This window comes from Dasypus novemcinctus, chromosome X (assembly GCF_030445035.2).
Source record: "Dasypus novemcinctus isolate mDasNov1 chromosome X, mDasNov1.1.hap2, whole genome shotgun sequence".
Lineage (NCBI taxonomy): Eukaryota > Metazoa > Chordata > Mammalia > Cingulata > Dasypodidae > Dasypus > Dasypus novemcinctus.
The window spans coordinates 146,320,847-146,392,935 of NC_080704.1; the positions used below are offsets into that span (position 1 = coordinate 146,320,847).

At 41.6% G+C, this 72,089-nt stretch overlaps 1 pseudogene; it reads left to right on the forward strand.

Annotated features, from left to right (window-relative positions):
• Positions 1–23,308: 23,308 nt before the first annotated feature.
• Positions 23,309–49,823, forward strand: LOC101439900 (WW domain-binding protein 11-like; annotated as a pseudogene).
• The last annotated feature ends 22,266 nt before the right edge of the window (positions 49,824–72,089 follow it).

Sequence of the window (72,089 nt, forward strand, 5' to 3'; positions counted from 1 at the left end):
ACACAAGTAATTAAAGATCTCAGAACATACATCACAGACAAATTTAATGAAGTAAAGGAAGAGGATAACAATATGAAGACAACATTGGAGGGGAAATTGCAGACATACACAAAAAGATAACAGATATAATGGGAACGAACACCACAGTTCAAGAAATCAAAAATACACTCGCAGCAAATAGCAGCCGATTAGAAGAGGCAGAGTAGAGAATTAGTGATGTGGAAGACAGTACATCAGAAATCAAACAGATAGTAGAATTGATTGATAAAAAGATAAAAAAATCCAGTTAGGACTCAGGGACATGAATGAAAATGCAAAACGCACAAACATATGTATTATAGGCATCCCAGAAGGAGAAGAGAAGGGAAAGGGGTCAGAAGGAGTGTTGCAGGAAATAATGGCTGAAAACTTCCCAAATATATTCAGGGAGATGGATGTACATGCTCAGGAAGCACAATGCACCCAAACACCATAAATCACAACAGGCCCGCACCAAGACAATATACTTCTCAAATTATCTAATGCTCAAGAAAAAGAGAAAATTATAAAAGCAGCAAGAGAAAAGAAAACCATCACATACAAGGGAGGCTCCATAAGATTAAGTGCTGATTTCTCATCTGAAACCATGGAGGCAAGAAGGCACTGGTATGATATAGTCAAGGTACAAAAGAAAAAATTTCCAACCAAAATACTCTATCCAGATAAACTAGCATTCGAAAATGATGGAGAATTCAAAATATTCACAGATAAACAGAAACTGAAAGAGTATGCCAACAAGAAACATCCCTTTTAAGAAATTCTAAAGGGAGTCCTGCAGGAAGAAAGGAAAAAATAGGATAGGCAGAGTTGGAGGAGAGTGTAAGAGCAACAAAAAAGACAAAAATAGAAGGAAAAAAATACAAACAAAATATGACAAACACAAATCCAATCAAAATATGGCTAACACAAATAATTCCTTGAAAGTAATAACACTGAATGTCAATGGATTAAACTCACCTATCAAAAGATTGAGACTGGGACATTGGATAAGGAAATATGACCCATCTATATGCTGTCTACAAGAGACACATCTTAGACCCAGAGACTCATGGAGGATGAAAGTGAAGGCTGGAAAACAATCATACAAGCAAACAATAACCAAAAAAAGCCAGGAGTAGCTATATAATATCAGACAAAATAGACTTTAAATGTGAAACTATTGTGAGAGACAAAGAAGGATACTACATTTTAGTGAAAGGGACAATCTGTCAAGAAGATCAAAAACTCATAAGTATTTATGCTCCTAACAAGGGCGCCTCTAAATACATGAGGCAAACGCTGGAAAAACTAAGTGAAAAAATAGATGCATTGACAATTATAGTGCGGGATTTTAATACACCACTATCAACTCTGGCCAGAACATCTCAAAAGAGAATCACTAAAGAAACAAAAGACTTGAACAGTATATTAGAGGAGCTGGATCTAATAGACATATATAGATCATTACACCCAAAGACAGCAGGATATACATTTTTCTCAAGCGCACATGGATCATTCTCCAAGATAGACCATATGCCAGGCCACAAAGAAAGGCTTAATGAATTCAGAAGGCTCGAAATCATACAAAACAATATCTCTGACCACAGTGGAGTGAAGCTGGAAATTTGCAAGGGACAGAAGCCCAGATTTCACACCACGATTTGTAAATTAAACAGCACGCTCTTAGAAAAACAGAGGGTCAAAGATGAAATCTCAAAAGATATTAATGACTACCTTGAAACAAATGATAATGATAACACAACATACCAAAATTTATGGGATGCAGCAAAAGCAGTACTGACAGGGAAATTTATAGCCATAATTCATATATCAAAAAAGAAGAAAGAGCAGAAATTGAAGAACTAACTGCACATTTGAAAGAATTAGAAAAACAACAACAAAGTAACCCAACAGGAAGAAGAAGGAAGGAAATAACAAAGATAAGAGCAGAACTAAATGAAATAGAAAATAAGAAAGCACTTGAAAAGATAAACAAGACCAAGAGATGGTTTTTTGAGAACAACAAAATTGACAAACCTTTAGTGAGACTAACAAAGAAAAAAAGAGAGAAGATGCAAATACACAAAATAAGAAATGAGAAAGGAGATATCAACACTGACTCCACAGAAATAAAGACCATCGTAAAAGGATACTTTGAAAAACTATATTCCAACAAAAATGACAACTTAGAGGAAATGGACAAATTCCTAGAAACACATAAGCAGCCCATATTGATGAAAGAAGAAATTGATGATCTTAACAAACCAATCACAAGCAAAGAGATAGAATCACTCGTTAAAAATCTCCCAACTAAGAAGAGCCCAAGGCCAGACGGCTTCACAGGTGAATTCTGCAAAACATTCCGGAAAGAACTAACACCAATCCTGCTGAAACTATTCCAAAAAATTGAAACAGAAGGAACATTGCTGATCTCCTTCTATGATGCCAACATTACCCTAGTACCAAAGCCGAACAAAGACACCACAAGAAAGGAAAATTACAGACCAATTTCTCTAATGAACCTACACACAAAAATACTTAACAAAATACTTGCTAATCATATTGAACAACACATTAAACGAATTATACACCACAACCAAGTGGGATTTATTCCAGGTATGCAAGGGTGGTTCAACATAAGAAAATCAATCAATGTAATACACCATATAAACAGATTGAAGGAAAAAAATCACATGATTATATCTATAGATACAGAAAAAGCATTTGAAGAAATACAGCACCCTTTCTTGATAAAATCACTCCAAAAGTTCGGAATACAAGGAAATTTTTTGAACAAGATAAAGAGTATATATAAAAAACCTACAGCCAACATTGTTTACAATGGAAAAATCCAAAAATCCTTCCCTCTAAACTCAGGAACAAGACAAGGATGCCCATTCTCTCCGCTCCTATTTAACATTGTCTTAGAAGTACTTGCTCAAGCACTAAGGCAAGAATCAGATATAAAAGGCATTCAAATTGGAAAGGAAGAAGTCAAAATTTCATTATTTGCAGATGGCATGATCCTATACATAGAAAACCATGAGCGGTCTACAGCAAAGCTTCTAGAACTCATAAATGAGTTTAGTAAAGTCACAGGTTATAAGATCAATGCGCAAAAATCAGTAGCATTTCTGTACACCAATAATGTGCAAGATCAGGAGGAAATCAAGAAATAAGCACCATTCACAATAGTAAATTAAAAAATCAAATATGTAGGAATAAATTTAAAAATGTAAAAAAAAATATGCACCGAGATCTATACAAAACTGTTCAAGAAAATCAAAGAAGACCTAAATAAATGGAAGAATATTCCCTGTTCATGGATAGGAAGACTAAATATTATTAAGATGTCTATCCTACAAAAACTGATCTACACATTCAATGCAATCTCAATAAAAATCAACACAGCCTTCTTTAAGGAAATTGAAAAACTAACTATGAAATTTATTTGGAAAGAAAAGTGGCCCCGCATGGCCAAAGACATATTGAAAAAGAAAAACAAAATTGGAGGAATCACACCACTGGACTTCAAAACATACTACAAAGCTACAGTAGTGAAAACAGCATGGTATTGGCATAAGGAGAGACACACAGACCAATGGAATCGAATTGAAAGTTCTGATATAGAGCCTCATAAATATAGCCATATAATATTCGATAAAGCCACCAAACCCTCTCAACTGGGAGAGAATGGCCTATTCAACAAATGGTGCCTGGAGAACTAGATGTCCATATGTAGAAGAATGAAAGAGGATTACCATCTCACACCTTATACAAAGATCAACTCAAGGTGGGTCAAAGACCTAAATATAAGAGCCAAGACCATAAAGACCTTGAAAAGCAGTGAAGGGAAACATCTACAAGACCTTGTAATAGGAAATAGCTTCATGAACTTCACACCAAAATCATGAGCAGCAAAAGAACAAATAGATAAATGGGACTTCCTCAAAATTAAAGCGTTCTACACCTCAAAGGAGTTTGTCAAGAAAGTAAAAAGGGAACCCACACAATGGGAGAAAATATTTGGCAACCATATATCTGATAAGAGACTTATAACTTGCATATATAAAGAACTCCTACATCTTGAAAATAAAAAGATAAACAACTCATTTTAAAAATGGGAAAAAGATTTAAACAGACACTTCTCCAAAGAAGAAATACAAATGGCTAAAAAGCACTTGAAAAAATGCTCCAAATCTCTAGCTATCAGGGAAATGCAAATCAAAACTACAATGAGATACCATCTTACTCCCATAAGATTGGCAGCTATGAAAAAAACAGAAGAATACAAATGCTGGAGAGGATGTGAAGAAATGGGAACACTCATCCATTGCTGGTGGGAATGCAGAAGGATCCAACCATTCTGGAGGACAGTTTGGCGGTTTCTCAAAAAACTAACCATAGATTTGCCATATGACCCAGCAATACCACTGCTGGGTATATACCCAGCAGAACTGAAGGCAGGGACACAAACTGATATATGCAAAACAATGTTCATTACAGCATTGTTCACTATCGCCAAAAGCTGGAATCAACCCACATGCCCATCAACAGATGAGTGGATCAATAAAATATGGTATATACATACAATGGAATACTACTCAGCTTTAAGAACAAATACACTACAAACACACGTGATAACATGGATGAATCTTGAGAACCGTATGTTGAGTGAAGCAACCCAGGCATTGAAGGACAAATAGTACATGACCTCAATGATATGAAATAAGCAAGCTGCCTCAGAGAGCTAGAGACTGGAAGATAGGTGCGGTCACCCCTCGGGCTGAAGTGTGGTTTGCTGGCCTGGCGTGGGGCGGCGGCCACGGTAGGCCTATTCCAAACTGCTGCCCCCATAATAGGGTGGCTGGTCGGACTCACCGCCACCCCTGAAGGAAGCTCGGCATGGGCGCAGAGTGCCCTCGGGTCTCCCCTTCTCGGCAGCCAAGCTTCCGCGGCCGCCCCTCCTCCCGGATGGCGCCACACGATGCCTTGTGGGGCGGCACCCTTCTTCTTCTTTCTCCCTGCGCAGGCGCAGGGCGGAAAATTCCAGTCTGCCCTTTTCCCCTCCCCCAACAGCAGCAACAGCCAGGCGTGGGCAGAGAAATCCAGTCTGCCCTTTTCCCCTCCCCCGACAGCAGCAACAGCCAGGCGTGGGCAGAAAAATCCAGTCTGCCCTTTTCCCTCCCCCCGACAGCAGCAACAGCCAGGCGTGGGCGGGAAACTCCAGTCTGCCCTCCACCCCAGCAACAGCACCCACCAATCCCTAAACCCTGCCCCTTCCCCCAGCAACAGCGACAGCCAATCCCTAACCACCACCCCTCCCCCGTCCAGTACCGCCCACTGACCTTTCACCGGCAACCAATCAGAACAGGGCGTGGCTTCAACCAATCAGCCTTCCCCAGCCCCTATAAAACTGTTGCCTCTCCCTCAATAAAGTGGACTTGTGTGTTTACCTTGTCTCCGCGGTAGTTCTTCTGCCATGCGCCCTCCAGTCCTGAGAGTCCCCGACAAAGTCCTGGCCTCCCTTGTCCCCAGTTCATCGCCTGCTTCTCCGGGTGACCCCTTCGTCACCGGCTTCGCCGGGCGACCCCGTCAGCCGAACCGCGCAACCCCTGTGAGACCGACCCCTCGTCTGCTGCCAGACCGACCCCTCGTCCCAAGCGGGACCGATCCCTCATCCCACGCGGGACCGACCCCTCATCCTGAGCTGGACCGACCCCTCGTCCGCAGCCAGACCCTACCTCTAGCGACCGAGCAAACCGTCGCAGATAGGTTACAGGAAATCGGGGGGTAGAGGAAGGATGTAAGCTGACATCTACATGGCTGAAATCTATGATAAGCTGCAGGTAAGTATGTGTACAAGGAAGGGATAAAATGGGGGCATAGGATTATCTTTGGGTGGGACTTTGGCGGTTTGAGGGGGTCTAGGGATGGGTGGATAGGTAATATTGCCCAAGAAATGGGGGGGAGGGTAGGGCAATGTACGAACATAGGAGATTGTCAGGTGTCTGTTGAGAGTATAATGCTGAGAAAAACTTTTCAAAATATAATTAGGAAAGTTACCTGTTTTTGATACTAAAAGGGGATAATCTGAGGCAGGACAGACTCCTAGGGAATATCTGAATGCTCATTTTGTCAGAGTGGGTTATACCATTAGGTAGAGACCCATATAATGAGAGTGAAGGTAGATCCACATCCTGGGGAGGACTAATGCCATCAAATAGAGGGAACTGTATCTCTCAAGAGAAATGGTAGCTCCCAGGGCATTTGGGCAGTTGAGCAAGTCAAGCCCTCAACACTGTTGCAAGTATCTCTGAACATGGCTCCTCAAGAAATGTAGATTGACTGTCACTGTGTGCCCCAAGGGGAGGGGGAAATAGGTATTGAAGAGATGGAAAAAAAAGTAACTGTGAGGGCAAAAGAAGTGTTTCACAAGAGTACACAAGGATGGATATAAAACATGTAATATTACACCAAAAACATGTAGGGGATGACAGACTAATATTGTAAACCATAGTGTAAAACATAAGATAACTACAAATTTAGAAAACTGTATAGCCTAAAGTATAAACCACAATGTAAACACAAATATTACCCTGTTTGAAAGCTTTTGTCTCAATATCTGTTCATCAGTTTCAGTAAATATGATATGAATACGTTAAAAGATTATCACTGTGGAAGGGAAAAGGTTTTATATTGGATATGTGGGAGTACTGTATATTGTGTATATGAATTACTGTGATCCATGGCTGTCCCCTGCTCCCACCCTGCCTTTCGCTTCCTTATACTTTGCCCGCCTGTTCCTCGTAACCTCCCTGTATTATGGCCCTTCTCAGCAGCAGTTTGTGCTGCTGCCTCCCTCCGCCCCTCCTCCCAGCCACTGTTATCTTCCCCCTCCCAGCCGATCGCTGTTCTCCCTGCCTCATTTCAACCGCCCTCATCCCGTATCCGCCCCGGCACAACCTCGGAAACAACCCCCTCTGCCATCAATGGCTTACGTCATAAACCGCAGGTCCGCCCTTGCCTCTGCAGCCAATCCTCAGCTGCCCCGCGGACATGCCCCTCCCACAACCTCCCCGCCTCCATGACACTATAAAACCCCATGTACTTCCCGAATAAAATCAGACCTGCGCATAGACCTCGTCTCCGTGGTTCTTCTTCCATCGAACCGCGCGTCCCCCAAGCCTTGAGCCGCCCGCTGCCGCCCCGGTCCGGCCGTGGCGTAGGCCCGATCCCCGGCAGCGACTCGCCTGCAGTGACCCGCCTGCAGTACAGCAGTGGAGGCCAACACATGGCTCTTGTGAAGAGAAGCTCAATAATTAGGAAAAAAGAAAAGAAAAAGATAGGATGTAGAATTTTTCCAAATCAATATGTGTTCTATATCTAACCTTTAAAAGCATCACTATATTCCATTTTACTATTAAGGGAACCTGACATTATATTGGGCTTCACTTTTCAGGAAGTTTTGGATCACAGAGTGGTTCAACAATGGCAGTGGAGGAATACTGGTATGGGATGTTATTTCCATGGGACATATGGTTGACAGGGAGCTATACAGGGCATGTGTCCAGGATGCATGGAAATGTTTGGATATACTCATACTGGAAACAATTAAAAACAACAGCTGGGGGTTACTGGGTTCCTGGCCAGAGGGGGCATTGTTGTGGTCCCTAAGGGAGCAGCGGCAGTACCCTGGGTGCAACGGCAAGGACCAGGAAGGAATGAGGGTCCAACAGTGAGCCACTGATACTAATGAGTATACTTGTGAGCCTATACACCTGAAATAAGAACAAGGCCTAGAGCAGCACTGTGCCTAAGAGATCCCTCCTGACAGCCTCCATGTTACTCAAATGTGGCCAGTCTCAAAGCCAAACTCAGCATGTAAATGCACTGCCTTCCCCCCAGCATGGGACATGACACCCAGGGATGAGCCTCCCTAGTACCGAGGGATCACTACCAAGTACCAGCTGATGACATAACTAGAAAATGACCTTGAATTAAAGGTTCAACATGGACGAGCAGAATATCCCTGTCTACATATAATAACGGGAGTTTAAAATGCTGTTTGACCTAAAGTAAGGGGGAAATGGAAAGGAGAAATGAGTTTATATGGCTATGAGTCTCTAAAAAAGAGTCTGGCGGTTGTCAGAAGGATTGCCCTTATGCACACCTGAGCAGAGTCTCAGGGACAGATAATGTAGATACAACCCCAGGTATTGGTTCTATTGAGGACTAAAGAGACCCACAGGTTTTATAGTCATGGCAGATGGAGTTCACTGCCATGCCAGTTGGCCCTTCTTTGGAGTTGGTGTTTCTGCGTGATGGAGCTGGACTCAGATGAGATCTCTTTTCACAAGACTTTCATGCTACTTTACTGGAATTGTAGTTGGTGCTGGGGCTTAAGATATATCTAGCGGATCTGAATCTCTGGACTGACAATATGATAGCCAGGCCCTGAACCTCAGCAGACTTCAGCTCCTGCACTCTGATTTATTGGACTTACCCCACTCAGCTAATATGGAGTTGAAGAATGTCAACCACCACATCATGGAGCCTAGAGTGCCTACAACTGGAAGCAGGAGGATTGCATCCAGTATCCATGTGGAATCTAAGCCTCCTCTTGACATAGATGTGGAGTGGACACAACCAAGCCAAGGTCTATAGGAAGGAGGAATACAGTAAGGATTAGAGTGGACTTAATGATATTCTATTCATGAACTCTTTTGCATAATAATAGAGAAAATGTGACATTGGTGTGGAAAAAGTGGCCATGGTGGCTGCTGGGTGCGGGGAATGGGAGGAGATGGGATGTGGAGGCATTTTCAGGACTTGGAGTTTTCCTGGGTGATGCTGCAGGGACAATTACCAGATATTGTATGTCCTCCCATGGCCCACTGGATGAAACATGGGAGAGTGTGGACTATGGTGTGGACCATTGGCCATGGGGTACAGCGATGCCCACAGATGTACTCACCAGATGCAATGGATGTGTCATGATGATGGGGGAGAGTGCTACTGTGGGGGGAGTGGTAGGGTGGGGGCGGTGGGGGTGAATGGGGACCTCATATTTTTTGGATGTAATATTTTTTTAAAAATGAATAAATAAAATAAAATTTTAAAAAAGGAGGAAATCTCAAAAGAAATGAGTAAATACCTTGAAACTAATGAAAATGACAACACAACGTTTCAAAATTTATGGGATGCAATAAAAGCATTACTGAGAGGGAAATTCATAGCCATAAATTCATATATGAAAAAAGATGAAAGAGCTAAAATTGAAGACGTAAATGCACACTTGGAAAAATTCATGAGAAAACAACAAACTAACCCCAGAGGAAGAGAAAGAAACAAAGAAGGAAGGAAGGAAGGAAGGAAGGAAGGAAGGAAGGAAGGAAGGAAGGAAGGAAGGAAGGAAGGAAGGAAGGAAGGAAGGAAGGAAGGAAGGAAGGAAGGAAGGAAGGAAGGAAAGAAGGAAGGAAGGAAGGAAGGTGCAGAAATAAATGAAATAGAAAATAAGAAAGCACTGGAAAAAATAAACAATCAACGAGCTGTTTTTTTGAGAAGATCCATAAAATTTACAAACCCTTAGCTAGACTAAAATAGAAAAAAGAGAGAAGATGCAAATAGGAAAAATAAGAAATGAGAAAGTGGATACCACAACTGACACCACAGAAATAAAACTCTCATAGGATGATATTTTGAAAACTATATGGCAACAAGAAGGACAATTTAGAGGAAATGGCCAAATTTCTAAAACACATAAGCAGCCTACATTGATAACAGAAGAAATTGATGATCTCAACAAATCAATCACAAGTAAAGATATATGAATCAGTCATTAAAAACCTTCCAACTAAAACGAGCTCTGGAGAGTAGGAGTTCAATCACATTACCTGACTATAAAACACACTACAATAACAGTGGATCAAAACTGCATGGTATTGGCACAAGGATAGACATACTAACCAATGGAACCAAATTGAGAGTTCTGTTATAGATACTTACACATACAGTCAACTGATATTTGACCAGTACACCAAGCCCACTCAACTGGGAAAGAATGGTCTCTCCAACGAATGGTGCTTAGAGACCTGGATATCCATATCCAAAAGAATGAGAGGAACACCATCTCACACTTTATGAAAAAAAATAACTCAAATTGAAGCAAAAATCTAAATATATGAGCCAAGACCATAAAGATCTTGGAAGATATTGTAGAACACCATGTACAGGATCTTGTTTTAGGAAATGGTTTCATGAAATTTACCCTCAAAGAATGAGAAATGAAAGAAAAAATACATAAATGGGACCCCCTCAAAAGTAAAGCCTTTTGCACCTCAAAGGAGTTTATCAGGAAGTGAAAAGACAGCCTGTGGGGAGAAAATTTTTGGTAACCATATATCTGATAGGAGACTAATATCCAGCATATATAATGAATTCCTATATCTCAAAAACAAAAAGACAAACAACCCATTTTAAAAACGGGAAAGAGATTTGAACAGATTTTGAACAATATATTAGAGGATCTGGACCTAATAGACATATACAGAACATTACACCCAAATACAGTAGGATATACATTCCTCTCAAGCACACATTTTAGCAGTTTGATATGCAGTCTATATGCCAAAAATAGCTTTTAGATTATGTTTGTAATCTGATCTGTACCAAGGCCTGATAGAGTTATGATTAGGGATTTAATTGGGCCATATCATTAGGGCATTGAGTCCCTGCCCCTTAGAGGGTGGGGATTCACAGATAAAAGGCATGGCAAAGGACAGACTTGCAGGTTTCTAATGTTGGTGTTTTGATGTTGAAGATTGATGCTGAAGTCTTAAGATGGAGCCCCAGGTAAAGAGACAGAGCTGTTTGTCTCATAGTCTACAGGTGACCTTGTGGAGAGAGGCAAAGCATAGAAAGACTCATAGTCTACAGCTGACCTTGTGGAGGAAACAGAGGAGCTGAGCCCAGAGGAACTCAGAAAGCCTGAACCCTCACAGACATCAATAGTCATGTTGCTCCAACATGTGGAAATAGACTTTGGTGAAAAAAGTAACTTATGCTTTATGGCCTGGTAATATAAACTCCTAACCCAAATAAATACCCATTATAACATCCAGCAGATTTTGGCTGACTAATACATGCATGGATCATTCTCCAAGATAGAGCACATGCTAGGTCACAAAGAAAGTTGCAATGAATTCAGAAAGATTGAAATCATAAAAAATAATTTCTCTGACCACACTGGAATGAAGCTGGAAATCTGCAAGGGCCAGAAACCCAGATTTGGCACCAAGATATGGAAGTTAAATAACACACTCTTAGAAAAACAGGAGTCAAGGAGGAAATCTCAAAAGAAATCAATAACTACCTTGAAACTAATGGAAATGATAACACAACATATCAAAAGGTATGGGATGCAATAAAAGCTATACATCATAACCATAAATTCATACATCAAAAAAGGAGAAAGAGCTAAAATTGAAGACTTAACTGCACACTTGGAGGATTTAGTAAAAAAACAACAAAGTAATCCCAAAGGAAGAAGAAAGAAAGAAAAGATCTAACAAAGACCAGAACAGAAATAGATGAAAAGGAAAATAAGAAAACACTCAAAAAATTAACAAAACAAACAGCTGGTTCTTTGAGAAGATCAATAAATTTGATAAACTCTTAGCTAGACTAACAAAGAAAACCGAGAAGATGCAAATACACAAAATAAGAAATGCAAAAGGGAATATCACCACTGACCCCACTAAAATAAAGACTATCATAAGAAGATAATGTGAAAAACTATATGCCAACAAGAAGGACAGTTTAGAGGAAATGGACAAATTCTTAAAAACACATAAGCAGCCTATATTGATGAAAGAAGAAATTGATGATCTCAACAAACCAATCACAAGTAAAGACAGAGAATCAGTCATTAAAAACCTCCCAACTAAGAAGAGACCTGTGCCAGATAGCTTCAGAGGTGAATTCTACTAAATTTCAGAAAGAACACCAATCCTACTTAAATTCTTCCAAAAAATCAAACAGAAGGAACATTACCTAACTCATTCTTTGATGCCAACATTACCCTACTACCAAAGCCAAACAAAGACAACCCAAGAAAGGAAAATAATTTACAGACCAATCTCACTAATGAACTTAGATGCAAAAATCCTCAATAAAATACTTGCTAATCGTATTCAACAACACATTAAATGAATTATACACCATGATGAAGTGGGATTCATTCCTGTTATGCAAGTATGGCTCAACATAAGAAAACAAATTAATGTAATACACCAAATAAACAGATTGAATGAAAAAAATCACATGATCATATCTATAGATGCAGAAAAAACATTTGCCAAAATACAGCACCCTTTCTAGAAAAAAACACTGCAAATATCAGAATAGAAGGAAACTTTCTGAACATAATAAAGGGTATATATGAAAAACACACATCTAACATCATTTAAAATGGTGGATTCCTAAAATCTTTCCCTCTAAGATCCAGAACAAGACAAGGATGCCCACTATCACCCCTCCTATTTAACATTGTGTTAGAAGTACTTGCTTGAGCACTGAGGCAAGAACCAGACATCAAAGGCATCTAAATTGGAAAGGAAGACATCAAAATTTCACTATTTGCAGATGACATGATGCTGTACATAGAAAGCCCTGAGAAGTCTACAACAAAGTTTCTAGAACTTACAAATGAGTTCAATAAAATCAGAGGTTATAAGATCAATGTGCATTTCTGTACCCCAATAATGAGCAATCTGAGGAGGAAGTCAAGAAACAATTACCATTTATAATAGTAAATAAAAAATCAAATACCTAGGAATACATTTAACTAAAGATGTAAAAGACTTATACACAGAAAACTACAAAACATTGTTCAAGGAAATCAAAGAAGACCAAAATAAATGGAAGGATATTCCCTGTTCATGGATAGGAAGACTCAATATTATTGAGATGTCTATCCTACCAAAACTGATCTACAGATTCAATGCAATCCCAGTAAAAATCAACACATCATTCTTTAATGAACTAGAGAAACTAAGTACAAAATTTATTTGGAAAGGAAATAGGCCCCACATTGCAAAAGGCATATGAAAAAAAGAAAAATGAAATTGGAAGACTCACACTACCTGACTTCAAAAGATACTACAAAGCTACAGTAATGAAAATGGCATGGAATTGGCACAAAGATAGACACACTTACCAATGGAACTGAATTGAGAATTCTGATATAGATCTTCATATATACAGATATATGACATTTGACAAGGTGACCAAACCAACTCAACTGGGAGAGAATTGCCCCTTCAACAAAAGATGCCTGGAGAACTGGATTTCTATATGTAAAAGAATGAAAGAGGATTACCATCTCACATTTTGTACAAAAATCAAATAAAGATGGATCAAAGACCTAAATATGAGCTGAGATCATAAAGGCCTTGGAAAGCAATGTAGGGAAGAATCTATAGGACCTTGTAATAGGAAATGGCTTCAGGAATTTCACACCCAAAACACGAGCAGCAAAAGAACAAATAGATAAATGGAACTTTCTCAGAATTAAAGCCTTTTGCACCGCAAAGGAGTTTGTCAAGAAAACTCAAAAAAAAAGCCTACCAATGGGAGAAAATATTTGGTGACCATATATCTGAGACTAATATCCTGCATATATAAAGAACTCCTATATCTCAAAAATAAAAAGACAAACCATTTAAAAAATGGGCAAGAGATATGAACAGATGCTTCTCCAAAGAAGAAATACAAATGGCTAAAAAGCACATGAAAAAAAAACATGCTCAAAATCACTAGCTATCTAAAAAACAGAAGACTGCAAGTTTTGGAGATGATGTGGAGGAATGAGAATATTCATCCACTGCTGGTGGGAATGAGGAAGGATCCAGCCATTCTGAAGGACAGTTTGTTGGTTTCTCAAAAAACCGATCTGCCATAAGATCTAGTAATTCCGCCGCTGGGTATATATTCAGAAGAACTGAAAACAAGGGCACAAATCGATATATGCACACCAATATTCATAGGAGCATTATTCACTATTACCAAAAGTTGGAATCAACCCAAATGCCCACCAACGGATGAAGGGATAAATAAAATGTGGTACATACATACGATGGAAAACTACTCTCAGCTATAAGCAGGAATACAGTACAAACACATGGGATAACATGGATGAATCTTGAGGACTTTATGTTGAGTGAAGCAACCCAGGCATTGAAGGACAAATACTACATGACCTCTCTGATATGAAATAATTAAACCAAGCTGCCTCAGAAAGCTAGAGACTGGATGATAGCATTAAAGGCAGTTGGGGGAGAGAAGAAGTTTGTGATGGATGCCTACATGGGTGAAATCTATGATTAGCTAGAGGTAAGTATTCGTACAGGGAAGGGATAAGATGGGTCATAGGGAAACCTTTGGGTGGGGCTTTGTGGACTTGAGTGGGGCTAGGGTTGGGAGGATCAGCCAGATGGCCCAATGAATTGGGGGGAGTGGGGAAGGAAAATTTGAACATGGAAGGTTGTCAGACATGCAGTTAGTTGAAACTATAATATTGAGAAAACTCTTAGAAAATATAATAAGGAAGGATTACCTGTTTAAGGTGCTTAAGGGTTGGTATCTGGCACAGGGCCAGGCTTCTAGGGATTGTGTGAGGGCTCCTTTTGTCATAGTATGTTATATCATTGGTTGGAGACCCATACAATGAGTGTGAAAGTGTACCCGCATCCTGGGGAGGCCTGATGTTCTGAAACAGAGGGAATTGTGTCTCTCAAGATAATTGGTGTCTCCCAACGGGTTAGGAACATCTAGTATTTCAAGCCCTCAGCATTGTTGTAAGTATCTGTGAATCAGGTCCTTCAAGTAGTAAAGATAGATTGTCACTGTGAGCCCTGAGGGGAGGGGTTGAGAGATATAAAATAGATGGGATCAGGGTAACTGGGAGGCAATGGAAATGTACCAAAAGATCATGCAATGATGGATATAGGACAAGTTAAATTATACCAAAAATGTATATGTCTTTAGGCTAAAATGTAAACAATAATGTAAAATATCAGGTAACTAAAAATTTAGAAAATTGTACAGTCTAAAATATAAACCATAATATAAGCCAAATTGGAACCATGTTTCATAGTTATGTTTCATTATCTGTACATCAGCTGCAGCAAATATAATATGAGCATGTAAAAAGAACACTGCTGGGGACGGGGGAAAAAGGTTTGATGTTGTGATGTTGCATATACGGGAGTCCCCTATATTGTATATGTGAACTACTGTGATCTAAAACTTTTGTGATGGCAAAATTAAAAATTAGAAAAAAAAAGAGACAAAAAATGTAGACACTGAGGAGGAAATGAAAGAAATTTCCTTGCCACTGCACATACAGGGCAATACTTATTGCAGTGATGAAAAGCAAAATGTCAAAAACAAAGCTTTATAATATTTTTCATTTTTAATAACCCTATTTATTTTATTTTGTTTTAGTTTTTTCTAATTAGTATGTATTCTACTTCTAATCTTTAATCCCATCACTATATTTCATTTTCTATTATTGAATGTGGGTATATATTAGGTCTCATTTTTTAAGAAGTTTTGAACCACAGAGAGCTTCCATTATGATAGGGGAGGAACACTGGTGTAGAGTGTTACTGATGGTGGACACATGGTTGGTAGGGAGGTCTCCAGGGCAAGTATGTATGGTACAAAAAATGTTCAGATATATGTTAGGTATTTTCATAGTAGTTAGTTACAAATGACAACTGAGGTAGTACTGAGTTCCTAGCCAGGGTAGCTCTATCACATTCCCCAATGGAACAATCTCCCAAGTGCAATGGCAAAGACAATGAAGAAGGATCATCCAATGATGAGCCTTTGATAGTGATGACTATGCTTATGAGCCTGTGTGCCTGAAATTTGTACTAGACCTAGATCTGCAAGGTGCCTATGCATCTTAGGGACATGGAGCTGCCCTGGATGGTGCTTCAGGGGCAATCACCAGACATTGTAAATCCTCACAGGGCCCACTAGATGGAATGGGGGAGAGTATGGGCCATGATGTGGACCATTGACCATGAGGTGCAGAGGTGCCCAAAGATGTACTTACCAAATGCAATGGATGTGTCATGATGATGGGAATGAGTGTTGCTGGGGGTGGGAGAGGTGGGGTGGGGGTGGTGGGGTTGAATGGGACCTCATATATATATATATTTTTTTTAATGTAATATTATTACAAAGTCAATTTAAAAAAAAAAAAGAGTTACCTCCTGAGAGCTTCCATGTTGCTCAAATGTGGCCACTCTCTAAGCCAAACTCAGTATGTAAATGCATTATCTTCCCCCCAGCATGGGACATGATTTCTGGGGATGAGCCTCCCTGGTGCCAAGGGATTACTACCATACAGGAGCTGGTGATGTAAGTAGAAAAAGTCCTTGAATAAAAGGGTCAATTCAGACCAGCAGAATATCTCAGCCTACATATAGGATCATGTGTTAAAAACTGCTTTATGACCTTGAATAGAAGGGGGGAAATGCAGACTAATGAGTTTATATGGCTAAGAGTGTTCAAAAAGGAATTGAGATGTAATCAGTTGGGTCACACTTATGCACACCTCAGTAGGATCCCAGAGACAACCAAAGTAGATGCAACCCAAGGTACTGGTGCTCCTGAGGGTTATGGAGACCCACAGGTTCTGTGGTCATGGCAGATGGCTCTGGAGTTCGGTGCCCTATCAGTTGGCCCTACTTTGGAATTTGTTTTCCTGGGTTTGATTGAGTTGGACTCACATGCAACCTTTCTACACACGCCTCTTCTTTAACCTTTACTGAACCTGTGGTTGGTGCTAGGGTTGGTGTATACTCAGGAGACTTGTATCTCTGGACTGGCCATGTAGCAGCTGGGTCCTGAACCTCAGCAGATTTGGTCCTACCCTCTGGTTCATTGGATTACACAGGCCAGCTAACAGGTAGGTGGAGATGGTCAACCACCACACCAGGGAACTGAGAGTGCCTACAACTGCAAGAAGGAGAATTACATCCATCATCCATGTGGAATCTAAGCCCCTCTCAATATAGAGGTGGAATGTACATCACCATCTCAGGGTCCACAAGATGGAAGAATGCAATATGGATTAGAGTGGATTTACTGATATTCTACTAAGGAACAATTGTGACTAGTAATGGAAGAGATTGTAGCATCGATGTGGAGAAAGTGGCCATGTTAGTTGCTGAGGACAGGGACAGGGAAGAAGAGATGCGATGTGGGGGCATTTTTGGGACTTAGAGTTGTCCTAAATGATATGCAGGGACAGATGTTGGACATTATATATCCTGCTATAACCCACTGAATGGACTGGGGGAGACTGTAACCTACAATGTAAACTATTATCCATGTGGTTCAGCAGTGCTCCAAAATGTATTCACCAGATGCAATGAATGCGCCACAGTGATGAAAGACGTTGTTGATGTGGGAAGAGTAGGGTGGGGGGTATATGGAAACCTCTTATATTTTTTAATGTAACATTTTTGCGTGGTCTACATTTCTTCAAAAAATACAATTAAAAAAAGAAAAAAGAAAGACAATGAAAAAAAGAACTACAAATGGCTGAAAAGCACATGAAAAGATGTTCAACATCACCAGCTGCTAGGGAAATGCAGATCAAAACTACAATGAATTGGAGTTGTCCTGAATGATATTCCAGGTTCAGATGCAGGACATTATATATCCTGCCATAAAAAAAATGAATGGACTGGGGGAAATGCAGTACATACCTACAATGGAATACTTCTCAGCTATGAGAAGAAATGCTGTACAAACACATGGGATAACATAGATGAATCTTGAGGACCTTATGTGGAGTGAACCAAGCCAGGAATTGGAGGCCAAACACTACATGACCTCTCTGATATGAATTAAGCAAGTCAATCTATCTCAGATAGCTTGAGACTGGAAGATAGGCTTACAGGAAATAGGGGGATGAGGAAGGTTGTGGGCCAATGCCCACATGGGTGAAATCTATGATAAAGTAGAGGTAAGTAGTCATGCAGTGAAGGGATAAGATGGGGGCATAGGGTTACTACTGGGTTGGGCTTTTGCAGGCTTGAAAGGTGATAGGGTTGGGAGGATGTGTCAGAAGGTTAAAGAAATTGGGAGGAGTTTTGGGGGTGCAAGTGAACACAGTAAATTGTCAGGTATGTGGCTGAAACTATAACGTTGAGAATATGCTTTAGAAAACATAATAATGAAGGGTTACTGGTTTAAGATGTTTGACAGAGGGCATCTGACACAGCGTGCACCTGGGGCTGGCTTCTAGGGAGTGTGAGTGCTCATCTTGTCATAGTGTATTATATCAGTCGGTGAAGATGCATACAATGAGCAGGAAGGTGTTATACCCCCATCCTGGGGAGACCTGATATTCTCAAATAGAGGGGAGGGTGTCTGTCAAGAGCATGGGTGGCTCCCAATGGAGTGGACAGACTAGTGTGCCAAAAGCCCTCAGCATTGTTGCAAGTTAGCTATGAATCTTCAAGCAGTGAAGCTTGGTTGTCACTGTGGGGGCTGATGGAAGGGGGCAAGAGAAATAGAACATATGGAAGGGGGTAACTAGGGGCAATGGAAGTGTTCTGGATGATCATGCAGTGATGGATACAGGCTGTAGCAGTTTTATATTATTGATGAATTCCAAAAAGAAATATTGGATTATGTTTTTAAACTGATCTTTTCCTCTGGCCATGTGAGATTATATTGAATTGATTACTTGATTATTTAATCAAGTAAACCTTGTATCAGTAGGGCATTGAGTCCCTGCCCTTTGGTGGGTGGGTACTCACAAATAAAAGCCATGCTAAAGGACAGAGTTGGGCGCTTTTAATGTTGGAGTTTTGATGTTAGAGTTTGATACTGAAGCTGGAGCCCCAAGAAGAGAGACAGAGCCATTTTCCTGATAGTCTACAGCTGCCTTGTGGAGAGAGGCAAAACCTAGAGAGCCTAGTAGTCTACAGGTGACCTTGTCTAGAAACCAGAGGAGCTGAACTCAGAGGAACTCAGGAAGCCTGAACTCTTGCAGATGTCAGCAGCTATCTTGCTCCAACACATGAAAATAGCCTTTGGTGAGGAAAATGACTTATGCTTTATGGCCTAGTATCTGTACGCTCCTACCCCAAATAAATACCCTTTATATAAACCAACTCATTTCTGGTATTTTGTATCAGCGCCCCTTTGGCAAAATAATACACAGGCCATGTTAAATTTCACAAAAAATTTATAAAAGTGTACAATCTAAAATGTAAATCATAATGTAAACCATAATGGAACCATGGTTAGTAACTATGTTTCAATATCTGTACATCAGCTGTAGCAAATGTAACATCCACATGTAAAAAGATCATTGCTGGGGAAGGGGCAAAGAGTTTGATCTTGGGTAAATGGGAGTCCCTATATTCTATATGTGACTTTACTGTGGCCTAAACCTTGTTTTAAAGACATAGCTTAAAAAAGGATGTAGACACTGAGGAAGAAATGGAAGAGACTGCATTGCACTGTACATATAAGGCAACACCTATTACAGTGATGAAGGCAAAATGTCAAATAAATTTTTTATATTTTTCATTTTTAATACCCCAATTTATTTTTTACTTTATTTTTGTTTTTCTAAATTATTATGTATTCTATTTCTTTTTCTTTCATAGATTTATTTTATTTATTTCTCCCCCTCCCTCCCTCCTTTCCCCTGTTGTCTGCTCTCTGTGTCCATTTGCTGTGTGTTCTTCTTTGTCTGCTTATATTCTCGTTAGGTGGCTCTGGGAACTGATCCTGGGACCTTCTGGAGTAGGAGAAAGGCAATTACTCACTTATGGCACCTCGACTCCCTGTTCTACTACATCTTATTTTCTCTCCTCTGTGTCTCTGGTTGCATCATCTTGCTGTGCCAGCTCTCCACACTGGCCAACACTCATGCACAGTGTCTTTCCTGTGCTGGGTGGCATTCCCACACAGGACAGCACTTCTGCATGGGGTGGCATTTCCATGTAGGCTGGCACTATATGTGACCCAGCTCACCACATGGGCCAGCTTGTCCTCACCAAGAGGCCCTGGGAATTGAACCCTGGACCTCCTATATGGTAGACAGCCCAATTGGTTGTGCCATATCCATTTCCCTATGTATTTTGTTTCTCATACTTAAAACTATCATTACTATTTCATTTTCTTATTAATTGAATCAGGCTTCATTTTTTTAAGAAGTTTTGGATCATAGAAGGGTTCAGCTATGGCAGGGGAGGAACACTGATGTGGGGTGTCATTTATGGGGGAAGCATGTGTGGAAGGGAATTCTCCAGGACATGCTTATAAGATATATAGATACCTTTGGATGTTCATTGGGAATTGACATAGTGGGTAGAGTATCACATGACAAGTGAAGAATGCGGAGTTCCTATTTCAGGGATTTCTGTTGCACTCCCCAGTGGAGCAGCAACAATCCCCCAAGTACAAGAGCAAATACCAGTGAAGAAGGATGGTCCAATAATGGGCCTTTAGTACTGATGACTATGCTTATGAACCTGTGAGCTTGAAATTTCAACTAGGCCTAGAACTGCAGGGTGCCTAAGAGTTACCTCCTGAAAGACTCCACATTTCTCAAATGTGGCCACTCTCTAAGCCAAACTCAGAAAGTAAATGCATTTCCTTCCCCCCAGTGTCAGACATGACTCCCGGGGATGAGCCTCCCTGGCACTGAGGGATTACTACCAATCGCCAGCTGGTGATGCAACTAGAAAAATACCTTGAATAAAAGGGAGAAATGGTAAAGACAAATGAGTTTTTATGGCTAAGAGACTTCAAAATGAGTCAGGGGGTCATTAGAGGGGTCACATACACATTTCAGCAGGATCCTAGAGACAGCCAAAATAGATACAATTCCAGGTCATGGTGCTCTTGAGAGCTACAGTGACCCACAGTTTCTTCAGTCATGGCAGATGACTCTGGGTTCAGTCCATTGCCAGTGGGTCCTACTTTGGAATTTGTGCTCTTGAGGGTGATAGAGTTGGACTCAGATGTGACCTCTCCACACATGCCTCTTCTGTCTCTTTTACTGAACCTGTGGTTGGTGCAGGGTTGGTATGTGCTCAGAAAACTGAATCTCTGGACTGTCCATGTGCCAGTCAGGCCCTGAGCCTCAACAGAACTGCAAAACCTGCTCTCCAGTTCATTGAACTTAAACAGGTCAGCTAACAGAGTGGTGAAGATGGTCAATCACCACACCAGGGAACTGAGAGAGTATACAACTGCAAGCAGGGAAATCCATTGTTCAACCATGTGGGATCTAAACCCCCTCTCAGCTTAGAGGTGGAGTGGTCATAGAGATCCCAGGGTCCTCAGGATCAAGGAATAAAATTTAGATTACAGTGGATTTACTGGTGTTCTACTATAGAATTATTGTGACTCTAGCAATAGAAGAAACTGTATCATTGATAAGGAAACAGTGAACATGGGAGTTGCTGAGGGCAGGGAGAGGGAAAAAGAGGTGTAATATGGGGACATTTGGGGACTTGGAGTTGTTCTGAATGACATTGCAGGGACAGATGCAGGACACCATATGTCCTGCCATAACCCACTGAATGGACTAGCAGAGAGTATAAACTACATTGTAAATTATGATCCATGCTGTGTAGCAGTGCTCCAAAACGTATTCATCAAATGCAATGAAAGTACCACATTGATGGAAGAGGTTGTCAATGTGGCTTGAGTGGGGGGTGTGGGGAGTGGGGTATATGGGAACCTCATATTTTTATTTTTTTATTTTTACAATTTTTATTTTTTAATGTTACATTCAAAAAATATGAGGTCCCCATATACCCCCCACCCCCCTCACCCCACTCCTCCCCCCATAACAACAACTTCTTCCATCATCATGAGACATTCTTTGCACTTGGTGAATACATCTCTGAGCATGGCTGCACCTCATTGTCAATGGTCCACACCATAGCCCACACTCTCCCACAGTCCACCCAGTGGGCCATGGGAGGACATACAATGTCCAGTAACTGTCTCCGCAGCACCACCCAGGACATTAATGTAACATTTTGTGTGATCTTTGCATCATTTAAAAAAAGATAAAAACAGAAAAATTAAAAATAAATAAAAAAGAAACTGTACATACATATACCTCTGTTCATGTGTATTACTCTTTCCTCAGAATTCCCAGAAGTATTATGCCACTTTCAAAATGTGACAGGAATGACATGCAAAACAACATTTTACAATAGCCTCCAAGGGAAAGAGCCAAGACAATGACTTTATAGAGCCAAATTCCCAAATGCAGATGTATTTAAGGGACAGCAGAGAAAGAAGAAATAAAAGAAAATAGCAAAAATCAAAGAACAAAGAAGAATTTGTATAGCAAGAGTCAAAGTGATGAATAAGGAAGAGAAAGCTAAAGCATGTCTAAAGACAGAGCCTATATGACCATCTGAGATTGCTTGAGTAGGAAAGAAAAATATTGACATGTGGTGGTCTTAGTGGACAAATTGGACAGATTGATGGTGCACAAAAATATCTGGATCATGGAATTTGTGACAGTTTGACGTTTTTTGTGAATCCCAGGCAAGTTGATGTTCTTAAAACTAATCCATTACTACGGGTATAAGTTCCATTGATTGCATTAGATTCAGTTAAGGGACTTTAATTAGATCACTTTTGATTAGATTGCTTTAGTGTCTTTGATTGGACTACTTCAATGAGGCATGATTCATGTTAACTCTCTGCCTTCTCTTCTGGAAGTTCTTATATAAACTGAGAACTGAAAGCACAGAGAGAAAGACAGCCACCATGTTGACCCTGCCATGTGAGGAAGAGGATTGCAGTAATACAAAGAAACCGCGAGAGGCTGAAAGAGAGATCAGAAAATGGAATCAGTGGAGCAAGCCCAAAGTATGAAGAAGTTACCATTTTACTTTGTCATGGGGCAAGAATCCAGGATCCAACCAGCAGTTGACCATTGGTGAAAAAGCATCTCTGATGCCTTGATTTGGGCATTTACACAGCTGCGGAACTGTAAGTTTTACCCTAGTAAAACTCCTTATGAAAGCTAACACAAGGAGGGGTGTGAGGATTCAAGATGGCAGTGGCTGTGTAGCTGATCAAGGGGCCATGGTGAAAACATCTATGAGGTAAAAGAGGTCAGGAGTCACCCATACTCCAATTATAGTAGCCCCAGGAACTCAGCAAAATTGTTGATTTTTTTTAAATGGACAAGAAAAGAATACAGATTATAAACATGGGACAGAGTTCTACATCACCCAAGAGTGGAAATTTTATGAACCCCACAGACCAGGCATGAAAGGAAGACAAGAAGAGAGAATTGAAGTACAAAAAACAGCACATGATTGAATGAGCTTCAGTTCTGAAGATGAAGGATACCAAGCAGATTATCTGGGACATGGAGAAATTGGATGAAATAGGGTTTAACACTTTACAACGGCCAGAGCTAAATGAGAAGGTATTGAAAGGCTAACATAAAAAGCTGTGTGAAATTTTTTAACATATTCTATGACTATATGAGAGACAGAATCCAGATATTTATAAGACTTAAGAAAGATAGAAGTAGAAGATAAACAGAAGAGGGCTAAACTTAGCCAATATTTTGATGTTGTCAAGAATGTTCAGCTAACTATGAAACATATTTGTAAGGGAAAGAGGCCTCAAATAACCAAAGACATATCGGAAAAGAAAAATGAATTGGAGGAATTACACAATCTGACTTTAAAACATGCTACAGAGCTACAGTGGTAAACATTGCATATATTGGCACAAGGATAGACACACCAAGAGGGGGCTTACATTCCACATGGATAATGGATGCAATTCTCCTGTTTGCAGTTGTAGGCACTCTTGGCTCCCTGGTGTGGTGGTTGACCTTATTCACCTCCCTGTTAACTGGCCAGGATAAGAGCAATAAACCAGAGGAGGCAGAGCAAAATGGTGTCTGAGTGAGTGCACCTTATAGTCTCTCCTGCAAAGAAGTGGTTGGGCAGCATTGGAAATTCTTTAGGACCAGGCTGTTTTGGGATTTTGCAGGGCAGGAGGTGTCTGGACATCGATTTGGTGGGACGGTGACAGAGAAGACTTGTGTAAAAGGTAGAAATCAGGCTCTCTTTTATGGAGATAGGGGCTGCATGCAGGACACTCCCCCCTGGGGCAGGCGGCATGGCAGCAGCAATTCCTAGAGACTCTGCGGTGCTGGGGAATTCATAAGCCCTGAGTGGGCTATTCAGGGGCTTGCAGGGCAGGAGGCCTGTGGAAACCGATTTGGTGAGACAGAGACAGAGATTTTTGTGAGGCATGGAATTTTTGTTTTCTGACACTGATATCAGCACTTCTGGCTAGAGCCCTCCCCCTAGCCCTGGCTGCCGATCTGCAGCGTCCTTAAATCAGTCGCAATAAAGAAGCTTCATCAGCAGGCTGTTTCGGTGGCTTGCAGGGTGGGAGGCGTCTGGAAACTGATTAGGTGAAACAGACGGAGGAGTCTTGGGTGAGGCGTGGAATTTTGGTTTTCTGACACGGATATCAGCGCTTCCGGCAAGAACCCCACCCCCTAGGCCTGGCTGCCTCTCTGCAGCATCCTTAAAACGGCTGCAATATAGAGGCACTCCAAGCAGGCTCTTTTGGGGGATTGCAGGGGGGGAAGTGTCCTGAAGTCAAATTGGTGACCCAGCAGAGACCCTATTGAGAGGGGGAATTTTGGGTTTCAAACACAGAGGTCAGAGTTTGCGGATGTGACCCCCCCCCCCCCAATAGAGCTGGGCACCCAGCTGCGGGGATCCCTGAAGGCTGTGTTGTACTGCAGTGCTCCCAGGCTCCCTGTTAACTGGATTTGAGTTTGCCAGGACTGTGTCCCCTAAACCCTGGTGGCCCACACCCCAGAGACTCACACCTCTTCAGTCTGCAGTATCACAGAATTCCCATCCCTGAATCCAATACACCGTGAGGTCCATCTGAGGTTCTTGATTGTCCTAGCCCTCTACGTTTCCATTTTTTTCTCCTCTTTTCTTTTTCTCTTTTTTCTTTTTTTTTTTATTTTCTTTTTTTTATTTTTTATTGGCCTGGTTACTAATATTACATTATCTCCTAGTCTTTTCTCCCATTGAATCCCTGAAGGTCTTTTTTTCATTTATTTAGTTTTTTTCTTTGTTTGTTTTCTGTCTTCTTTTCTTTTTCTTACTTGTTTCACTCCCTTTTCTTTACCCACCCCCCTTTTTTTTCTTTCTTTCTTCTCTTTTTTTATCTTTTTTCTTTTCCCTCTTTTTCTTCTTATTTTATTTTATCTTAATTATACGATAGGTGCTACAGGGAACACCTCACATTTGCGGGGTTTCCTCATCCTTCGTGGCCTCATTTCTGTGTGAATTGATTTTGGCCACCTACACAATCCCTTTTCCCCCACATCTTCATATCCTCCATCATCTACTGTCCCTCCTATATTCCACCTCCCTTTCTTTGGTCCCTAAATTGTCTAACTTTTAATTTCTAATACCTATGTTTTGTTTTCTGCCTTTAAACCACTCTTGATACTATTGTCTTTCTTTTCTTTTGCCCTCTCTCATGAAAACACAGACTTTTTAATTCACACTATATTCCTCCCATATTCAGTCGACTACCTCATTATAGGTACTCTACTTATTGCTATAACACTATACAACTTAAATGGATCTAATATCCATCCCCCAAGATCTCATATTGTTGCTCTGTTAACATTTATTACCAATACTGCTTTACACATTTTCCTTTCTTACACAATTACTTTTCCCTGGCCCTAATATTTTCCTTCAAAGTGAACTCAGCCAGCAATAAGAAATTAGAATAAGAAGAACAAAGTGACAAAGAGAAGATATAACACTTACACAAGAACAACAGCTAATTATTCCCCAAGACTAGACAAAGAAGCTAAGGAACTGATTAAACCTGTCAAGATAAAATGATGACCAGACAGCAACAAAAAACTACAAACCAAACCAGTATTCAGGAAAACATGGTTGAATCCAATGAACAAACTAAAAACCAGGAAGGGGAGCAGAACTTCGCACAAGTAATTAAAGATCTCAGAACATATATCAGAGACAAACTTAATGAAGTAAAGGAAGAGGATAACAATATGAAGAAAACACTTGATGAGGAAATTGCAGATATAGGCAAAAAGAAAACAGATATGATGGTAATGAACACCACAGTTCAAGAAATCAAAAATACACTCACAGCATATAGCAGCAGATTAGAACAGGCAGAGCGAGAAATTAGCGATGTGGAAGACAGTATATCCGAAATCAAACAGATAGTAGAATTGAACAATAAAAAGTAGAAAAAATCCAGCTAGGACTTAGGGAACTGAATTACAATACAAAAGGCATAAACATACATATTATAGGCATCCCAGAAGGAGAAGAGAAAGGAAAGGGGTCAGAAGGAGTGTTGCAGGAAATAATGGCTGAACACTTCCCAAATCTACTGAGAGAGACAGATGTACATATCCAAGAAGCACAACGCACCCCAAACATCATAAACCCCAACAGGGCCACCCCAAGACATATACTTGTCAAATTATCCAATGCTCAAGACAAAAAGAAAATTCTAAAAACAGCAAGAGAAAAGAAAACCATCACAAACAAGGGAAGCTCCATATGATTAAGTGCTGATTTCACATATGAAACCATGGAGGCAAAAAGGCACTGGTATGATATAGTCAAGGTATCAAAAAAAAAAATTTTCCAACCAAGAATACTCTATCCAGATAAACTAGCATTCAAAAATGATGGAGAGTTCAAAATATTCACAGATAAACAGAAATTGAAAGAGTATGCCAACAAGAAACCTCCCCTTCAAGAAATTCTAAAGGGAGTTCTGCAGGAAGAAAGGAAAAAACAGGAGAGGCAGAGTTGGAGGAGACTGTAAGAACAACAAAAAAGACAAAAAGAGAATAAAAAACAAACAAACAAAATATGACAAACACAAGTCCAATCAAAATAGGGCTAACATAAATAATTCCTTGAAAGTAATAACACTGAATGTCAATGGATTAAACTCACCTATCAAAAGATTCAGACTGGGACATTGGATAAGGAAATATGACCCATCAATATGCTGTCTACAAGAGACACATCTTAGACCAAGAGATTCATGGAGGCTGAAAGTGAATGGTTGGAAAACAATCTTACAAGCTAACAATAACCAAAAATAGGTAGGAGTAGATATATTAATATCAGACAAAATAGACTTTAAATGCGAAAAAATTGTGAGAGACAAAGAAGGATGCTACATATTAGTGAAAGGGACAATCTCTCAAGAAGAACGAACAATCATAAATATTTATGTTCTTAACAAGGGCGCCTCTAAATATGTAAGGCAAACACTGAAAAAACTAAGTGAAAGAATAGATGCATCTACAAATATAGTGGGTGATTTAAATACACCACCGTCAACTCTGGACAGAACATCTCAAAAGAGAATCACTAAAGAAACAAAATATTTGAACAGTATATTAGAGGAGCTGGATCTAATAGACATATACAGATCATTACACCCAAACACAGCAGGATATACATTTTTCTCAAGTGCACATGGATCATTCCCCAAGATAGACCATATGCTAGGCCACAGAGAAAGGCTTAATGAATTCAGAAAGATTGAAATCATAAAAAATAATATCTCTGACCACAGTGGAGAGAAGCTGGAAATCTACAAGGGACAAAGGCCCAGATTTCACCTCAAGATACGGAAATTAAACAACACACTCTTAGAAAAACAGTGGGTCAAAGAGGAAATCTCAAAAGAAATGAATAACTACCTTGAAACATATGATAATGATAACACAACATACCAAAACTTACGGGATGCTGCAAAAGCAGTACTGAGAGTGAAATTTATAGCCATAAATTCATACATCAAAAAAGAAGAAAGAGCAAAAATTGAAGAACTAACTGCACATTTGGAGGAATTAGTAAAAAAACAACAAAGTAATCCCACAGGAAGAAGAAAGATATAACAAAGATAAGAGCAGAACTAAATATAATAGAAAATAAGAAATCACTTGAAAAGATAAACAAGACCAAGAGCAGGTTTTTTGAGATCAAAAAAATTGACAAACCTTTAGCTAGACTAACAAAGAAATAAAGAGAAAAGATGCAAATACACAAAATAAGAAATAAGAAAGGAGATATCACCACTGACCTCACAGAAATAAAGACTATCATAAGAGGATACTTTGAAAAACTATATTCCAACAAAAATGACAATTTAGAGGAAATGGACAAATTCCTAGAAACACATAAGCAGCCTATATTGACGAAAGAAGAAATTTTACACCAGAAACATATAGGGGACGACAGACTAATAATGTAAACCATAATGCAAAACATAGGATAACTAAAAAATTCAGAAAACTGTACAATCTAAAGTATGGACCACATAGTAAGCACAGGTGCCACCTTGTTTGAAAGCTATTGTCCCGGAATCTGTACATCAGTATCAGGAAATATGATATGAATAAGCTAAAAGATTATCGCTGTGGAAGGGAAAAGGATTTATGGTGGATCTGGGGAAGTACTGTATATTGTATATATGAATTTCGGTGATCTAAGACTCTTGTGAAGCTGACATTATGTTGGGATTCACTTTACAGGAAGTTTTGGATCACAGAGTGGTTCAACAATGGCAGCGGAGGAATACTGATATAGGATGTTATTGACAGGATATATATGGCTGACCGAGAGTTATACAGGGCATATGCCCAGGATATATAGTAATGTCTAGATATACTCATAGTGGAAACAATTAAAAAAAACAGGTGGGGTGGGTACTGGGTGCCTGCCGGGGGGTCACGGTCATGGACCCTGGGGAGCAGTGGCAGTCCCCCAGGGGCAACGGCAAGAACCAGGAAGGAAGCAGGGCCCAACAGTGGGTTCCTGATACTAATGGCTATGTTTTTTTTTTTTTTTTTTTTTGGTTTTCTGGATCTAATCTTTTTATTTTTTTTTATTTTTTTTATTGATTTTGTAAAAATATTACATTAAAAAATATGAGGTCCCATTCAACCCCAACACCCCCACCGCACCCCTCCCCCCCCCCCCAGCAACACTCACTCCCATCATCATGACACATCCATTGCATTTGGTAAGTACATCTCTGGGTATCTCTGCACCTCATGGTCATTGGTCCACATCATGGCCCACACTCTCCCCCATTCCATCCAGTGGGCCCTGGGAGGATTTACAATGCCCGGTGATTGCCCCTGAAACACCATCCAGGGCAACTCCAAGTCCCAAAGGCGCCTCCACATCTCATCTCTTCCTGCCATTCCCCATACCCAACCGCCACCGTGTCCACTTTTCCCACTTCATTGCCACCTTTTCTCTGAGGTCCTTGGATTGGTTGTGTCCGTTGCACCTCTATGTCAAGAGGAGGCTCAGATTCCACATGGTTACTGGATGCAATCCTCCTGCTTTCAGTTGTAGGCCCTCTAGGCTCCATGGTGTGGTGGTTGCCCTTCTTCAACTCCATCTTAGCTGAGTGAGGTGAGTCCAATAATTCAGATTGTAGGAGCTGGAGTCTGTTGAGGCTCAGGGCCTGGCTATCATATTGTCAGTAAAAAGATTCAATCCCCTAAATATATCTTAAACCCCAATACCAACTACAATTCCAGTAAAGTAGCATGATAGTCTTATGAAAAGAGAACCCCTCTGGGTCCAGTTTCATCACTCAGAAACACCAGCTCCATAGAAGGGCCATCTGACATGGCAGTGAACCCTATCTGCCATGACCGTAGAACCCGTGGGTCCCTTTAGCCCTTAAAGGAACCAATACCTGGGGATTGTATCTACTTTATCTGTCTCTTAGACTCTGCTCAGTTGTGCATAAGGGAAATCCTTCTGACAGCCTCCAGACTCTTTTTTTTTTTTTTAGAGACTCATAGCCATATAAACTCATTTCTCCTTTCTATTTCCCCCTTACAGTAGGTCAAACAGCATTTTAAAGTCATATTATTCTATGTAGACAGGGATATTCTACTGATCCGCATCGAACCTTCAATTCAAGGTCATTTTCCAGTTGCATTATCAGTTGTTAGTTGATAGTGATCCCTCGGTGCCAGGGAGGCTCATCCCCGGGTGTCATGTCCCACGCTGGGGGGAAGGCATTGCATTTAGATGCTGAGTTAGGCTTCGAGACTGGCCACATTTGAGTAACATGAAGGCTGTCAGGAGGAGATTCCCAGGCACAGTGCTGCTCTAGGCCTTGTTCTTATTTCAGGCCTGTAGGCTCACAAGCATAGTCATTAGTATCAGGGGCTTACTGTTGGACCTTCATTCCTTCTCGGTCCTTGCCGCTGCACTTGGGGGGCTGCCGCTGCTCCCCTAGGGACCACGGCACAGCACCCCCGGCCAGGGACCCAGTACCCCCCAGCTTTAGTTTTTAATTGTTGCCACTATGAGTATATCCAAACATTACCATGCACCCTGGACATATGCCCTGTATAGCTCCCTGTCAGAATGGCTATGCTTTTGAGCCTATACATCTGCAATAAGAACAAGGCCTAGAGTAGCACTGTGCCTGGGAGTTTCCTCCTGACAGGCTTCATGTTATTCAAATGTGGCCACTCTCAAAGCCAAACTCAGCATGTAGATGCAGTGCATTCCCCCCAGCGTGGGACATGACACCTGGGGATGAGCCTCCCTGGCACCGAGGGATCACTACCAAACACCAGCTGAAGATGCAACTAGAAAATGACCTTGAATTAAAGGTTCAATATGGATCAGCAGAATATCCCTGTCTACATATAATAACATGACTTCAAAATGCTGTTTGACCTAATATAAGGGGGAAATGGAAAGGAGAAATGAGAATATAAGGCTATGAGTCTCTAAAAAAGAGTCTGGAGGTTGTCAGAAGGAATGCCCTTATGCACAACTGAGCAGAGTCTAAGAGACAGATAAAATAGATACAACCCCAGGTATTGGTTCTTTTGAGGGATAAAGAGACCCACGGGTTCTATGGTCATGGCAGATGGGATTCACTGCCTTGGCAGATGGTCCTTCTTTGGAGCTGGTGTTTCTACATGATGGAATTGGACTCAGAGGGGATCTCTTCCCACAAGACTTGCATGCTACTTTATTGGAATTGTAGTTGGTGCTGGGGTTTAAGATATATTTAGGGGATTTGAATCTCTGGACTGATAATAAGACACCCAGGCCCAGAGCCTCAACAGACTTCAGTTCCTACACTTTGATTTATTGGACTGACCCCACTCAGCTAACATGGAGTTGAAGAAGGTCAACCACCACACCATGGAGCCTAGAGTGTCTACAACTGAAAGCAGGAGGAGTGCATCCAGTATCCATGTGGAATCTAAGCCCCCACTTGACATAGATGTGCAATGGACACAACCAATCCAATGTCCACAGAGAAAATGTGCAATGGGTGTGGGAAGGGTAGCCATGGTGGCTGCTGGGTTTGGGGAATGGGAGGAAGAGATGAGATGTGGAGGCGTTTTCGGGATGTGGAGTTGTCCTGGGTGGTGCTTCACAGACAATTACAGGACATTGTAGATCCCCCCAGGGCCCACTGGATGGAACGTGGGAGAGTGTGGCCTATGATGTGGACCATTGACTACGGGGAGCAGTGATGTTCAGAGATGTACTTACTGGGTGCAATGGATGTCTCACGATGATGGGAGAGAGTGTTGCTGTGGGGGGAGTGGGGGGTGGGGGCGGTGGGGTTGATTGGGACCTCGTATTTTTTTAATGTAATTTGTAAAAATAAATAATTTTAATAAAAAATTAAAAAAAAGATTTAGAAAGGAAAAAAAAAGAAGAAATTGATTATCTCAACAAACCAATCACAAGTAAAGAGGTAGATACAGTCATTAAAAACCTCCCAACTAAGAAGAACCCAGGGCCAGACGGCTTCACAGGTGAATTCTACAAAACATTCTGGAAAAAACTAACACCAATCCTGCTGAAACTATTCCAAAAAATCGAAACATGAGGAACATTGCCTAACTCCTTCTATGATGCCTACATTACCATGGTACCAAAGCCAAACAAGACACAACAAAAAAGGAAAATAACAGACCAATTCCTCTAATGAACCTAGACACAAAAATACTTAACAAAATACTTGCTAATCATATTCAACAACACTTTAAACAAATTATACACCACGAGCAAGTGGGATTCATTCCAGGTATGCAAGGATGGTTCAACATAAGAAAATCAATCAATGTAATACGTCATATAAACAGATTGAAGGAAAAAAATCACATGATTATATCTATAGATGCAGAAAACGCATTTTACAAAATACAGCACCCTTTCTTGATAAAAACACTCCAAAAGATCGGAATACAAGGACATTTTTTGAACATGATAAAGAGTGTATATGAAAAACCCACAGCCAACATCATTTACCATGGAGAAATCCTAAAATCCTTCCCTCTAAATTCAGGAACAAGACAAGGATGCCCACTCTCTCCCCTTCTAGTTAACATTGTCTTAGAAGTACTGCTCGAGCACTGAGGCAAGAACCAGATATAAAAGCATTCAAATTGGAAAGGAAGAAGTCAAAATTTCATTATTTGCAGATGACATGATCCTATACATAGAAAACCCAGTGAGGTCTACAACAAAGCTTCTAGAACTCATAAATGAGTTTAGTAAAGTCACAGGTTATAAGATCAATGCACAAATATCAGCAGCATTTCTGTACACCAATAATGAGCAAGCTCAGGAGGAAATCAATAAACAAATACCATTTACAATAGTAAATTAAAAAATCAAATATTTAGGAATAAATTTAACTAAAGATGTAAAACACTTATACACCAAAAACTACACAAGAATGTTCAAGGAAATCAAAGAAGACCTAAATAAATGGAAGAATATTCCCTTTTCATGGATAGGAAGACTAAATATTATTAAGATGTCTATCCTACCAAAACAGATCTACACATTCAATGCAATTCCAATAAAAATCAACACAGCATTCTTTATGGAACTAGAAAAACTAACTATGAAATTTATTTGGAAAGGAAAGAGGCCCTGAATAGCCAAAGACATTTTGAAAAAGAAAAATGAAATTGGAGGAATCACACTACCAGACTTCAAAACATACTACAAAGCTACAGTAGTGAAAACAGCATGGTATTGGCATAAGGAGAGGCACACAGACCAATGGAATCGAATTGAAATTTCTGATATAGAACCTCATATATATAGCCATATAATATTCAATAAGGCCACCAAACCTTCTCAAATGGGAGAAAATGGCCAATTCAACAAATGGTGCCTGGATAACTGGATATCCATATGTAGAAGAATGAAAGAGGATTACCACCTCACACCTTATACAAAGATCAACTCAAGATGGATCAAAGATCTAAATATAAGAACCAAGACCATAAAGACTTTGGAAAGCAGTGTAGGGAAACATCTACAAGACCTTGTAATAGGAAATGGCTTCATGAACATCACACCAAAAGCACAAGCAGCAAAAGAACAAATAGATGAATGGGACTTCCTCAAAATTAAAGCCTTCTGCACCTCAAAGAGTTTGTCAAGAAAGTAAAAAGGGAGCCTACACAATGGGAGAAAATATTAGGCAACCATATATCCGATAAGAGATTTATAACTTGCATATATAAAGAACTCATATATCTTGAAAATAAAAAGATAACCCATTTAAAAAATGGGAAAAAGATTTAAATGGACACTTCTCCAAAGAAGAAATACAATTGGCTAAAAAGCACATGAAAGAATGCTCCAAATCTTTAGCTATCAGGGAAATGCAAATCAAAACTACAATGAGATACCATCTTACTCCCATAAGATTGGCAGCTATGAATAAAACAGAAGAATACAAATGCTGGAGAGGATGTGAAGAAATGGGAACACTCATCCATTGCTGGTGGGAATGCAGAAGGATCCAACCATTCTGGAGGACAGTTTGGCAGTTTCTCAAAAAACTAACCATAGATTTGCCATATGACCCAGCAATACCACTGCTGGGTATATACCCAGCAGAACTGAAAACAAGGACACAAACCGATATATGCACACCAATGTTCATAGCAGCATTGTTCACTATCGCCAAAAGTTGGAATCAACCCAAATGCCCATCAACAGATGAGTGGATCAATAAAATGCACTATATACATACAATGGAATACTACTCGGCTTTAAGAACAAATACACTACAAACACACGTGGTAATATGGATGAATCTTGAGAACCTTAGGTTGAGTGAAGCTACCCAGGCATTGAAGGACAAATACTACATGACTTCAATGATATGAAATAAGGAAACCAAGCTGCCTCAGAGAGCTAGAGACTGGAAGATAGGCTTACAGGAAATCGGGGGATAGAGGAAGGATATAAACTGACATCTACATGGGGGAAATCTACGATAAGCTGGATGTAAGTGTGTGTACAAGGAAGGGATAAAATAGGGGCATAGGTTTACCTTTGGGTGGGTTTTTATGGGCTTGAGGGGCCTAGGGATGGGCTAGGGATGGGCAGATGGGTAATATTGCCCAAGAAATTGGTGGTAGGGTGGGGCAACGTATGAACGTAGGAGAATATCAGGTGTTGGTTGAGAGTATAATGCTGAGAAAACCTTTTCAAAATATAATTAGGAAAGTTACCTGTTTAAGATACTTAAAGGGGATAATCTTATGTAAGACAGTTTCCTAGGTCATATGTGAATGCTCATTTTGCCAGAGTGGGTTATACCATCGGGTAGAAACCCATATAATGAGAGTGATGGTATACCCACATCCTGGGGAGGACCAATGCCATCAAATAGAGGGAACTGTATCTCTCAAGAGAAAGGGTGGCTCCAAGGGCATTAGAGCAGTTGAGCAAGTCAAGCCCTCAACACTGTTGCAAGTATCTCTGAACATGGCTCCTCAAGAAATGAAGATTGACTGTCACTGTGGAGCCCAAGTGGATGGGGAAATAGATATTGAATAGATGGAACCAAGGAAATGTGAGAGCAAAAGAAGTGTTTCATAAGACTACACAAGAATGGATATAAAACATGTGTGGCATTGGTGTGTAGGAGGTGGCCATGGTGGCTGCTGGGTTCGGGGAATGGGAGGAAGAGATGAGATGTGGAGGCATTTTCAGGACTTGGAGTTGTCCTGGGTGGTGCTACAGGGACAATTACCGGACATTGTATGTCCTCTCATGGGCCACTGGGTGGACTGTGGGAGAATGTGGGCTATGGTGTGGACCATTGAGCATGAGGTGCAGCGATGCCCAGAGATGTACTCATGAAATGCAATGGATGTCTCATGATGATGGGGGAGAGTGTGGCTGTGGGGGGAGTGGTGGTGTGGGGGCGGTGGGCTGATTGGGGACCTCATATTTTTTGAATGTAATATTTTTTAAAAATGAATAATAAATAAATAAATAAATAAATAAAAGAGCAATAAACCAGGGGGTAGGAGTTGCAAGCCTGCTGAGGCTCAAGGCCTGGCTGTCACATGGACAGTCCAGAGATTCAGGTCTCCTGAGTATACACCAAACCCAAAGCCAACCATGGGTCTGGTAAAAGTAACAGAAGAGGCATGTATAAAAAGATCACATCTGATACCAACTCCATCTCACTCAGGAACACAAACTCAAAGTAGGGCCAACTGACATGGCACTGAACTCCAGGGCCATCTGCCATGAACATAAGGTCTCTGCAGCCCTCAGGAGAACCAGTACCTGGGTTTCTATCTAATTTTTTTTTCTTTATTCATTTTTTTAATATTACATTCCAAAATATGCAGTCCCCATACACTCCCCACCCCGTCACCCCACTACTCTCCCCATAGCAACATTCTCTTCCATCATCATGATCTAGAAAGAACTATCCCAGGGTCCACAGGGTGGAGGAATAGGATACAGATTAGGGTTGACTTACAGGTGTTCTACTGGGGAACTATTGCGATTAGTAAGGGAAGAAATTTTAGTAGTAATGTGAAGAAAGGGGTCACGGTAGCTGCTGATGTTAGGGAAAGGGAAGAAAAGATATGATGTGGGTGCATTTCAGGATTTGGAGTTGTCCTGGGTGATGCGGCAGGGACAGATGCTGGACATTGTGTGTCCTGCTATAGCCCACTGGGTGGACTGGAGAAGAGTGTAGACTACTATGTAGACCACTGTACATGTCGAGCTGCAGTGCTCCAAAATGTATTCACCAGGTGCAGTGAATGTGCCACGATGATGGAAGAGGTAGTTTTTGTGGGAGGAGTGGGGTGAGGGTGGTGGGAGGTATATAGGGACCTGTTATTTTTTTATGTAACATTTAAAAGAAAATAAAGAAAAATAAACTTCTACATAAAAAAGTAAGATATGGACTACAGTTAGTAATATTCTGATGATGCTTTTGCATAGTTTGTATCAAATGTTTCACAACAATGCAAGGTGTTGGTGGTGGGATGATGTATGGTACCCCTGTATGATGCTATGTATGTGTCGCAGTGTGGGCTCGCCCGGAGGGCCGCTGCAGGGGTGGTGTGGGCTTGGGCGGAGGGCTGCAACACACGGAGGGGCCTTCCGAGAAGGCGCTCCGGGGCCGGCAAGGTGCGGAGGATGCGCGGTAGGAAGAAGACTACCGAGGAGACCAGGATCTGTGCGCAAGTCTGATTTATTCAGGAAGTACAGCGGTTAATATAAGGTGAAGATGGGGGAGGGGCAGGGGGCATGGCCGGGGGGCGGCAGATGGCTGATAGGTTCGTGCAGGGGTGCATCACTGGTTGCGGGCAGAAGACGGGGTAGCCAGGGTTCTCGGCGGCAGCGAGGTGGGGCTGTCATGGCGCAGCAGTGGCCCTCGGGGGAGAGGCGGGGTTAGGCCACCGAGGGGGAAGCGGGTGCAGCTGGGCAGAGGGGCAGGCAGTACGCCCGAACCCCAAGCATAGGGCCTTAACGCCCGTTCCCGCCACCCGGGTCCGACTCGCACCGGCGCCTGGAGATGAGCCGACCCTTGCTGTCGCCGCGCTCCCACACGGTGCCACCGTACATTTCCCCCTTTTCTTTTATTAAGCGCCAAAGAAGGTGGAAGAGGAAGGGCCAGCGCTCATTTTGTTGGGGGGGGCCTCGCCAGGCAGCACGTTCGAGAAGCCTGTCTTGGGGGGGGGTGAAGGTGGGTGGCGGCGACCGCCGGGCCCTTTCAGCTTGGGCTAGGTGGAGTAGCCGCAGAACTTGTTGGTGGAGAGGGTCGGGCTCGGCATTCAGGGTCATCATGGCCATCAGAGGGGCGAGATGTCGTTGGCGACGTTTCTCTCTCCAGATCAGGCGGTTCGGCGGTGGCGGGCCAGATGAGGCGTCCTGGGATCCAGATGGGCTGGGCGGCGTCATCTGGAAAGACACAAGCAAAACCCCTTCCCTGGGCAAGGAGGGGGGCAGGCCCTGACCAGATGTTAGTCTTGGGGTCTTTCCACTGAACAAGGGGGGCCTGTGTGGGCCGGTAGGATGGGCCCCAATGAGCATGTACTGGGGAAAGGCCATCCTCATCAAAGCAGAGGAGGTTGTGGTGGATTAAGGCAGAGGCGACAATTTCTCCAGGTGTGTGGCGGGGATGGTTGCTCCTTTCCTTTTGAATAAGATGCTTGAGGAAGACATGAGTGCGTTCAACCATGCCTTGACCTTGGGGGTTGAACGGAATTCCAAAGTGATGAGTGATGTTGTATAGCCTCAGGAACACAGCGAAGGAAGCGCTGCGATATGCTGGTCCATTGTCAGTTTTCAGGTCCCATGGGACTCCCATGAAGAGGATGGCTTGTCTGAGGGCCTGAATGCACTGCTTGGCTGTTTCTCCTGGGAGGGGAACGGCATAGCACAGGTGGGAGAAGGTGTCGATGGCCACATGGAGATACTTGAGCCTGCCGAACCGGGGCACGTGGGTGACGTCCATTTGCCATCGGGCATTGGGGCGTAGCCCACGCGGATTAACTCCTTGCGGCTGTAGCGGCCCAAGGGGCAGAAGGGGTGCACAGGTTCGGCAGCATCTGACCATGTGCTTGCAGGCCTGGATGGAAAGTTCCGGGAACAACTTGTGAAGGCTCCTGGCAGAGAAGTGAAATCGAGAGTGGAGTAGCTTGGCTTGGTTGAGGAGGTCGCCAGGTGGAGGGGCGGGCGGTCGGCCTCCCGAGTGCTCTACTGAGGCTGGGAGGGCTTGGACAGCTTGATCGGCGAGGTTATTGCCGGCGGCGATAGGTCCAGGAAGGCCAGAATGGCTCCTCACATGGGCAATGTACCAGGGCGCCGTGCGGTTTTCCAAGAGACTCTGGAGAGTTAGGAGTGCTTGGTCGATAGGCCTTTTGGCAGGAAAAAACGTGGCGAAAGCCAAGACTTGGCAGACTTGCAAGGTGTACAGGCTGTCAGTGAAGATATTGAGGGGTCTGTTGGGACAGGCGCGGAGAGCTAGGACGACGGCTTGGAGCTCTCCTACCTGGACAGAGTTCACGTTGATGTGGATGAGTATTTGAGGCTCTGACGTACCAGGCGAGTAGATGACAGCTGCGAACTTGTGCTTGGAGGTGTCAGTGAAGACGGTGGTGGCATGTGGGTAGGGGTGGCGAGATGGGAAGGGGTGGTGCGGCGGAGGGATGAAGGATAACTGGGAGATGCCCTGAAGCAGCCGATGGCTGGGGTAGTGGTTGTCAAAATCGCCATGGAAGAGTTCCGCAAGGACTTGCATGTCTGGACTGGACAGAAGCAGCGTGGTGGTTTTCTTGGCATCAAGCAGCCACACAATGGTGTCAGGGGGAGTACCATATGTGTGGGTGTATTGATGGACGAGGTCAATGGCCAAGGAGATCCAGAGGGTGACTTGCGGGCCGATTTTTCTGAGCTTGGTTTTGGCGGTATGGAGCCAGAGAAGGGGCCCCTTCTGCCAGAGGAGCCCGGTGGGCGTACCCGTGGTAGGCAGGATCAGCGCCAAGATGGCTCGGTTGGGGTCATGACGCTGCAGTTGGCATTCTCGCAGGGCATCATTGACAGCTCGGATGGCCTCCTGCGCAGCCGAGGTAATAGCGATTTTCTTTGTTACGGCCTGCGGTGGGTCTTGGTCGGTTTGCAGGAGGGTGAAAAGGGGTTGTAGTTGAGCGGTGGTGATCGGGAGAGCCGAACGGAGCCAATTGATTTGCCCACAGATTTGCTGTAGCTCTGTCAGAGATAGGTTCTGCGGAATGGCCAGTTGGGGGGCCACAGGCGTGATGGTGTTGTGGATGTTGAAGCCTATAAAGGTGAAGGGGAGCTCCATGCATACCTTCTCTTGTTGGACTTGTAGGCCAAGGTCATTGAGATGGCGCAGTAATGCCGTGACGATGGCTTGGAGGCCTCCGGGGGTTTCATGCGCCACGAGAAGGTCGTCCATGTAATGAACAATGTATGCAAAGTTCTTTAATGGCTGAATTGCCTTATTGACATAAAACTGGCAGATGGCCAGGCTGTTTCGCATCCCTTGTGGGAGGACTCACCATTGGTAATGCTCAGCTACTTCTTGGTGATTGGTGCACGGGAGTGTGAAGGTGAATTTTGGATGGTCTTTTGGGTGCAGTGGAATGGAGAAGAAACAGTCCTTGATGTCAATGGTGGCGGCGCACCAGTGTCTAGGTATAGCCGTGGGGTGGGGGCACCCCGTTTGGGGGGAGCCCATTGGGCGGATGTGCTTGTTGATCTCACGCAGGTCGTGGAGGAGCCGGTACTTGCCTGACTTCTTCTGAATGACGAAGACGGGTGAATTGTACAGACTGGTGGATGGCTCAATGTGTCCTGTGTCAAGCTGGTCATAGACAAGAGCTTGGAGAACTAACAGTTTCTGGGATGAGATGGGCCACTGCTCCACCCAAATGGGCTCCTCGGTATCCCATTCAAGAGGAGTGGGTGCTGGAGGTGTAATGCGAGCAGTGGTGTATATCATTGGGGGGGAGCCGTGGATAGAATGGCTCCGCAGTTCGAGAGGACATCCCAGCCCCAGAGGATACTGTCGATGCCGGGCAGGACAAGGGGGCAGAAGGTGCCTTGGCGGCCTTCCTTGTCCTTCCAAATAAGATCTCGGCTGGTTTGGAATGAGGGAGCTGTTCTGGTGGCTCCAATGACGTGGGGGCCGGGGAGCACACCCCAGTTGTGTGTGGCTGTTTCTGGGAAGCAGGATATTTCTGCCCCGGTGTCAAGGATTCCCTCGAACCATTGGCCTTCAACCTCTAACTCCATTATTGGTTTCTTGGGTCCCAGTGGAACGGTCCACATTACGGCAGGGGGTGGTGGCGTGGGTGAGCGGCCTCTTGCTGGCGGGGCTGAGGCCTGCCCCCTCTCGCGTTTAAAGGCTGATGTTGGCTGTTGGCGGTGCGGCAGTCACGGGGCCAATGGTATCCTTTGCCGCAGCGGGGACATGGGGTGGGAGGCGCGCGTGGTCTGGCTCCTCCGTTGTCTCGAGGCGTGTTCGTGGATGGTCGTGGTCGGGTGGCATGAGGGCATTCGTGGGCAAAATGTCCGGTTTCTCCGCATTTGAAGCAGTCGGAGAAGAGGGACATGGCCATGGCTATGGCCTGAGCCAGCGTGGTGGCCTGCGGGTCTATGTGGGAGCAGGCCAGGATCCAGTCGTGTACTCCCCTTTCCTTCATTGGTAGGATGGCTTGTCGGCAGGCATTGGTGGCCCCTTCCAGAATGAGTTCCCGGGCGAGGGCTTGTTGCGCACGCTCGCCAGGGACCTTGCACTTGCAGGCCTCCTGAACCCGGGATACTAAGTCGGCGAAGTCTTCGTCTTTTCGTTGGACTAGCTTGGCAAGTGGCTCAGGTCTGGTGGCGGAGCAGCTGCGGAAAGCGCGTAAAGCCAGCTCGCGAAGTTGGAGCCAGAACTCGGGGGGGGGCGTTGTGATATTGGGCCGGATTGGCGAATTAGCCCATGCCTGTGTAAGCGTCCGGGGGATGGCGAGCCCCGACACGGGCATTGTGTGCCACTTGCTTTTCTGCCTCTGATGTAAAGTGAGCACGCCAGTCGATGAATTGGCTGGGGGTTAGAATGGCCCGAGCGAGGGAAACCCAGTCATACGGAACCGCGAGCTGAGTGCTAAGCTCCTCAAGCAAATGTTGGGCGTACGGGCTACCGAGGCCGTCCTCTTTAACAGCCTTGTGGAGGTTTTTTATTTCGTCAGCTGTAAAGGGGTACCAATCCTGCGGACGGTGCCGCGAGAGGGGCGGCATTCAGCGGGTATAAGAGCGGCGTCTGATGCGCGGGGGCCTCTGCCCACGGGGACCAAGTACCCATGGGCCCTCTGGCGGATGAGGGACCCGTGGCGGGGGGTGCCCCGGGGGGTGGGGCGAGAACGTGGCTCGTCCCAAGATGGCGGCTCCTCACAAGATGGCGGACTGCCCCAGGGGGTAGGCGGCTTGTAAGATGGCAGCCGCTCCTCTTCCGGCGGGGGCCAAGATGGCGCCGTGGCCAGAGGGGGCGGGTATAGGGGGAGGGACTTCCCTTTATCCTCCCAAGAAGAAGGCGGAAGTTCGCCATCTTGGGGCGAGGTAGGCGCGTCCGGTTTGGGCGGGCAAGAGTCCAGGGCGTTGTTGAGGCAGCTGGACAAGGACTCGGTGTCGGAATCACTGTCTGACTGAGACCCCTTTCCCTTGCTCTTACCGCAGGTGCAGTGGAAAGCGTCCCGATTGATGGGGGTGCCCTGGAGGCACGAGCAAATGGCAATGAGCGTGGGGAGAAGGCTGGGGGGAAAACGCTTGTTCTCATACTCCATAGCCGCCGTGACGTGGTCAATGAGGCTAGTGTACGTGTCCGCGTCCCACAGCTGGCAAGTGGAGAGCCAGGGGTTGAAGGCAGCAAAAGGTCCCAGTACGTTTGGAGCTGCTTTACTGAGACATTCATATGATTGGTGTCTAAAAGGCCGGCAAGGGCCCTAACCTGAGGCGCCTGGCGGGAGGAAAGACGGCTGCCCATGGCACCGATGGCGGGGCCTAGCGAAGACAGGGGTCCTTACCTTGCGGGCAAGGCGTGTGGGGGTCCGGCCGGGAAGTTGTTGCCCCCACGTTGGACGCCAAATGTCGCAGTGTGGGCTCGCCCGGAGGACCGCTGCAGGGGCAGTGTGGGCTCGGGCGGAGGGCTGCAGCACATGGAGGGGCCTTCCGAGAAGGCGCTCTGGGGCCGGCAAGGTGCGGAGGACGCGCGGTAGGAAGAAGACTACCGAGGAGACCAGGATCTGTGTGCAAGTCTGATTTATTCAGGAAGTACAGCGGTTAATATAGGGCGAAGACGGGGGAGGGGCAGGGGGCATGGCCGGGGGGCGGCAGACGGCTGATAGGTTCGTGCAGGGGTGCATCACTGGTTGCGGGCAGAAGACAGGGTAGCCAAGGTTCTCGGCGGCAGCGAGGTGGGGCTGTCATGGCGCGGTGGTGGCCCTCGGGGGAGAGGCGGGGTTAGGCCACCAAGGGGGAAGCGGGTGCAGCTGGGCAGAGGGGCGGGCAGTACGCCCGAACCCCAAGTGGAGGGCCTTAACACCCGTTCCCGCCACCCGGGTCTGACTCGCACCGGCGCCTGGAGACGAGCCGACCCTTGCTGTCGCCACGCTCCCACACGGTGCCACCCTACATGTATGTTTGTTTTTGTAAGTTCACAACTTTTACTATTTACTTACTGTTTATGTTTATCCATGTGTGAATTATATGCTTCAATAAAAGAAAAATAAATATATACATAAAATTTACCCTCCCCCAAAAAAAGGATAGACATACCAACCAATGGAACTAAATTTTGAGAGTTCTGATATAGACCCTCACATATACAGTCAATTGAAATTCAAAAAGGTCACCAAGTCCATTCGAATAGGAGAGAATGGCCATTACAACAAATGGTGCTTGGAGACTTAGATATCCATATCCAACATATCCAAAAGAATGAGAGAGGAACACCATCTCACACCTTATACAAAAATTAACTCAAAATGGAACAAAGATCTATAATATTAGAGCCAAGACCATAAAGATCTTAGAAAATAATGTAGGGAGGCATCTACAGGGTCTTGTATTAGGCAATGGTTTCACGAACTTCACATGCATAGAACAAGTAATATAAGACAGAGGCAGGAGGTCATCAGAGGGGTCATGCTTATGCACTCCTCAGCAGGGTCCCAGAGACAGCCAAAGTAGATACAAACCCAGGTAATGGTTCTCCTGAGGGTTACAGAGACCCACATGTTCTGTGGTTATGGCAGATGGCTCTGGAATTCAGTGCCATGTCAGTTAGCCCTACTTTGGAGTTTGTGTTCCTGACTGTGATGGAATTGGACTCAGATGTGGCCTTTCCACACATGCCTCTTCTCTTACTTTTACCAGACCTGTTGTTGGTACTGGGGTTGGTGTATACTCAGGAGACCTGAATCTCTGGACTGTCCATGTGACAACCAGGCCCTGAGCCTCAGCAGACTTGCAACTCCTATCCTCTGGTGTATTGGACTTACCCAAGCCAGCTAACAGGGAGATGAAAAAGACCAACCATCACACCAGGGAGCCAAGAGTGCCTACAACTGCAAGTAGGAGAATTGCATCCATCATCCATGTGGAATCTAAGCCCCCTCTTGATATAGAGATGGAATGGGCATAAGCTTCCCAGTGTCCACAGGATGGAGGAATAGAGTATGGATTAGAGTCGACTTACTGATATTCTACTATGGAACTATTGTGATTAGTAGTGGAAGAAATCGTAGCATTGATGTGGAGAAAGTAGCCACGATAGTTGCTGAGGGTAGGGAGAGGGAAGAAGAGATATGATGTGGGGGCATTTTCAGGACTTGGAGTTGTCCTGGGTAGTACTGCAGGGACAGATGCTGGACATTGTATGTCCTGCCATGACCCACTGGATGGACTGTGGAAGAGTGTAAAGTACAATGTAAACCATTATTGATGTGGTGCAGCAGTGCTCCAAAATGTATTCACCAAATGCAATGAATGTCCCATGAGGATCAAAGGGGTTGTTGATGTTGGAGAAGTGTGGTGAGGGGTGTGAGGGTATATGGCAACCTCATATTTTTTTTAATGTAACTCTTAAAAAAATAAAGAGTGAAAAAATAATAAAATAAAAAAGAATTGATAAATGAGATCTCAAAATTTAAAAATTCGCTCCTCAAAGGAGTTTGTCAAGGAGGTGAAAAGGCAGCCTACTAAATGGGAGAAAATATTTGGCAACCATTTTCAGATAGGGATCTAATATCCAGCATATATGAAGAAATCCTACACCTCAAAAATAAAAAGATAAATTACCTATCTAAGAAATGTAAAAGTGACATCCCAGGGTCCTCAGAATGAAGAAATAAAATATGGATTAGAGTGGAATTAAATGTACTCCCTTTAGGATTATTGTGATTCTAGCAATGGATGAAATTATATCACTGATGTGGAGACAGTGGCCATGGGAATTGCTCAAGGCAGGGATAGGGGAAAGGAGGTGTGATAAGGGGACATTTTTTGGACTTGGAATGTTCCTGAATGATATTGCAGGGATGGATGCAGGACATTATATATCCTGCCATAACCCAATTAATTGACCAGGAGAGAGTGTAAAGTACAATGCAAGCTATAATCCACACTGCAGTGCTCCAAAATGTATTCATCAACTACAATAAATGTACCACACTAATGAAAGAAGTTGTTGATGTGGGAAAAGTGGGGGGTATGGGGAGTGGGATATATGGGAACCTCCTATTTTTTAATGTAACATTTTGTGTTATCTATGTATCTTTTAAAAATAAATAAGAAATGCATTCTAAAAAAGAAATGTGCAAGTGATTTGAATAGACACTTCTCTATAAAAGAAGAAATACAAATGGCTAAAAAGCACATGAAAAGATGCTCAACATCACTAGCTATTAGGGATATCCTAATCAAAACCACAGTGAGATATCATCCTACTTCCATTAGACTAGTGACTATTTAAAAAACAGAGGACTACAAGTGTTGGAGAGGATGAGCAGGAATGGGTACCCTATTACACAGCTGGTGGGAATGTAGAATTGTGCAACCGTTGTGGAAGACAGTTTGGCTGTTCCTAAGAAAGCTAAATATAGAACTGCCATGTGATCCAGTAAACCCACTGCTGGGTATATACCCAGAATTGAAAGCAGGGACATGAACAGATATATGCACACCAATGTTCATAGCAGCATTATTCACTACTACCATAAGTTGGAAATAACCAAAATGTCCATCAACAGATGAATGGATAAAGAAAATGTGGTATATACGTACAATAGAAAACTACTCAGCTGTAAGAAGGAATATGGTATTAACACACGGGATAACATGGATGAATCTTGAGGACTTTATGTTGAGTGAAGCAAGCCAGGCACTGAAGGACAACTATTACATGATCTCACTGATATGAGCTAAGCAAATTCAGCAGAGTCACAGAGATAATGTCTGAAAGAATGGTTTAGAGGAGACAGAAAGGGAGAAGTAGGTTGTGAGTCAATGCCCATATGGGCTAAATCTATGATAAAGTGAAAGGATGTAGTTGTGTAGTGGATGGTCATAACAGTGATGCAGTGATGCTATTGGGTCAAGTGGTGCTAATCTGTGAGGGGGATAGGGAGGGGAGGGTGGGTTGGGCTGTCCATGGAACTACAAAGAGGGTTGGGTGAATGAGCAGTGAACTACGGGGATTTGCAGGTATGTGGTTGAAACTGCAATGTTGGCCATGATCTTTAGGCAATTATGGCAGGGAAAGGTTACTGGCGTAGGGTTTTGGATGTGAGGAACATGTGAGACAGGCTCACCTATAGCAGGCCTCTATGGAAGGTATGGTGTTCATCTTTTCATAGTGCGGTGTGTCAGTGTGAAGTGACCCACATAATTACTGGGAAGGTGTTGGACTCCCACCCTGGGTAATCCTTCTATGTTCTCAACTAGAGGGGCAGTAGTCTCTCAAGAGCATAGGCAGTTACTAATAGGGGAGGAAAAGCCTTTATGTCAAACCCTCAATGTTGTTACAAGTAACTATGAATCTCATCCTTCAATTACTCTTGGTGGTTACCATGTGCCCCCAGAGGAGGGGATGAAGTAATAGAATAGATGGAATATGGGGCATTTTAGGGGTGATGGATTTGTTCTACATGTTATTGCAATGATGGATGCACACCATGTGAAATTTCATAAAAGTTTAGAAAATTGTATGGTCCAAAATGTAAACCATAATGTAAATCACTGACCTTGGCTATTAGCAATATTTTGATATCTGTACATCAATTGTAAGAAAATGTACCATCCACATGTTATTAATAAGGGAAAGGAGAAAAGGGGGAGAAGGTTGGGTTTATAGGAATCACCTATACTCTGAACATGACTTTTCTGTAACCTAAATCTTCTTTGAAGATCAAATGGAAAAAAAAATGAGACACTGGGTGAACTAACAGAAGACAATATCACTGCTCATACAAGACAACAGATCTTACAGTAATAGGTATAATGTCAAAAAAATTAATTTTTTTAAATTTTTTGCTTTTATTTTCATTTCAAAAATTTTTTTAAAACCTTGTATTTTATTCATTATTCTTAAAACTATCATCATTTCACTTTTTTATTAATTGTATTTGGTGATGTTGCTTCATTTTTTAAGATGTTTTGGATCACAGAAGTGTTACAACTGTGACAGAGGAGGATCCTTGGTGTGAGATGTCAGAGATGGGAGATGCATGGGAAGAGGTTCACCTGGAGCATACCTATAAGGTATATGAATGTGTTCAAATATTCATAGGAACTGTCACAGTGGGTGGTAATGCACACAACAACCAAAACAATATCAAATTCCCACCCTGGGTGCCACTTTCTCTAATGGGGCATCAAGAATCCCCCAAGTACAGGGTCAGGGACTAGTGAAGGAGGATGGACCATTGATGGGCCCTTGATATTGATGATTGTATTTATGAACATTTTTTTTTTTAAGTTGAAACTTAACTTAGTATTTTAGGGTGCCTGAGAGTTACCACCTGAGAGCCTCTTTGTTGATCAAATGTGGCCTCTCTCTAAGCTGAACTCAGCATATAAATGCATTACCTTTCCCCCACCATGGGACATGACTCCTGGTAATAAGCCTCCCTGGCACTGAGGGATTACTAACAAGCACCAACTAGCAGTGTAACTGGAAATAGACCCTGACCAAATGTGGAAAATGGTAAAGACAAATGAGTTTATTTGGCTGAGGGATGTGAAAGTGATTTGGGAGGTCATTCCAGATGTTATGTTTATGCACATCTCAGCAGGTTCCCATTGATTGCCAAAGTAAATATTGCCTCAAATACCGGGACTCCTGAGGGCTCTAGAGACATCCAGAAACTATAGACAGGGCAGACACCTCAGGGGTTTGGCTTCCAGCCATAGGCCCTTGTCTGGTTTTTATGCTTCACAGTGTGACAGAGTTGGACTCAGTTGTATTCCCTATACATGGCTCTTCTGCCCCTTCTTCTTGAACCTATAGTTAGTAGAGTTGATAGCCATATGTCCAAGAGACTTAAATCTTTGTGCTGTCCATGTGCCAGCTTGGCCCTGAATCTCAACAGAGTTGCAACACCTACTCTCCAGTTCACTGGACTCACCCAGGACAAGTAACAAAGAGATGATGATGGACAATAACCATCCCAAGGAACAGAGAGTGTCTGCAACTGCAAGCAAAATAGTCCCATCCATCTGCCCCATATAATCTAAGCTTCCTCTCAATTGGAAGTGTGGTGAGTATCACCATCCCAGAATACTCAGGATTGGGGAATGAATGATGGACTAGAATAGACATATAATTATTCTACTCTATTCTTATTGTGATTCTAGTAATGAAAGAACTTTTGTGATTGACGTGGAGGCAGTGGTCCTGGAGGCTTTGAGGGGAGGAAAAGGGGAAAATAAGTACAATTTGGGGGCATTTTCAGTACTTCAGAATTGTCCTGAAAGGCACTGCAACGACAGATACAGGCAATTATATATATTGTAATAACTTACAAAAATGTGTGGGAGAGAGTGTAAACTACAATGTAAACTATAATACACATTTAGTGGCAATCCTCCAAAATGTGTTCCCCAATTTTAATAAATGTACCACACTAATGAAGGATGTTGTTAATGTGGGAAAATATGGGAGCAGTAGGGAGTGGGAAATATAGGAATCCCCTATATTTTTGTGTGTGAATTTTATGCAAGCTAAATATCTTTTTTTAATGTTTAAGTATATTTTTAAAAATTTTTTAAAGAATGCTCAGCATGTAGACATTGAAAGTATTCCTTTGCCAGATATGTCTCATGCTTCTTCCAACATCTTGATCCAGGAAATTCCACTTTCTGGTGCCCAGTGACCTTCCATTCTTAAGAAGACTTCAGCCTATGGACCTCCAACTCAGGCAGTTTCTATACTTCCTCTTCTTGGACACAGTATTCCACATTTGCTCCCTGGCAGAAAACCTCCTGTTTCTCCCCTGGTCCACTTCCTCTTCATGTCTTAGAGATGTATGGCCATAAAGTTGGTTTTTCCCTAGATTGTTCTCCTTGTAGGTGATATGAAGATATGTTATATAGTCCTGAACTTGCTCAGTGAAGTCATGATGATGATGTTCCCAGCACCAGTGAGGATGATGGCTATTCCAAGGACATGGAGCAAGATAAACATGATGACAGCACTGATGATAGTGACACTGACATTTCAGATGGGGAAAGTGAGAGGAATGAATTTGTGCACTATGATGACAGTAAGAGACAATGATAAAGAAAAATGTCAGGTATGAATGTATGATTTGTAGACATGCCTTGAAAATCAAGGAAAATAAAAGAAGAACATGAAGGAACTAACCCCTCTTCAAACTATGATGCTTCAAATGGCAGGTCAGGAAATCCCAGAGGAAAGGGAAGTAGAACTTCAGAGGATGATTATGAAGATGATTTTGATGATTCTGAAGCAGAAAAACAATCACAAAAATAGCATAAAGAAGACTATCTTTCAGATAGAACATCTACAGCTTCTTTACAGCAGCAGGCTCTTTCACAGTCTGTTCCTTCTTCTCAGATATAGGCACCTCCAATGCCAGGAGCACCTCCTCTTGGATCACTACCTGAACCACATTTATGACTACCTAGACCACCTACAGGCCTTCCTCTTGGACCACCTCCCAGAGTTTATCTGTTCATGAGACCACCTGGAATGCCAAGACTCTGAGGGCCTTTATTTTGACTTTTCCTTCCAAGACCACCACAAGTCCAACCCCCAGGCTATGCCCCAAGTCCACCTCCAGGTCTGTCTCCTGGCCTTCCTCTTCAGGAATCTCCACCAATGCTACCTCCCCCAACATATCCAGGTTTCCTTTCACTGCATTGTGTTATGATGTGCCCACCTTTAGTGCCTCTATTTGAACCTGACCCACCGGGACTTTTCCCACTAACTCCCTTGCTGACCTCGGGAGTTTTAGGTGCCCCACCTAATTTGATTCAGTGACCCAAGGTGGATAACACAAGTGCAGCTACAATTAAAATGAAAGTCACAATAGCCATCAGTGCCAAGCCATAGATCACTAATACCCAGGTGGAGATAATTCAATCTGTGCCCACTGCACTGAGGATACTTTGGGAGAATAAAGGGGCTCCTGCTACCCCTCAAAGAATGTCAGAGAATGATTCTGCTGTGCCTCTTGCCAAAGCAACCCCAAATCTAGTCCTTCTGTTCCAGTCTCAGTGCAGACTAAGGATGATGTACATGAAGCTTTCATTAGAGAGGTGGAAATGCTACTGTGACAGTTTTGTATGCCACTACAGGCTTCTGTTCTTGGAGAAAGAGGTTCATGGAAAAGAAGCTTTTATTAAGGATAGGTGAAAGAGCTACTTCCACTGTCAGGGTATTTTCTACTTTCAATGCAAAGAATATCCTAAAATTTAGCCTTTGTCAGAATATACTGCAAACAAGAGAGTATATTTCATTCAGAATAGATTGATTATTGAAGCAGTGCTGCTAACATTCATTCCCTTTCATATCACCATTCTCATCCCATTTCTTTGCCTTCTCTAATTCTTTTGAAACATGTGTCTGGGGGGGGTCTTAGTTACTTATTTGCTTTCACTATCCTCTCTTGTATGCTGTGGGCACTGGAGATTTCTGAGGAAATGGTTTATTTTACCTCATCTTAGCTTTTGTGTTTTAGTTATTTTAAATATTTTCATGTAAATATTTTGTAATATTTTACTTGAAGTGAAATGTATCATTATGTCATTTCCTAATACAAAGCAGGATTCAGGGGAAGAAGATGTACAATTCTTTGATTAAAATTATTTCCCACTGAAAATAAAAAACTAATACATTTCTGGTATTTTTCATCAGCAGTCTTAGCAAACTAAAGAGAATTCTTTTCAAAATTGTTTTAGGAGCAGAGAGAATGGAAGAGCCAGAGCCTTATGTTGAGGTAGCAGTCAAAGGAGGAAGAGACAGCTGATAGAGGAGCTGATGTGACAGCTCCAGGAGTGGGCATTAGGACTCTCTTGTTAAGGGGTAGAAATGCTCCTGGCTCTGTCAGCCTCACTGCTGAGCTCAACAAGTCTTTGTAGGGCAGAAACCTGTGCAAAGCTTTGAAAGCTGCTGTTGTGGGTGTCATCTGGGAAGAAGAAGAAATGGTTGTCAAGGTAACACAAGACATCTAGCTACAAAAGGTGCTGATATTGGCAGAATGTACACTCCTCAAGGTGCTGAATGCAGCAATAAAGAGAGAAACAGTGTTTCACTCACAATACTAGAATTTCTCAGAAATTCTCCAAATGTCAAATGCTCTGAAACATGCCTGCACCAAGAAAAGAAAGCATTATCACACCACCTAGCAATGTTTTAGAAAAAGACCTTGACAAAAAGGGGGAAATATTAAATACAAATGAGTTTTTAAGGCTAAAAGATTTCAAAGTGATTTGGGAGGTCATTCCAGAGGTTATATTTATGCACATCTCAGGAGGATCTCACTGACTGCCACAGTAAACAGTGCCTAAAGCACAGGCACTCCTGATAGCTCTAGAGACATCTGGACACTCCAGGCAAGGCAGACAACCCCAGGAATTTGGCATGTGTCATTAGGTCTTACCTTGGATTATATGATAACCCATCCCTCCAATATATCAGGGTTGGACTCATTTATAATTTTCTTAATGCCCCTTTTATTTGAACCTACAATGAGCACTATACCCATTAGATATGTGCCTCCCAGAGACATATATCTTATGGCTGTTCATACGCTGGTTGAGCCCTAAATCTCAGTAGAGTGCAGCCAATACTTACTTTCCAGTTCATCGGACTCACCCAGGACAACTGACAAAAGGATGAAGATGGACAAAGCCCATCCCCAAAAACAGAGAGTATCTACAATTACTAGGAAGACAATTCCAACCTTCTGCCCCATGGGATCTAAGCTTCCTGTCAATTAGAAGTAGAGTAGGCATCACCATCCCCAAATCCTCAAAACTGAAGAATGAGCAAGCATAATGGGGCAATACAAATCTGGAATAAAGTAAATTTATTGTTATTCTAACAATGGAAGAACTTATAACATTTGTTAAAAGGCAGTGGTCACCAGGGTCTAACATGGGGCATTTTGAGGGACATTGGAGTTATTCTGTATGACATTGCACTGATGGGTACAGTCTGTTATAAATTTTGTCAAAAACTATAAAATTGTGTGGTGCGAAGTGTCAACCATAATGTAAACTAGAGACCGTGGTTAGCATCAGTGCTTCAATATGTGTTCATCAATTGTAAAAAACCACACCAGGGAACCAAGAGAGTGCCTACAACTGCAAGCAGGAGAAAAAACATTCATCAACCATGTGGGATCTAAGCCCTCTCTTGATTTAGAGGTGGAGTGGATACCATCATCCCAGGGTCCAGAGGATGGAGGAATAAAATATGAATTAGAGTGGACTTACTGGTATTCTACTATAAAACTATTGTGACTCTAGTGATTGAATAAAGTGTATCACTGATGTGGAGACATTGGCCACGGTATTTGCTGAGGGCAGGGAGAGGGAAGAAGAGATGTAATGTGGGGGCATTTTTGGGACTTGGAGTCATCCTAAATGATATTGCAAGGACAGATGCTGGACAATTATATATCCTGCCACAATCCACTGAATGTACTGGGAGAGAGGGTAAACTACAATGTAAACTACAATCCATGCGGTGCAGCAGTGCTCCAAAGTGTATTCACCAAATGCAATGTAAGTGCCACAATGATGAAAGAGGTTGTTGATGCAGGAAGAGTGGGGTGGGATATGGGGAATATGGGAACTTCATATATTTTTAATGTAATATTTTTTTGTGATCTACATCTCTTTTTTTAAAAAAGGCAATTAAATAAAAAGATTTTTTTAAGTGAACCACATTAATGAAAGTTGTTAATGGGGGAAAGTGTGGGAGGAGGAGGGAATGAGGTATATGGGAATCCCTTATATTTTCTATGTAACATTTACATAATCAAAATCATTTTTAAAAGTAAAAAAGTAAATATAAATTTCAAAAAAGGAAAGGCTTTGGTACATGATTTTCTTCTCAAGCTCTTGTAGAGACATAAAATGCCAGACATATTGATGAAATTGAAGGTAGCAATGAGTGGGTAAGGGAATAAATTGAAGTAATAATAGAGCAAGGAAAGGCTACCCTTATATGTGGTCTGCCATGCCTCTTATTTCTTATAGAATCCCATGGAAAGTTTGAGAGAAGCAGAGTATGAAGATGAAAGGGGGATGGGTATATGTAGACAATTAAGTATTTTGCAGATAAAATCACTCTGGTAATAGTAGAATATGGAAAGATAATATTTATTATTATTAAAGCCAGAAAAGCTAGAGTGAGACAAAGTGGAAAATTATAAAATAATGTAATATAATATTATACAATATAAAACAATACAATATGGCATCTATATGATGTCAAAGGGAAATGTGCTAGTAGCAAAATTCTATCATTGGTGAAAGTTCTTGGCAATTTCTTTGTAGGGAAAGAAGTCACAGAAAAAATTAGGGAAACAAAAATAAAACTCAGCAGAACATAAAATAAATGTAGAGAGTTTGGAAGCTATTGGAATAGAGGGTAAGACTGCATAAGTAGTTCTGATGTTTAGTTGTCCTGATGGGAAACATTGAGGTAGCTGTATGGAACAATAGGGGCAACACTAGGGAAACTCACATTTTAGCAACTGGAAAAAGTTGGACTGGGCTTGAACAACATGAGGTCATTTAATGAGGACAAAGTACTCAGGTTTAGCTATCAGACAAACCTCAGCTTGTATCTCAGCTCTGAAACTTACTAGCTATATGACCTTACACAAGTTACCTCATCTCTCTAAGCTTTGGTTTCTTCATTTCTAAAGTGAGAGTGATAATGGCATCTACCACACAGAGATATTGTGAAGAACTGATCATATAATAGACATGAAGTTCTTAGAAGAGTTCCTGGCATATAATAAATTCTCAATAAATATAGAGATATGAGGAAGAATGTTCACCAAAATTGTAACAGTAATTATTTCTTGGTGGTGGGATTTGAGGAGTTCTTTACTTTCTTCTTTAAATTGCTTTAACCCTTGAATAGAATTTTTAAATAATATTTTGTTTTGATATAGTTTAAGACTCATAAGAACTTACAATATAGAGAGTTCTCATGTACTCTTTTTATTTTTTTTTAATTTTTCTTTTTTTTATTGACTTTGTAATAATATTACATTAAAAATATATATGTGAGGTCCCATTCAACCCCACCCCCCCACCCGACCTCTCCCCCCCCAGCAACACTCGTTCCCATCATCATGACACATCCATTGGATTTGGTAAGTACATCTTTGGGCACCTCTGCACCTCATAGTCAATGGTTCACACCATGGTCCATACTCTCCCCCATTCCATCCAGTGGGCCCTGTGAGGATTTACAATGTCCGGTGATTGCCTCTGAAGCACCATCCAGGGCAGCTCCATGTCCCAAAGACGCCTCCACCTCTCATCTCTTCCGCCTTTCCCCATACCCATCAGCCACCATGTCCACTTTTCCCAATCCAATGCCACCTCTTCTATGTGGACATTGGATTGGTTGTGTCCATTGCACCTCTATGTCAAGAGGAGGCTCAGATTCCACATGGATGCTGGATGCAATCCTCCCACTTTCAGTTGTAATCACTCTAGGCTCCATGGTGTGGTGGTTGTCCTTCTTCAACTCCATCTTAGCTGAGTGTGGTGAGCCCAATAAGTCAGATTGTAGGTGCTGGAGTCTGTTGAGGCTCAGGACCTGGCTATCACATTGTCAGTCCAGAGATTCAAATCCCCTAAATATATCTTAAACCCCAACATTAACTGCACCTCCAGCATATTAGCATGAAAGTCTTATGAAGGGAGATCCCATCTGAGTCCAGATTCATCACACATAAACACCATTTCCAAAGAGGGGCCATCTGCCCTGGTAGTTAACCCCATCGGCCATGACCATAACTCCCATGGGTCTCTTTAGCCCTCAAAGGAACCAATATCTGGGGGTTGTATCTGCTTTATCTGTCTCTCTGACTCTGCTCAGTTGTACATGAGGGCAATCCTTCTGCCAGCCTCCAGACTCCTTTTTAGAAACTTGTAGCCATATAAACTCATTTCTCCTTTCCATTTCCCCCTTACTTTAGGTCAAACAGCATTTTAAAGTCATGTTATTTTATGTAGACAGGGATATTCTGCTGATCCGCATTGAACCTTCCGTATAAGGTCATTTTCCAGTTGCATCATCAGTTGGTAGTTGATAGTGGTCCCTCGGTGCCAGGGAGGCTCATCCCCGGGTGTCATGTCCCACGCTGGGGGGAAGGCATTGCATTTACATGCTGAGTTTGGCTTCGAGACTGGCCACATTTGAGTAACATGAAGGCTGACAGGAGGAAATTCCCAGGCACAATGTTGCTCTAGGCCTTGTTCTTATTTTAGGCTTATCAGCTCACAAGCATAGTCATTAGAATCAGGGGCTCACTGTTGAACCCTCACTCCCTCCCGGTCCCCGCCGCTGCACCTGGGAGACTGTCGCTGCTCCCCTAGGGACCACGACAGAGCACCACTGGCCAGGAACCCAGTACCCCCACTGCTGTGGTTTTTAATTGTTGCCACTATGAGTATATCCAAACATTACCATGCACCCTGGACATATGTTCTGTACAGCTCCCTGTCAGCCATATATCACCTGTCAATGGCATCCCATACCAGTATCCCTCCATTGCCATTGTTGAAACACTCTGTGATCCAGAACTCTCCGAAATTTGAAGCCCAATATAATGTCAGGGTCCCTTACTAGGGAATGGCATATAGCGATGGGTTTAAAGGTTAGATAAAGAACACGTGTTGACTTGGAAAAAATTCTACTTCCTATCTTTTTCTTTTTTTTTTTTTCCCCCGATTATTCAGCTTCTCTTCACAGGAGCCCTAGACCACAGCAATGCATATATATAATATACAGCACTCCCATACATCCACCACAAAACCTTTTCCCTTCCACAGCGATACTCTTACACCCTATTCACATCATATTTACTTAACGTGATGTACAGAGTCTGAGACACTAGCTTTCTAACAAGGTGATATCTGTGCTTACATTATGGTGCATACTTTAGGATACACAGTTTTTTACATTCTTAGTTATCTCATGTACTCTTCACCTAGCTTTCCACAGTATTAATATCTGTCATAGCCATAGTACATTGTCACAATCATAAAAGTAATATTGGTACAATATCATCAAGTGAGGTATAGACTTTAATAAAAATTTGCCTGTTTTTGTATGCAATTTATTTACAGCATAGTTCTATAAAATGTTATCATATATGTAAATTTGATAAACCATTACCATAATCAAGATATAGAACTATTGGCTGGGTATTTTTATAATGACAATATATCATATTTTATTTTTAAAGAAAAAGTACTATTGCAGTTTAAAAATTATATTTTTGCCTTCCTCTTAAAAATCCCTTTTTATTTTATCTTAAAGTTTGTTTTTAAGGTGCATAATGTTCAATATGGGAATAGTACCTGGTCAAAAGAGTTAATTCTGGAAGACATAGATACAAATTCCTAATAGAAGTACCTTTGGTTAAGAGCCTGTGTCCTTATAGCCTTTCAAGTTCAGTCCTTAACATACACATCCCACAGTAGCCTGCCACATTTAACCTACATCCTAAACTTGACAAGAAGGAAAAATCAAAAGAATGAGGTCAGAGAAGATGCTCTAGATAATGGCTGGTCAAGCATTGTCCTTACCTGGGAGGGAGCTTCACCTGGGATCTTGTTAGAAACGTAGAATATCAGGTCCCATGGAATACTAATCATGAAATACTAAATAAGAATTTGCATTTTAACAAGATCACTGGTGATCCTTATGCACACTAAAGTTTGAGAAGAACTGTTCTAAGATATGTTAAAATAAAGAATGGGGATACACATATAGATAGGTTTTAAGCAGTTTTTCATTTCTCATCAAAATTGGAGGAAGCAACAAGGGAAATTAAAACAAAAGATGGAAATAAAGAGAGAGAAATCAGGAGAGAAAATATCAGATGATAAAGGAACTTAAGAAAAATTTTAGAAGATAAAAAGTAGATAAGAGTGGTAACTGATTTGTCAGGGTGAAGAAGCACATGACCAAAAATGTGCACAAAGAAGACTCCAATGAAAAGATAACTAAATAGGCTCATGGAATCCAGGAGAGGCTCAAATCTTAGTGGCACCACATATGGGAAAGGATAGGGAAAGTTAAAATATCAGGGATCAATTCTACTGCTTTCCTAGCAGACATTGCAGCCTGGCCAATTTGTAGTTGATCACCAAACCCCACCTTATCCTATGGAGGCAAAAGATGCATAAAGAAACCATTTGAGAGATTTCAGGGCATCGATCTGGAGAGCGCTCAACAGAGATTAATTGCTCAAGGTAAAACGATGAGTTTCTGGAACTGTGGGGTGGCTAATACCCATGCTCAAGGCAAAAAGCCACAATGAGCCCCAACTCCCACTGGACCCCCAGCCAGAGGTGGCATTCTCTGAGACTGGGAGAATTCTGGTGAAAGGTGGAGAAGCATTTCCCTTCCATGGGATTGATTGTCTGGATCCCCTTTTTGAGTTTTGAGGAGCATACCTGTTGGCTCAAGGTGGGACCAGGAAGAAGGGGGAGGCAAATCTGCTGTGTCCAATTTACCTAAATGCCCTGGGATAAAGAAACTTGGCCTAGGAGGGGGTGGAGTCAGGCAATTAACTAGTCTGGTGCTGAAAACTATGAAAATTTCAACTCCCCTAAGGGAGGCAGGCAGTAGGAAGTTCTTAATAAGCTTTCAAGAGCCTATTTAGGGTTCCTAGAAAGAGGGGGTACTCTTGAAGAGGATTGAGAGTCATTTTTTTTCTGTGGAGAGTTAAGTCACCAGGGTCCAATTTGAATTTTAATAGGGAAGGATTTTTAGATTTGCAATCAGATTTCAGATCTTTCTCACCTATTTACCATGACTCACTTTGTTGGAAGAATTTCTTCCTTCTCTAAGTAATACATTGTGTTATCCAATTCTGAGATTTTAAATTTAAGGACTGCTCTATTATACAGTGATAGAAAATAAATTATTGAGAAATTAAATCATTTAAAAACAAAAAAGAGGGGGGAGGCTCACACAGTCTATTGCATTCTATTGCCCTGGGAGAGAAAGCAATAAGAATAGAAAAGGGTCAAGGACTGACTCCTAATCAGCAAGCATTTATCCAACAGCGAAGAGTCAAACCTGCTGAAGGAAAAGTGACTAGATAGATTTCTGAAGAGCTAACTGACCCAATGAGAAAGTTTTACTCTGTGAAGTAGTCTCTGCCTTGAATATACCAGGTCCCTAATTTGATTTCTGGCTCCTTTTAGAGTAGTGATCCACTGGGATACTAAATATCCAACTGATATTTTAGGACAGGGAAAACATATACGTTATTCTTGTATTAGCTTCTCTTGGGTCTCTTATTTTTCCTTTTTAAAGAGGTTACTTTTGTTTGAAAATTTTAACTTGGTTTACTCACTAAAGCCCGCTTCAAACCCTGCAGAGAGAAGGTTGCGGGATAATTGATTAATCAATACCAGCAGCCTGAGAAGTGCAACAGAGGCTTAAGAGGGAAGGCAGTTTCTCTTTAGTTTTGTTTGGCTGCCTGCTTGTGGGTTTGTTTCGTTTTTTTGTTTTTTTGTTTTTTTGTTACTTGTTTTTCTTTCCTCTCCCTACCCCCTTTTTTAAAAAATTAGGTGCTGCTGGCTTTTTTCTTGTTTGCTGTTTTCCTCTTCCATGATTTCTCCTTTTCTGTGTATACTGATTTTGGCTACTGTATTAGTCAGCCAAAGGGGTGCTGATTCAAAATACCAGAAATTGTTTGGTTTTTATAAAGGATATTTATTTGGAATAGAAACTTACAGTTACCAGACCATAAAGCATAAGTTACTTCCTTCACCAAAGTCTATTGCCATGTGTTGGAGCAAGATGGCTGATGATGAATGCTGGGGTTCAGGTTTCCTGGGTTCCTTCCTTCCCAAGGATTACTTCCTCCAGCCTCAGGCTTCCTCTCTTTCCAGGGCTTCCTTCTCTTTCCTCACAACTAAGATCCTACGTGGACTTACTTGCCAGGGCTTCAGTTCAAAATTCCAGCATCAAAACTCCAATAACAAAACTCTAACTCTCTTCTTTTGCCATATCTTTTATCTGTGAGGCTCCACCCACCAAGGAGGTGGGGACTCAATGCCCTACTGATGTGGCATAATCAAAGCCCTAATCATAATTTAAGTAAATGTGAAACTTCAGAGAGTCCAGTTTACAAACATAATCCGATATCTATTTTTGGAATCATAACTATATCAAACTTCTAAAGCTACCAATGCAATCTCATTTCCTTCCTACATCTTTCTATTTTCCACTTGCTGCTATTGTTTTCACATTCCACTTCTCTTTGTTTAGTCCCCAGTTTTTCTGGTTTTTTAATTTCTAATTCTTCTATTCTGTTTTCTTTCCTTTATTAACTTTTTTCTTTTTCTTCTTTCTTTTCTCAATCCCTTTCTCCTCAACATTCTGGCCTTTTAATTCATTCTATATACTTCTCTATATTCAGTTTCCTGTTTCATTGTAGATACGCTACTTCTTTGTTCCTATTACTCTACACTGCTTACATGAATTAAATATTCATTTTCCTAGGTCTTATATGGTTCCTTTCTAACTTTAACTATCATTATTACTATTATCCTTTTTCTTTTCTTACCTCTTTTGCTTTCTTTGGCCTTAATCTTTTTCAGTTAAGGGAATATGAATGACAACAATGAAATATAATAAGAACAAATTGTCAAAGAGAAAACTTAACACACACACAAAAACAGCAACTAAATAAAACCCTAGAGTAGACAGAGAATAAGCCCATCAAGATAAAAAGACCAGACAGTAACAAGAAATTGCAAATGATACCAAGACAGGAAGACATGGCCCAGTCCAATGAAAAAACTAAAAACCAGGAAGAAAAGCAGAAAGAGAAGCAGAACATCAAACAACTAATCAAAGCTGCCCAAACAATTGTGGGCCAACATAATGAAAAGAAGGAAGAGATTAAGGATATTAAGAAAACACTGGTAGGACATACTGAAGAAATTGTAAACATACATAAAAAGATAATGGATATGATGCTGATGAATGACACAAACCAAAAAATAAAAAATACACTCTCAGCACATAATAGCAGATCTGAACAGGCAGAAAAAAGAATTAGCAATGCAGAAGACAGCACATCTAAAAATAAAACAGATAACAGAACAGATAGAAAAAAAGATGGAAAAAATCCAGCAGGGACTTAGGGATTTGAAGGTCAGCACAAAATGCATAAACATATGCATTTTAGGCAACCCAGAGGGAGAAGGGAGAGAAAGGAGACAGAAAGGGTGTTGGAGGAAATAATGCCTGGAAGCTTATCAATCCTATTGAGGAGGATGGATGTACATGTCTGGGAAGTATGGCACACACACCAAGCAGTATAAATCCCAACAGAACTACTCCAAGACATATACTTGTGAAACTCTCCAATGCTCAAGACAAAGAGAAAATACTGAAGGCAGCAAGAGAAAAGAGAACCATCACATACAAGGGAAGCTCAATAAGATTAAATGTTAATAATTTATCTGGAACCATGGAGGTGAGAAGGCAGTGGTATGACACAGTCAAGGTACTAAAAGAAAAAAAAAACTTGCAGCCAAAAATTCTCTAACCAGCAAAGCTGGCATTCAAAAATGATGGAGAGTTCAAAATTTTGACAGATAAACAGAAACTAAGAAAGTATGCTAGTAAGAAACCTGCCCTTCAAGAAATACTAAAGGTACTTCTACAGGAAGAAAGAAAAAAAAAAACAGGAGAGACAGAGATGGAAGAGAGTGGGAGAACACATAAAAAGACAAAAAGAGAAATAAAAGCAACATATGACATACAGATATCCAAAGAATATAAGGCTAACGTAAGTAATTTCTTGAGAGTAATAACCCTTAATGTTAATGGATTAAACTCACCAGTCAAGATAAACAGTTTGGCAGAATGGACAAGGAAATATGACCCACCTATATGCCATCTACAAGAACCCACCTTACACCAAGGGATTCAAGGAGGCTGAAGGTGAATAGCTGGAAAACAATCCTACAAGAAAACAATAACCAAAACAGGGCAGGAGAACTATACTAATCTCAGACAAAACATGCTTTAAATGCAAAACTATTATAAGAGACAAAGACAAAAACTGTATATTAGTAGAAGCAGTAAACTTTCAAGAAAAATGAGCAATCATAAACATCTGTGCAACTAACCATGGTGCCTCTAAATGCATGATGGAAATGCTGGAAAAATTAAGTGAAGAAATAGGTGCCTTTACAATTATAATGGGAGACTTTAACACACTATTACCATCATGAGTCAGAATAACTTGACAGAGAATCAGTAAAGAAACATAGTCTTTGAATAATACATTACAGGGTCTGGACCTAATAGACATATAGAGAACACTACACTCAAATACAATAGGATATACATTCTTCTCAAGCACACATGAATCATTCTCCAAATTAGACCAAATGCCGGAAAACAGAGAAAGTCTCAATAAATTCAGAAAGTTTGAAATCATACAAAGTAATTTCTCTAACTGCAATGGAATGAAGCTGGAAATCTACAAGGGCCAAGGAAACAAACTAGGCAAAAAGGTATGGAAGTTTAGCAACACATTCCTGAACAAAGAGTGGGTCAAGGAGGAAATTTCAAAAGAAATCTGTAACTACTTTGAAACAAATCAAAATGATGACACAACATATCAAAACTTAAGGGATACAGCAAAAGCAGCGCTGAGAGGGAAATTCATAGCCATAAGTTCCTATATCAAAAAAGAAGAGATAAAATCGAAGACCTAACCACACACTTGGAGGAATTAGAAAAAGAACAACTAACTCCAAAGGAAGTAGAAAGAAAGAAATAACAAAGATCAGAGCAGAACAAAATGAAATAGAAAATAAGGAAGCACTAGGAATTATAAACAAAACCAAAAGCTGTTTCTTCAATAAGATCAATAAATTGACAAAACCTTAGCAAGACTAAAAAAAAAGAGAGAGAAAGAAGATGTAAATACACAAGAAATGAGGGAGGGGATATCACCACTGACACACAGAAATAGAGTATCATAAGAAGATGACTTGAAAAACTATATACCAACAAGAACAATTTAGAGGAAATGGACAAATTCCTAGGAAATCACAAGCACCCTACATTGATGAAAAGAAATTGATGAAGTCAACAGATCAATCACAAGTAAAGAGATAGTATCAGTCATTAAAAACCTCCCAACAAAGAAGAGCCCAGGACCAGAAAGCTTCATGGGTGAATTCTACCAAACATTCTGGAAAAAAGTAACACCAATCCTGCTTAATCTTCTAAAAACCTGAAGAAGAAGGAACACTAGGAACACTGCTTAACTCATTCTATGATGCCAATATTATCTAATATCAAAGCCAAACAAAGATGCCAAAAGAAAAGAAAATTATAGATCAACCTCTCTAATGAACCTGGATGCTAAAATCTTCAACAAAAGACCTACTAATCATATTCGACAACACATCAAACAAATTATACACCTTAACCAAGTAGGTTTCATCCCAGGTATGCAAGGATGTTACAATATAAGAAAACCAATTGATATAATACACCACATAAAAAAAGGGAAAGAAAAAAATCACATGATCATCTCTGTAGTTGCAGAAAAAGCATTTGACAAAATACAGCACCCTTTCTTGATAAAAACACTGCAAAAGATAGGAATAGAAGGAAACTTTCTGAACATGATAATGGGTATATACGAAAAACCCACAGCTAACATCATATACAAAGGTGAAATTCTAAAGGCTTTCCCTTTAAGTCCGGGCACACTGGCACTGCTCCTATTTAACATTGTGTTAGAAGTACTTGTGCAAGGACTGCTGCAAGAAAAAGATAAGACACATCCAATTTGGAAAGGAAGAAGTCAAAATTTCACTATTTGCAGACATGATCCTATACATAGAAAGCCCTTAGAAATCTACAACAAAGCTTCTGTAACTGATAAATGAGTTCAGTAAAGTCGCAGGTTATAAGAGCAATGCACAAAAATCAGTAGCATTTCTGTACACCAATAATGACCAATCTGAGGAAGAAATCAAGAAAAAAATACCATTTACAATAGTAACTAAAAAAATCAAATACCTAGGAATAAATTTAACTAAAGATGTACATGACTTATACACAAAAAAATTGCACAGCAATGTTAAAGGAAATCAAAAAAGATTTAAATAAGTGGAAGAATATTCCCTGTTCATGGGTAAGAAGATGAAATATAATTAAGATATCCATCCCACCCAAACTAATCTACAGATTTAATGAAATCCCAATAAAAATCAAGACAGCATTTTTTACTGAATTGGAAAAACTATGAAATTTATTTGTAAGGCAAGAGGCCCTGGCTAGCCAAATACATATTGAAAAAGAAAAATATAATCAGAGGAATCACACTACCTGACTTTTTAAAAATATTTATTTTTTATTTATTTCTCTCCCCTTACCCTCCCCCCATTGTCTGCTCTCTGTGTCCATTCACTGTGTGTTCTTTTGTGTCTGCTTGCATTCTTGTTAGCAGCACCAGAAATCTGTGTCTCTTCTTGTTGCATCATCTTGCTACATCAGCTCTCTGTGTGTGCAGCACCACTCTTGGGCAGGCTGCACTTTTTTACATGGGGTGGCTCTCCTTGCAGGGGCACACTCCTTGCTCATGGGGCTCCCCTATGTGGGCTACCCCCTGCATGGCACAGCACTCCTTGTGTGCATCAGCACTGCACATGGACCAGCTCACCTCACAGGTCAGGAGGCCCTGGCTTTAAACCCTGGGCCTCCCATATGGTAGGTGATTGCTCTACCAGTTGAGCCAAATCTGCTTCCCACACTATCTGATTTTAAAACATACTAAAAACGACATTGGTCAAAATTGCCTGGTATTGGCACAAGGATAGACATACTGGAACCAAACTGAGAGTTCTGATATAAATCCTTACATATACAGTCATCTGATATTCAATAAGGCCACCAAGCCCACTCAACTGGGAGAGAATGGCCTCTTTAACAAATGGTGCTTTGAGAGCTTGATATCAATATCCAAAAGATTGAGAGAGGAACACAATCTTACACCTTATACAAAAATCAACTCACGATGGATCAAAGACTTAATTTAAAAGCCAAGACCATAAAGACATTGGAAAATATTGTAGGAAAGCATCTACAGGACTTCATAATAGGAAATGACTTCATGAGCTTCACACCCAAAGCATGATCAGTGAAAGAAATAATAGTTAAATTATAACATTTAGCACCTCAAAGGAATTTTTCAAGAAAGTGAAAAGTCAGCCTGACCAGTGGGGGAATTTATTTGGTAACCATATATCTAATAGTAGCCTAATATCCAGTATGTATAAAGAAATCTTATATCTCAAAAAGAAAAAAAATGCAATTAAAAAATGTGCAAGTGATTTGAACAGACACTTCTCCAAAAAAGAAATACAAATGGTTAAAAAGCACATGAAAAGATGCTCAACAACACTAGCTATTAGGGAAATGCAAATCAAAACTACAATGAGATACCATATTACACCCATTAGATTTGTGGCTATGTAAAAAACAGAGGATTACATTTGTTGGAGAGGATGCAGATGAACAAGAACCCTCACCCATGGCTGGTGAAAATGTAGAACGGTGCAGTCATTGTGTAGGACAGTTTGTCAGTTTCTCAAAAAAACTATATATCCAGAACTTCCACTGTTGGATATATACCCACAAGAATTGAAAGCAAGGATATGAACAGATATATGCCCACCAATGTTCATAGTGGCATTATCCACTATTGTCAAAAGTTCAAAACAACCCAAATGCTCATCAACAGATTAGTGGATAAGCAAAATATAGTGTATACATTCAATGGAATATTACCCAGCTGTAAGAAGGAATAGAGTATTAACATACAGATTACATGAATGAACCTTGAGGACTTAATGTTCAGTACAGAAAGCCAGGCATGAAAGAACAAATACTACCTGGCCCCTCTGGTATGAATTAAGCAAATAGAGCAGACTCAGAGAGCTAGAGTCTGGAAGATAGGTTTACAGGAAATAGAAGAAGTTTGTGAGCTAACACCCACATGGGCAATATCTATGATAAGATAGAAGCAAGTAGTTGTGCAGTGAAGGGATATGACAGGGGTGTAGGGATACTATTGGGTGGGGTGGTGCAAGCTTGACAGAGGGCTATGGTGGGGAGGAAAAGCCAGATGGTCTATGGAACTGGGGGGAGGGTTGGGGGAGGGAGAAAGTGAATACTGGGGATTTGTGGGTACATGGTTATGTAGAGAAAACTTTTGGCAATATGACAAGGAAGAGTTACTGATTTAGGGTGTTAGATTGGGGGGCATTTGGCACAGGGTGCACCTGAGTCAGGTTTCTAGGGAGTGTGTGATTTTTCATCTTGTCATAGTGGTTTTTTTCAGTGGGTGGAGACCCATATAATGAGAGGGTAGGTGTTGTACTCCCACCCTGGAAAGGCCTGATATGTTCTCAGAGAGGAGGTTGTCTCTTGAGAGCATGGGTGGTTCCTAATAGGGGAGGACAGACTAGTGGGTCAAGCTCTCAGCATTGTTGCAACTATCTATGAGTCTTGTCCTTCAAGCAGTGAAGCCTGATGGTTGCTGTGGATCCCAAGGGTGGGGGAAGGAGGAATAGAATAGATGGAAGAGGAGATTGTTATGGGGCAATGGAAGTGATCTGCATGACCTTGCAATGCTGGATACAGGCCATTTTGAATTTCACCAAAAATTTATAAAAGTGTATGGTCTAAAATATTGTGCACTATTGACAATGGTTACTAGCTATGTTTCAATATTTGTACATCAGTTGTAACAAATGTACCATTCACTTGTAAAAAGATCATTAATAGGGAAGGGAGAAAAGGGGCAGGATGTTGGGTATATGCGAGTCCCCAATATTCTTTACGTGACTTTACTGTTACCTAAAAATTCTTTGAAGACATAATGGGGGTAAAAAGTAAGACACTGTGGAAGAAATTAAAGAAATTGCCATTGCACATAGACGACAACAGTTATTACAGCATTGAAATGCAAAATGTCAAAAAAAGTTTTTAAGATTTTTCATATTTAATACCTCATTTTTAATTTCATTGTAGTTTTACTTTTTCTAAATATTGTGTATTTTATTATGTTTAAACCTATCATTAATATCTTATTTTCCTATTTGAATTTGGCAATATGTTTGCCTTCATTTTTTAAGAAGTTTTGGATCACAGAAAGGTTCAACTATGGCAAGGGAGGAGCATTGGTGTGGGGTTTCAATGATGGGAGATACATGAGAGGTAGTTCACCTGGGCATACACATAAGGTATATAAATGTGTTCAAATATTCACGGTGCATTGCTACAGTGAGTAGAGATTCACACAATTACTGGAAGAATACAGAATTCCCATCCTGGGGAGCTCTGCCATATTCACTAATAGAAGAGCTACAATCCCCCAAGTACAGGGGCAATGACCAGTGAAGAAGGATGGTCCATTGATGAACCCTTGATATTGATGACTATGCTAATGAGCCTTTTGCTCTTGAAATCTCAACTTAGTCTAGTGTTGAAGGGTGCCTAAGAGTTACCTCTTGAAAGCCTCCATTTGCTCAAATGTAGTCATTCTCTGAGCCAAACTGCATATATATGCATTACCTTCCCCCAAGCATGGGACATGACTTCCCAGGATGAACCTCCCTGGCACCAAGGGATTACTACCAAGCACCAGCTAGTGATGCAGCTGGAAAAAGACCTTGACTAAAAGGGGTAAATGATAAAGACAAAAGCGTTTCTATGGATAAGAGACTTCAAAATGAGTCAGGAGGTCAAAAGGGAAGTAACACTTATGCACATCTCTGCAGGATCTCATAGACAGAGAAAGTACATACACCTCAGGTAGTGGGGGTCCTGAGCACTCCAGAGACACCCAGATCCTATATTTGGTGCTGGAATTGGTAGGTGTATGTCCAAGAGACTTGAATCTCTGAGCTTTCCATGTGCCAGCTGGGACCTGAGCCTCAGCAGAGTTGCAGCATCTACTCTCCAGTTCATTGGACTCACCCAGGATAATTAACAAGGAGGTGAGGCTGGACAACCACCACACCAAGGACCTGAGAGAGTCTACACCTGCAAGCAACAGAGTCCCATCCATCAGCCATATGGGATCAAAGTCCCCTCTCAATTAGAGGTGGAGTAGGCTTCACCATCCCAGAATCCTTAGGATTGGGGAATAAAATATAGACTAGAGTGGACTTACAGATATTCAACTATAGACTTATTGTGATTCTAGCAATGGAAGAAATTACATCACTGATGTGGAGACAGTGGCCAGTGGAGTTGCTGAAGTCAGGGAGAGGGTAAAAAGGTGTAATATGGGGGCATTTTTGGGATTTGGTATTATCCTGAAAGACATTCCAAAGACAGGTACAGGACATTATATATCCTGCCCTAACCTTCAGAATGGAGTGGGAGAGAGTGTAAACTACAATGTATACTATAATCCATGCTGTGTGAAAATGCTCCAAAATGTGTTCATCAATTGCAGTGAATGTACCACACTAATGAAAGTTGTTAACTTGGGAAAACTTGGAGTTGTGAGGAGTGGGGCATACTGGAATCCCCTATAATTTTTTATGTAACATTTTATGTCATTTATGTGTCTTCTAAAAATAAATAAAATGTATATTTTTTAAAACTCCAGGATCAATTGAAAATCTATATATGGAATAATCAAAGCCCACAATGACACACACACTACTCCACATGTATCATCAGCCAGAAATTACCCACAAGCCACTAGAGATATATTGGATATAATGGTTGAGAAACTGAACTGAGAGTTTTTAGATCTATAAAAATCAAGCAAGATGACAGATGAGGGTGAGTTGAAAGGCTGAATATAAGGTAATTAAATTTAAATATGCATATGAAATGATCAGGCACCCAACCAGGAATGCCTCTTCCTCTACACCAAGGGCAGAAACAACCAATTTACTACTCCCTAGACAGAAATTCCTTCTAGGAAGGAAATTTGGTGCCAAAAAATGGCCTCAACATACTAATCTTTTGAGTCTCCAAAGGAACATCTGAATGCTTAATAATGAAACTTTCTAGGCCACACATCATGCTCATGCACATAAAGCTCCCATTCAGCAATTTTTTGTTTCCCTTACTAATTGGCATTAATTTTTTTATCTTTTATTATCTTCTTAAAGATACATAGATCGCACAGAATATTACATTAAAAATATAAGAGGTTCGCATATACTCCACTCCCCATTCCCGTCACTCCTCCCACATCAACAACTTTTTTCATTACTGTGATACATTCGTTGCATTAGATGAGTATGTTTTGGAGCATTGCTACACAGCATGATTTATAGTTCATGTTGTAGTTTACACTCTCTTCCACTCAATTCAGTGGTTTATGGCAAGATATATAATGTCCTGCATCTATAACAGCAATATCATTGAGGACAACTCCAAGTCCTAAAATTGCCCCATATCACACACAGCTCTTTTTCCCTCTCCCTGCCTTCAGCAACTCCCGTGGCCAATCTCTCCACATCAATGATATAATTTCTTCCATTGCTAGAGTCACAATAATTCTATACTAGAATAACAGTAAGTCCACTCTAATCCTTATTTTATTTGTCCATCCTGAGGGCCTTGGGATGGAGAAGTCCACTCCACCTCTAAGTTGAGAGTGGGCTTAGATCCCACATGGCTGATGGATGGGATTCTCCTGCTTGCAGCTGTAGATTCTCTCGGTTCCCTGATGTGCTGGTTGGCCATCCTCCCCTCCCTGTTTGCTAACCTGGGTAAGTCCAACGAACAGGGGGGTGGGTGTTGCAACTCTGCTGTGACTCAGGGCCTGGCTGGCACATGGACAGTCCAGAGATTCAAGTCTCCTGAGCATACATCAATCCCAGCACCAACCACAGTTCAGTAAAAGTGACAGAAGAGGTATGTGTAGAGAAGTCACATCTGAGTTCTACTCCATCACACTCAGGAACACAAATTCCAAAGTAGGGCATACTGGCAAGGCACTGAACTCCAGAGCCATCTGCCATGACTGTAGGACCTGGGTGTCTCTGTAGTCCTCAGAAGCACCACTACCTGAGGTTGTATCTACTTTGGCTGTCTCTGGGATTCTGCTGAGACGTGTGTAATTGTGACCCCTCCAATGAACTCCTGACTCATTTTGAAGTCTTGTAATCATATAAACTCATTTGTCTTTACCATTTCCCGCTTTTATTAAAAGTCTATTTCTAGTTGTATCACCAGCTAGTGTTTAGTAGCAATCCCTCGTCACCATACATGGCCTGTACCATCATTGCACAATCATGCAGAACATGTCCATTGTCTTCAGTTACCCCCTCTTCCATCTATTCTTTTCCTTTCTCCCTCCCCCCTCAGGGCTCACAGTGGCAACCAAGCTTCACTGCTTGAAGGACAAGATTCATAAATACTTGAAACAATGCTGAGAGCTTGACATGCTAGTCTATCCTCCCCCATTTGGAGCCACCCATGTTCTCAAGAGACACCCTCCCCCCTATTTGAGAACATCAGGTCTCCCCAGGATGGAGGCAAAGCACCTTCCAGCTCATTGAATGGGTCTCCACCCGCTGGTATAACACACTATGACAAGATGAGCACCCACACACTCTCTAATAACCTGTCCCAGGTGCACCCGGTGCCAGATGCCCCCTTTCAAACACCTTAAACAGTAACTCTTTCTTATTATATTTTCTAAAGATTTTTCTCATCATCACAAGCATATTATGCTTTAGACTTACATATAAACAGGTAACCAATGATCACTAGTTAATGGGAGAAAACCCTCAACATATGAGAATAGCAAAATAAGTAGAAAGAAGGAAAATGAAGAAAACATGTCTGAGAGTGGATAAAAGCTGAAAATTATGAGAAGATATTGTAATCATAAAGCAGAAATAAATGAAAATATCAAAAATAAACTCTAGGAGGTGGCGGACTTGGCTCAGTGGTTAGGGCATCTGTCTACCACATGGGAGGTCCACAGTTCAAACTCCTTGACCCGTGTGGAGCTGGCCCATGTGCAGTGTGGATGCGTGTAAGGAGTGCCCTCCCATGCAGGGGTGTCCCCCGTGTAGGGGAGCCCCACACACAAGGAGTACACCCTATAAGGAGAGCCGCCCAGCATGAAAGAAAGTGCAGCCTGCCCAGGAATGGCACCACACACATGGAGAGCTGACACAACAAGATGATGCAACAAAAAGAAACACAGATTCCCATGTTGCTGACAACAACAGAAGCGGATGAAGAAGACACAGCAAACAGACACAGAGAACAGACAACCGGTGTGTGTGTGTGTGTGCGGGGGGAACAGGAGAGAAAGAAATAAATCTTAAAAAAATAAATAAACTCTAGGGAATTAAAACAATAAAATAAATTTAATTCATTTTCTTATATAAAATTAAATTTTAAAATATAATTAAGTAGATGAGAAAATAAAGTCACACAAAACACTCAAATAGTAGAACAAAGGTGAAAAGGAGTCAGAAAACAGAAAAGAAGATATTAGAACCTTAGAGAATCAATCAAGAGATTTAACATCCAACTAAATAATATTAGGTTGTGAAATAGAGAGTAGAGGAAATTATCAAAGAATTCTATAAAAGAATGTTTCAGACATGAAGAACATGAATCTCTAGATTAAGTGCTCATAGGGATGTTCCAGGAAAATGGTTTCATTGTACATAGACATTGGCCAGCTCTTTTGCAAAAAATGGCTGAGAAGGGGCAAAATCCTACCCGGGTGAGCTGTTTTGGAAATCCACAGAGTAGGAGGTTTCAGTGCATTGATCTGGAGGAAGCAGGGCAAAGAGATAAACAGTCTAAGGGAAAACTGAATTTCTCACTCCAGTGGCTGGAAAGTGTGACTAAACCCCACCCTCAAGGCAAATACCCTCCCTGGACCCCCTGGCTCTCATCAGCCAGTTCAGTGGGAGGGAGTGTTCCCTGGGAGGAAGAGGGGTCTGGCAAAGGGTGGAGAGTGGTTTCCTTTCTGTGAGTTTGGAAACCTGAGCCCCCTTTAAATCTGGGGGAGGATACCAGCTAGCACTGAGGTGGCCCCAGGAAGAAGGGAGGGGGAATCTTCTCAGGCAGTCTGTCACACTCAGCTGCCCTGGAATAGAGGAACTTGGTCAGTGAGGGGTGAAGACTGGCAACTAACTAGCCCAGTTGCTGAAAACTATTAAATGTCCCACTTACCTAAGGGAAATGGGGCAGGAAGAGGAAAGGTTGTTGTGTGATTAATTGATGAGCCCCAGCAGTGGGAGAAATCTCTAGGGACCTAAGAGGGAAGGCCATTATTCCTGGGTTGCTTCTTTGTTGCTGTTTTTTATCTTGTTTCTTGTTTTCCCTTCTTTGTAACTTTTTTCTTTTACTTATTTTTTTCAACCTGGTTTATTTCTTTTCTTTCATTCATTTTTCTGTCTTCTGACTTCTGTTGCTTTTCTTCCATTCCACCACTTCTTCTTTGGTATTCAACTTTTCATTTTCTCTCTCCATTTTTTTCTTTCCTTCTATTCTCTTCTCATCTGTCCAGTCTTTTAATTCATTCTACTTTTTTCTCTATATTTTTTAATTTTTTATATTCTACCACTTTTTATTCTTATTCCTTTGTATTTTTAATGATTTTTATTCACATTACTTAGTTTCCTACCTCTTACATGGTTCCTCTTCTGCCTTTTTTGTAATTTTATTACCATTATGCTTTTTCTCTATTCTTTCCTTTTCTCTAATTCATAATTTTTAAAGGGAACACAGACAACTACAGTGATATACAATAAGAGGAACCAAGTATCAAAAATTATCTTTAGCATACACAAAGAAACAACCAAATAAAATCCTAGAGTAGAAGGAGAAGTTAACCAAACAAGTAAGCCCATCAAGAAAACAGATGCCCAGACAGCAAGATAAAAATTACAAGCCATACTATCAAACATGAGGATATATCTCAGTCTAACAAACAAACTAAAATATAGGAGGAGGTTCAGAATGTGGAACAACTAATCAAGGATGTAGAAAACAAATATCATGAATCAACTTAATGAAGTAAAGGAAGAGATAAAGGATATTAAGAAAACACTGGGAGAACATACTGTAGAAATTGTAAATATATATAAAGAGATAAAAGATATGATGATGAAGAATGGCATAATGCAAGAAATCAAAAATACACTGCAAGTACATAAGAGCATATTTGAGCAGGCAGATGAAGGAGTCAGTGAGGGGGAAGACAGTACAGGTGAAATCACACAGTAGAAAAGACAGACAACAAAAAAAAAATCCAGCAGGGACTTAGGCATTCGAATGAC